General features: G+C 34.5%; 3 protein-coding genes, 1 non-coding gene and 1 pseudogene across 4 annotated transcripts in view; 2 read left to right on the top strand and 3 right to left on the bottom strand.

Moving 5' to 3' along the window:
* The window catches only part of LOC125585964, a 9,395-nt gene extending 1,479 nt beyond the window's left edge, over window positions 1-7,916 (bottom strand). Inside the window, exon 1 of the mRNA XM_048755707.1 lies at window positions 7,616-7,916. Coding sequence (XP_048611664.1) covers window positions 7,616-7,916 — 301 coding nt within the window. The remainder of the gene's footprint in view (window positions 1-7,615) is intronic.
* LOC125586541 lies at window positions 5,317-5,423 on the top strand. The gene has a single exon (XR_007323078.1). It is a non-coding gene; the product is annotated as a small nucleolar RNA R71 (small nucleolar RNA).
* A 13,767-nt stretch (window positions 7,917-21,683) lies between the features above and the next one.
* On the bottom strand, window positions 21,684-22,564 carry LOC106429099 (glutathione S-transferase T3-like). Its single transcript, XM_048755706.1, has 2 exons — window positions 22,133-22,564; window positions 21,684-22,043 (listed from the first exon to the last, which is right to left on the bottom strand). The coding sequence occupies exons 1-2, from the start codon at window positions 22,562-22,564 to the stop codon at window positions 21,684-21,686; spliced, it is 792 nt and encodes a 263-aa protein (XP_048611663.1).
* A 2,135-nt stretch (window positions 22,565-24,699) lies between these two features.
* LOC125585963 lies at window positions 24,700-29,729 on the top strand (annotated as a pseudogene).
* An 11,045-nt stretch (window positions 29,730-40,774) lies between these two features.
* LOC106442327 lies at window positions 40,775-51,947 on the bottom strand. Its single transcript, XM_048753805.1, is given in 5 exon segments — window positions 40,775-41,843; window positions 41,846-41,974; window positions 41,977-42,086; window positions 42,088-42,510; window positions 49,761-51,947. Coding segments are annotated over 5 exon segments (2,091 nt in total). The 5' UTR covers window positions 50,348-51,947; the 3' UTR covers window positions 40,775-41,001.
* Between the last annotated feature and the right edge of the window lie 20,142 nt (window positions 51,948-72,089).

Here is a 72,089-nt window from a genome sequence, read left to right as displayed (position 1 = left end):
GTAGTATAAGTGATTGTCGAACCAGTTCTGAGGGATATCAAAGCAATGAGAATCCAAGTACTCACTTAATCTAAGTGCAACCAATGATTTAGATGGGTTTTAAACTACTACTAATACTAGAAATCAATTACAGAATGATACTTTCTTGACTAAGGGAAAAGAGAACTCATGGGTATAGAGATTAGACCTTGGGTGATCAAGTTTCGAACTAAGGATGGCAAACGATCAATCAAATTATCGACCTTAAGCGTAGACACAATTCTAAGCAAGCTCTATGTCTAGATAAATGCTCATTTGCTAACATATCTCAAACATCAAATGTCTTTGGTTGAATAATATGAAAGCAATCATTACAAACAAGTGTATTAGCTATTTTAGAACCTTTAACAACAAATATCTTTGGCAAAGTATACTAAAAGCCTAGGAGAGTTGTCTCAGGCATTTCATCAAACACATTTTGGGTGGGAAATGCCTATCGATCAACTTTTGAGTGGCCAACTCAGAAGATGCATTATGAATACTCTACTAGCAAGGAACAAGAATGATCTACACTAAAACATCCTAGAACTAACCTAATCACCCTTAATCTCTCTAACCCATGAATTCAAAAGGTGATTACTCACTAATCTCCATGATTCCTCTTAAACCCATATTGGATTTCAGATTAATCATGTAAAGAAATAGATAAGAAATCAACAAGAACACAAGATGAAAGCAACCAAATCTGAATCAAAAGAAGTTTTACTAGTTGTTCTCCAGAAAAAGATTTCTCCAGCCACTGATGGCTTACAAAAGATATAAAACATAGGTTTATAAAGTAAAAAACGTGCATAATGAAATGACCAAAAGGCCCTTGAGAAAACATGAGTTCGGCCAAACAAATAGACGCGGAGCGACCTCGGCACGTCGCTGCGAGAGGTCGCTCCCGGGTCGTTTCTTCGTGAGCGACCTGGCTGTGTCGCTCCGAAGACGTCGCTCCCGGGTCGTCTCGCCATGGAGACGCGAGCGACCTCGGAGCGTCGCTCTGGCCAGGTTGCTCCGGGATGTGTGTCACAGCGACTTCACGGCGTCACTCCGGTGAGGTCGCTCTGGTGCGCTGCTCGTCCGTTGATCGCTTTAAACACTTCTTTTGAGCTCCAAATGCGCCCAAATGTCTCCAGGAACTCTATGTGGTACTCCAATACCTAATAGAGACATATGTATGCAAAATGCAACCTAGACATGGCTAAACCCTAATCTATATGATGAAAATGAACATGAATAAATGGATAAGACAATGTAAATATGCAAGATATCAACTCCCCCAAACTTATTCTTTTACTTGTCCTCAAGTGAACTTTCTAGAACTCATAGGGAGAGAGGTTTGAAGGTGGGAGCTCATAGCCAAAAGAAACACACAAAGCACTCAAATCAACATCTAAATTCAGCATTAGTGCACCCTCTCTTATTATACTTTAGCTTCTCTAGGCCTATCTCAACTCTTTTCATCCCTACACTCATCATCATGCATTCACACATGCAAATCAGCCAACTCTCAAGTTCATTAAGCATAGCATCAAGTGAATTCTTGCAAATGGTCAATTGGTCCAAATCATTTGGTTGAGTAAGGGAAGGCTTTTATTCAAGTGGGTTAAGAGGTTCAAAATCCATGATCTTTTAAAGTGGTTTACTCTCAAAACAAGTAGCCTTGACATTGCACATAATATATCTAAGAAAGGGACCAACTCATCCATACAATGCTCAATCTCCATTGTTCTACCCTTTTCCCAAACATACAAGTTACACAATCACTTCATAATGTCAAACCCAACTCCTATCTCTCACCAAAAGATCCCAAGAACACTTTGCACATAAAACTCTTTTTCTTTAAAATCTATAAAGGATTTTCTTAACTTCAAACAAATCTTAGCTCTAAACAACTTTGCTAGCCCCTTTTTTTTTTTTTTTTTTTTTTTTTTTGTTTGGGGGCCAAGACTTTTCACAAATCGAGCTAGACATTTATCTATTAGTTCCAATAAGATTATCCATTTAAATACAAAGAGTCTATTATTTTCCTTCGAACTTTTTCATGCTTCCAAATCATAGTCACCACACTCACCCCCACCTATAGCTAGACAATAGAGTGCCTAATCTAGCAAGAATGAAGACCAAGCATTGTCGCTCCCGATACTCTCAACATTATGCACATGTAAGGCTTTCCGAAAAAGGCCCCACTCATCAAATAATGAAAGCTCAAAAAGAGAGAAGGGTTTTGGGAATGGTGTACCACTCGAGTTTGTCAAAAATATTGGCATAAAGGATGTGACAACTCAAGTGTGTATATCCATGACTCAGTACACAAGGGACCATAAGCAAGAAGCATTAAGTTCGTTCAGTTCAAACAAGGTTGTAGTTGGCTTCAAAGGTTGAGTTTCAGCAATCAACAAGTTTCAGGAAGAGTTTTCAAGGCTCGAAGCATACAAGTCTTTTTGAGAGGTGCATAAGCTACTCAGGTGCAAAGTAATGTTATTTACAAGGCATCTCAAATCATTGCTCCCAATGCAAGTAAATGCAACCTATATGCTCTAGACTCTCCTAGAAGTGCAAATGATGCAAACTAAATGATTTTTTTTTATGCAAATAGGTATGCAATGCATGACTCAATGAAACAACATCAAAGCAAACGTGATCAAATACTTGGTACCTCCCCCAAACTTAAATGACACAGTCTCTGTGTTGTCAAGGAGAGAGAGATACCCAAAAAGAGAAAACTAATATTCAAAAACGAAATGGTATATACAAGGGAAAGTTGTGGGTTACCTTCTATGGGGAATGAGTAGAGGGAGATGCTCCCTCCTCGTTGTCCTCATGTGGTAACTCTTCAAGGGGTTCATCAGCAGGAGTGCCCATCTCTTCAATGTAGAAGGCTTGCCCGAACACAATTGGTTTCTTCATTTTCTCCTTGATGTCAAAGTGGAGAATATGCCCTTTACCCAAATGGAGATCAATTGTGCCCTCTTTCACCTTAACAATTGCTCCTGCTGTAGCTAAGAATGGCCTTCCAAGAATCAATGGGTCTCGAGCCTCCTCACCCATCTCAAGCACCACAAAATCTGTAGGTATCTCATACCTTCCAATCTTCACAGGTAGGTCCTCTAAGATGCCCACAGGATACTTCACTGAACGATCAGCTAACACCAGAGAGAGTCTACACTTCTTGTACTGAGTGAATCCAAGCTTCTTTGCAACAGACAAAGGCATCACGCTGACACTAGCTCCCAAATCGCAGAGACATTTCTCAAATACCATAGGTCCAAGAGCACAAGGTAGTGTGAAGTATCCTGGATCCTCTAACTTCTCTGGAACGTCAAGCCTCTGGATGATGGCACTGCACTCATGGGTAAGAATCATCATGCTTTCCATTTCCTTCTTCTTTGCAGCTACAACATCTTTCAGGAACTTGTTGTATTGAGGAATCAACATGAAAGCATCAATGATGGGCATTGCAACCTGAGCTTCACTCATTTGCTTCTCAAACAAAGCCTTGTACTTCTCTAGCAGCTGCCTCTTGAATCTACCAGGAAATGGAAGTTTGGGTTCATAGGGAGGAGGAACAAAAGAATTCTCACTTGGTGGAGCAACAACTTCACCATCTTTCACTGTTTTCTTTTCTTCCCCAACCTTTCCTTTACCTTTAGCTTCCACAATCTTCTCCAAGATTTCATCATTGATTTTCTCATCAACAATCACCACTTCATCATCTAAGTTGAATGCCACCTCCTCACCTAGTTTCTCAGCATCCCTGGTGAGGGTTGTAGGAGGTAAATGCTTACCACTCCTAAGGGTGATAGCTTTTGCCTTCTTGGGGTTTTGGTCAGATTTTCCAGGTAGAGATCCTTGCTGGCGATTCTGGTGAGTGTTCATGGAAGCAAACTGACTCTCTAAATTCTTGACTGTAGAAGCAAGATGTGAGAACTTGTTGTTGAGCTCATTGTAGCTCCCATCAATCTTGGAATGAAGGTTCTTCAACTCATAACCAACATGCTTCTCACTTCTAGTCTGAGACTCCAAGATTTGTTTCAGCAGGGTGTCAGTGCTGCTCTCTTGAGGAGCAGAGGAACCAGATGAGGGGTGATATCTTGCATATTTCCATTATCTTATCCATTCGTCCATGTGCATTTTCATCATATAGATTAGGATTTAGCCATGTCTAGATTGCATTTTGCATACATATGTCTCCATTAGGTATTGGAGTACCACATGGAGTTCCTGGAGACATTTGGGTACATTTGGAGCTCAAGGGAGGTGATTAGAGTGATCATTGGACAAGCAATGCATGGGAGCGACCTACCGGAGCGACGCCATGAACTCCCTCGCCATCTACGCTTCGGAGCGACCTCCTAGAGCGACAAGGCGAAGTCGCTCCAGCTCCTAGAGCGACCTCACCGCAGCGACACCCAGAGGTCGCTCGGGTTGTGTCGATTTGAGAGCGACGAACAAGCTGGGAGCGACCTCCTAGAGCGACACCCTAAGGTCGCTCGCGTCTATGGTTTCTGAGCAAGCCGGGAGCGACGTCTTCGGAGCGACACAGCCAGGTCGCTCGCGAGGAAACGACCCGGGAGCGACCTCTCGCAGCGACGTGCCGAGGTCGCTCCGCGTCTATTTGTTTGGCGAATTCATGATTTCTTAAGGGCCTTTTGGTCATTTCATTATGCACGTTTTTACTTTTCAAAAACCTATGTTTTAAACATCTTTGGTAGCCACCAGGAGACTGTTTTTTGGATCTATTGAGAAATACACAAAAAAACTCTCTTGAGAAGTTCATCTCTTGGATTTTGATTGTTATGTTCTTGTTGATAGCTGCCTTGCTGGTTGTTTCTAGGCGGATAACCACTCTGTTGGTTGTTGGGGTAGGATTTATGTTGGTAGTTGTTGTACTGAAAGTTGGGCTCTTTTTTGTACCAGCTACCATTGTTGTTGATGAAACACAGCTCTTCCTGACCTTCCAAACCCTCAACCTCATGGACAACAGGTGGTGTCTCTTGGCTTGGGTTACCAACAAAGTGCAGCTGCTCTTGGGTGGCTTTATCAGCAAGAAGGATGTCTATCTTATCCTGTAGAGCTTTCAACTCCTTCCTCGTCTGCTTATCATCTGTTCGACTGCCTCCGTCGTGGTCTCCACTGTAGACTGCATCACTCTTTACCATGTTGTCAACCAGCTCCTCTGCATCTTCCTCAGTTCTCCCCAAGAAGAACCCATTGCTAGTTGTATCCAGTCTGGCCCTGTACTTAGGAAGAGCACTACGGTAGAATGTGCTCAACAAGCTCTCCTTAGAGAAACCATGGTGTGGGCATTGAGCTTGGTAGCCCTTGAATCTCTCCCAGGCTTCACTGAAGCCTTCCAAGTTCTTCTGTTGAAAGCTGGAAATCTCATTTCTCAGCTTAGCAGTTCTTGAAGTAGAGAAGAACTTCTCCAAGAATGCTCTCTTGCAATCATCCCAAGTGGTGATAGAGTCGCTGGGTAGAGACTTCTCCCACTGACGTGCCTTATCCCCCAAAGAGAAAGGGAATAGCTTGAGCTTTAAGGCATCTTCGGACACACCATTGGTTTTTGACAACCCACAGTAGCTGTCGAACTTGTCCAAGTGATCAAATGGGTCCTCTAGAGCCAAGCCATGATACTTGTTGTTCTCGATCACGTTGAGGAGTCCTGACTTGACTTCAAAGTTGTTGGCTGCCACAGCCGGTGCTCAGATTCCCAGTCTATGACCATGGATGGTGGGCCGGTCATAAGTACTAATGGGTCGAGCTGCCCGCGGTTGGTTTTCTGCCCCTTGCGGTTGATCTTCCATATCAATATCGAATCTCTGCAAGTGGGCTTGTTGTTCTTCTTCTCTTCTAGCTCTAGCACACTCCCTCTCGAAAGCTCTGATGTCTGCTACTATTGGAACTAGGTTTGATGGACCCCTGCTCCTCAAGTTCATACACCTGAAAGTGAAAGGTAGGTGGTGAAGTAGAATCAGTAACAAAACAAAATTAAAATGACTTAGTCTCAAGCAAGTGACTAAATCTCAATGTTTAAATCTACTCAGAATTTGGCAACGGCGCCAATTTGATGTTAGGAGTTTTCAAGGCTCCTAAAACAAATGTTGTAGTATAAGTGATTGTCAAACCAGTTCTGAGGGATATCAAAGCAATGAGAATGCAAGTACTCACTTAATCTAAGTGCAACCAATGATTTAGATGGGTTTTAAACTACTACTAATACTAGAAAACAATTACAGAATGATACTTTCTTGACTAAGGGAAAAGAGAACTCATGGGTATAGGGATTAGACCTTGGGTGATCAAGTTTCGAACTAAGGATGGCAAACGATCAATCAAACTATCGACCTTAAGCCTAGACACAATTCTAAGCAAGCTCTATGTCTAGATAAATGCTCATTTGCTAACATATCTCAAACATCAAATGTCTTTGGTTGAATAATATGAAAGCAATCATTACAAACAAGTCTATTTAGCACCTTTAATAACAAATGTCTCTGGCAAAGTATACTAAAAGCCTAGGAGAGTTGTCTCAGGCATTTCATCAAACACTTTTTGGGTGGAAAATGCCTATCGATTAACTTTTGAGTGGCCAACTCAGAAGATGCATTATGAATACTCTACTAGCAAGGAACAAGAATGATCTACACTAAAACATCCTAGAACTAACCTAATCACCCTTAATCTCCCTAACCCATGAATTCAAAAGGTGATTACTCACTAATCTCCATGATTCCTCTTAAACCCATATTGGATTTCAGATTAATCATGTAGAGAAATAGATAAGAAATCAACAATAACACAAGATGAAAGCAACCAAATCTGAATCAAAAGAAGTTTTACTAGTTGTTCTCCAGAAAAAGATTTCTCCAGCCACTGATGGCTTACAAAAGATATAAAACATAGGTTTTGAAAGTAAAAAACGTGCATAATGAAATGACCAAAAGGCCCTTGAGAAAACATGAGTTCGGCCAAACAAATAGACGCGGAGCGACCTCGGCACGTCGCTGCGAGAGGTCGCTCCCGGGTCGTTTCTTCGCGAGCGACCTGGCTGTGTCGCTCCGAAGACGTCGCTCCCGGGTCGTCTCCTCGCGAGCAACCTGGCTGTGTCACTCTGAAGACGTCGCTCCCGGGTCATCTCCTCGCGAGCAACCTGGCTGTGTCACTCTGAAGACGTCGCTCCCGGGTCGTCTCGCCATGGAGACGCGAGTGACCTCAGAGCGTCGCTCTGGCCAGGTCGCTCTGGGATGTGTGTCACAGCGACTTCACGGCGTCGCTCCGGTGAGGTCGCTCTGGTGCGCTGCTCGTCCGTTGATCGCTTTAAACACTTCTTTTGAGCTCCAAATGCGCCCAAATGTCTCCAGAAACTCTATGTGGTACTCCAATACCTAATAGAGACATATGTATGCAAAATGCAACCTAGACATGGCTAAACCCTAATCTATATGATGAAAATGCACATGAATAAATGAATAAGACAATGTAAATATGCAAGATATCACAGATATAAAGATAAATCCATCTCCTACACCCAAGTCTAAGTCGGCAGTCAACTTTTTGATAAACCATTCCCAAGACTCCTTGTTCTCACCTCTGACGACAGCCCATGCTATAGGATAGATTCTGTTTTCTCCATCTTTACCAACTGCCGATAGTATCTCTCCTTTCAATTCCCATTTCAAGAATGCTCCATCAAGGCCAATTATAGGCCGACAACACTGCTTCCAAGTTCTTCTTAACGGCTCAAAACATATGTAGAAGCTTTCAAAGACTTGTCTGCCTTCTTTTTCAATAGTCACAATATATGTTGTAATCCCATTGTTGGACCTAATTAACTCTGCCTCATAGTCCCAAAGCTTAGCAAACTGTTGCTTTTGCGTTTCTAACACCATATCCAATGCAATCCTCCTCGCTTTGCTACATTTATATATAGAAACTGAGATGTTTTACCTATGCATTAACTCATCTTTGATGTCGGAATTCCTAATATCAGGCCTTCGTCTTGCTTCCTCCTTGAATAACCTTGCAATAGTACCCTGTTTGAGCATCCTAACTCTTCCTGTTGGCAAGTGGTTATGCTTGTCTTGATACACTTTCACCATCCACTTTCTTATAGGTTTCTCATGTGCATTTCTCGTGAGAATATATGGCCGCATGCTTCGTGGGTTGCCACTTATTCAACTTAACATCAAACTGAGTTTTCAGAACATACCTCAGCAACTGATCCTTGAATTCATCCCCATTGTTAAAAGTTTGCATCAGCCATAGGTAAGGAGGCTTGTCATAATCAGCTTTGCTTCTTCTTTTCAATTGTCTTCTGCAGAATCAGGATATTCCCCATTAGGAAGTTGTTTCTCAGTCTCAATATCACTATCTACAGCTTCCTCAGCGTCTTCATTTGGTTGAGTATCCTCACAAAGAACTTTAGAAGCCTCAGATGCCATTGCTGCAAACATGTTGACCATCCGCGGGTCATCAACTCCTTCCCCTAAAATCTGGTTATCATCCTCCGATTGTACTCCACCATCTTGACCATCTTCTTCTTCATAGATCTCTTCATGACGTTGTTCCTCAATCACTTCTTCATCGCTTTCTTCTTCTCTGTTCTCATCATCGCTTTCTTCTTCACTTTCGTCTCCCTCACTACCATCTTCAGCATCAGCTTTCTCACCATCATCCGGTTCAGTGAACTCATTACGACTCAGTTCATTCACCAAACCAGCAGCATCAACAACATCTATTGGAGAAACACTGTGCTCAACATATATGTATACCTCTCCACATTTTTGTGCTTCGGCTGCCATCTTTACAATTTCACAATCCTTATCCTCCCATATCGATCTTGCTGATGAAATCTCTTCATTAGGTAGTCTGTACCAGACTTTCTTCACATCACTCACAACTTGACGAGTTCGGGTGAAATCTTCAAAAATAGAGAAAGTAAGGAGGTCGGGATCAACTAGCATATCTGGAGCAACTTCACCACCTACATAGCATAGCTTTTCCCCTTCCTTCGACATTACACCTCCATAGTGGATGTGCATCTTCAACTTGTCGTCTTCGTCACTACAAAATCGAAAACAAAGGAAACGATTTCAATCAAACATAAATTAAAAGACACCAAAGAACTAATCAAACAAACCAAAATCAAACATTATCAAGCTACTCGAACCTCATCTTGATCAATTCAGTCGAAAAGCTTCGATTTTTAATTCATTAGATTTTAGGGTTCTTCTTTTGATTTGGGATTTTTTTTGTCGGGGTTTTTTTTGTGTAAGTTTATAATTTTTGCTTCTTACCGGGTCTAAGCACGGGTTTGGGTTTGGGCCTTGTAACCACTGTGGTTTCTTTTTTACTGTAGTTAACTCGACGACGGAAATTGAACAACGTTTACTGTTTCGTCGACGTCTATTAACGACTCAATCTAAAGTGAGAACACAGAACATTTTCTGGGTATTAAAGTGGAAAAATAAATAGTTGAGGTATTTAATTGGGAATGCAAATAGTTGGGGTATTAAATAGCTTTGGGAAATTTAGTTCGGGTATTAATATGGAATGTTCCCTAAAATTTATAGTCTCTTTTAGTCCATTCATTCCGCACAAGGCGCGGATTAGCACATAGTATATACTTATTTTAGGTATCTATTGGGATCTTTGAGTATTTTGAGTACTTAGTCAAGATTGGATTTATTTTTGTATGATTTTTTCAATCTTCTGGGTGTTTTTTTATATCGTTTGGGTTAAGGTTTGTTCGGATGAAATCCAAAAATACCCTTAAAACAATTCCATGCAGATATTTTGTGGTGCGCTTGGGGTTCATGGCTTAACTGATCACGGTCCGTAGTATAGATCTGGTTCGCGATTCGGAGTAATTGCCGGTTCAGAAATGGGGTTATGTGTAATTGTGAATCGTATAATTGTATGTTCATTGAGTTCTAGAGCTCCTTCAGTCTCAATTCCGTACGCCCTCTCTATCTTAACGTAAGGTTGGATATGGATAAAGGATTATGATTTACGCTTAAGCCTTGTTTCTTGTTTCAATAAATGTGGAGGGTCTCTGCTTTGGTTTGTGACAAGAGTGTCTTCTCCGAGTCTCATATGAAGATCCAAATGTTTTAGGCTGCAACTGGATTGACTATTTTTGGAATGGAACGCTTTGGAATGATCAATTCCATCAATTCCATTAATTTTTTTTTTATCATTTAACATGAATGGAATGGAATGTTCATTCCATCAATTCAAAAAAAAATCTAACCAAAATACAAAGCAAAACATTCCAAAACAATTTTGATAAGGAATAAATGAAATGAATCTATTCCATTTTCTACTGCATTCCATTCATCTTATTCCATTCCTCTCTACTCCATGTATTCCTTTTTTTATTTACCAGTTATGGCCTAAATTGTGTTAAGATATGGCTGGAGTCAATGGAAGTATCAACTTATAGATGTGCGAGCATTGTGGTATTTGCCAAATTGGTTATTTGGTTCTTTGAATAGGAAGTTTCTTCAAGTCCATGAACAAGATTCCTTGACTTGTTTCCCAATTTGAAGATCAGAGCACTCTTCCCCCGTTGGTCGCTATCATCAAAAAATCTGCTTCGGTTCTCTCAATGTGTTTCTAAGCTTGAGTTTTAGTTTTTCATATTTTTTTTTGTTCATATATTTGTAGTTTCATTTGCCTCTGGAAGGATTGTGATCCTTGCCGCCTTATGGTTCCAGAAAGAATGTGTTCTTTACCGGCTTGTGTCAAAAACTGTTATGTTTTCAGTTTAATCCAACAGATGACAAAAAAAGTCAATAATGCTTTTGAGTTAAAATCAACATAAAATATATATAACAATAATAAATCTATTATATTAAATTAGGACTATGACCGATTGATAAATATTATGTTCAACTATTTATTCTCACATTTTATTAACTAACTGCCATTAGTCTACATATAAATATATATATATATATATATATATTACATAATTTTCAATTTATTATAACTTCTTTTTTTATATTATAATTTCCCCTTATTTCCTATATTTTAGGGATGAGTCATTTGCATGGAAAATACCAACTAATTTGGTAATTTGCACAAATGGAAAAACAGTAAAAGTTGGAGAGAGAAAAATGATAAAATTACACTATTACTTTTATGATTGCCTGAAAGATAGAGAAACAAACCAATGTCCGTTTTAGATGGTTATATTCCAATTTATCCGGATATTTTACATCATACAAACTACTGTTCGTTTTAGATGGTTACATTCCAATTTATCCGGATATTTTACATCTTAACTGGTTATTGTATTAGTGGCCGACTAACTTAAATATTTATCTGGACAATATTATTGTTAGTGTTGTGAAACTAGAGAATATAATCTATGTTTATGTATTATTCATAAACATAAGGAGCCCTTTATATATAGGGAATTACACCGTCATAGAATAATGGAAAGACTAAAGAAAGGAAATACAAATATGGAAAGAGTACAAATCATAATCTAATAAGGAAAATGCAAGATGCCGATTCTCTCTCTCTCTCTCTCTCCTCACGGTCGACTCTCTCTCTCTCTCTAGCATTGGGCCGGTTATGAACCGGGCCGGTTATGGACATCCACAATATGATTTTTAACACTCCCCCTTGGATGTCATAACCATACAAGGATTGTAATACGCTTTAGATGTTGCCTCATTAAAACCTTACCAGGAAAACCCAGTGGGACAAAATCATGGTGAAGGAAAAAGAGTACAACACGTATTACTCCCCATGTTCTGAACAACTCGCGGCTGGCCTCATGAACAGCCAAGATCTCTAAATGGTTTGAAGATGTGGCCGCGATCGTCTGCTTCATGGAACGCCATGATATGGCCGTTCCACCATGTGTGAAAACATAGCCTGTCTGTGATCGAGCATTGTGTTGATCCGAAAGATAACCCACATCAGCAAAATCAACTAAACCTTCTTTGTTTTGGTTAGAATAAAATAAACCCAAGTCTTTCGTTCCTTGCAGGTAACGAAGAACATGTTTAATCCCGTTCCAGTGCCTTTGGGTTGGACAAGAGCTTAATCTAGACAATAGATTCACGGCAAAACATATATCTGGTCGTGTGACTAGCCAGATACATCAAAGCTCCTATGGCACTGAGATATGGCACTTCGGGACCAAGGACATCTTTATCGTCCATCTTAGGACGGAACGGATCAATGTCCAGGCCGAGGGACCTCACGATCATGGGGCTAGATAATGGGTGAGACACGGCCATGTTGAATCTCTTGAGTACTTTTCTGTATATGCCATTTGATGCACAAGGATTCCATCTCTTATGTACTCAAGCTGTAATCCCAAACAAAACTTTGTTTTTTTTCAAGATCTTTCATCTCGAATTCTATCTTAAGATATTCAACTGTTTGAGAAATCTCTCCAGAGGTTCCTAGGATATTTAAATCATCAACATACACTGCTATAATCACAAAGCCCTGGCAGAATTTCTTTATAAAGATACAAGGGCTGATCGGATTATTCTTGTATCCTTCTCTCTCTAGGTACTCACTTAACCTATTGTACCATATTCGGTCTGATTGTTTCAATCCATAAAGTGACTTATTCAACTTTATACAGTGTTGTTCTCGAGTACTCGATTTATTTTTCAACTCTATACCCTCTGGTACTTTCATATAAATCTCATTATCCAGTGGCCAATATAAGTATGCAGTTACAACATCCATTAACCGCAAGTCTAATTTCTCTCTTATAGCCAGACTTATCAGGAATCTAAAAGTAGTAGCATCCACCACAGGGGAGTATGTCTCCTCATAATTGATTCCTGGTCTCTGTGAGAATCCTTGTGCAACAAGCCGTGCTTTATATCTCACGACCTTGCCGTGTTCATTTCGTTTCCTCACAAAGACCCACTTATAGCCGACTGGTTTAACATCATATGGTGTCCGGACTATTGGTCCAAAGACATCACTCTTCTTTAAAGAGTTTAACTCCACGTTTATAGCTTCTTTCCATTTGATCCAATCTGATCGTTGAGTGCACTCATAAATAGACGTGGGTTCATGATCCTCATTCAAATCCATAAGTTCAAGTGCTACCTTGTATGCAAATATATCATCAATGTCGACATTCTTTCTGCTCCATTGTATCCCAGACAAGACATAGTTTATTCAGATCTCATTATTATCAGGACCTTCAGTAACTTGAATCTTGGCGTCCCAAGTATCAGTATTAGATACATCAGTCTAAGCATTCATGATCGGCCGCGATTGCTATTAGGGTTTTGGGATCGGCCGCGGTTAAGTCCCGGGATTTAGGAACGGCTGCGGTCGTGTCTAGGGTTTCAACAACCTCAGTTTCATTCTCTGCACCTTTCTTAGTTTTCCGAGGGTTCTTATCTTGGGAACCTATTGTTCTACCACGTTTCAAACGTTGTCTAGACTCTGTAGCAACTTGATTGTGTCCCTCTTGAACATCAATTCTGATTGGTGCATTAGTAGCTGGTATATATGACTTAGTCACTCTTTTCGGGCCAGCAAAGGAATCTGACAATTGATTAGCTAGCTTTTGTAAATGTATAATCTTTTGGACTTTTAAATCACATTCCTGAGTCCGAGGATCTTGCCAAGATAAGGATTTTTGATTCCATGTAATCTTTTTTTTTTTTACCAGCTTATTGCTATCTCCCCCTAATGTTGGATGTTCAGATTCATCAAAGTGACAATCCGCATACCTGGCCTTAAATAAATCACCCGTAGTTGGCTCAAGGTATTTTATAATCGTGGGGGAATCATATCCAACATATATCCCCATCCTCCTTTGAGGTCCCATCTTTGTTCTCTGTGGTGGAGCAATTGGTACATAGACAGCACAGTCAAATGTCTTAAGATGGGATATGTCTGGCTCATGACCCATAAGCAATTGTGATGGGGAATATTTATGTTCACTAGACGGTCTGATACGAATCAGTTCGGCCGCGTGCAAGACCGCGTGTCCCCAAGCTGTGGCCGGAAGCTTAGACCTCATAAGCAATGGTCTAGCTATTAGTTGAATTTGTTTTATGAATGATTCGGCCAAGCCGTTTTGTGTATGTACATGTTCCACGGAGTGTTCCACACTTACCCCCATGGACATACAGTAATCATTAAACGCTTGGGACGTGAACTCACCAGCATTGGTCTCTATCATTCCGACCTTAGCATAGTAAAAGGCCAGTAGAGAGCACATGTATAGACTCTAGGACTTTCTTATAGCCTTGGCCGATCTCTATGATCTGAAGGAACTCTTTGTTTCCTTCGCCCTTAGTCTCAATATGAAAGCCATTCATTTGAATGTCTTTAAAGCTCAATAGGCTTCTCTTAGAGCTGGGTGAATACAATGCATCAGATATCTCTAGATGCGTACCCTTAGGCAACAGGATGTTAGCCTGGCCGTAGCCCTCTATGAGACTGGCTATACCCAGAATGATACTTTAGAGACTTCATATAAAAACTTTCATTCATTAATAAAATAAGTTCAAAGCAATCAAAACATAGAAAACATAAAGCAAAGAACACGAAAACATAGATGTCGAATTCAACTTCATTCTTTTAATCAATCTGAAGTTTCATAATCCATAAGATCGTCTCGTTCATGATTGAAATCATCTTCACCATCTTGATAAGTCATATGAGCTTCAGGATTCTTCCCTTTCAAACTCTCTTGGTAGAGGTCAACGAGATGTTTGGGAGTCCTACATGTCTTAGCCCAATGATTATCCATACCACATCTATGGCACACGGATTTGGTCGAGTTTTGTGGCTTGAAAGATGTACCACGGCCTCGGCCATGTCCACGGCCTCCATAGGAGCCACGGCCATATGAGTTGCCTTGCCCTCGACCAAACGAGTTTCAGTCTCGACCACCACGTCCATGCCATTTTCCACGACCATGGTTGTGGTTGCTATCACTCTGGAGATGGTTCGACTCTTTCTTAGCCTCTACGGTCGCATGTGCCTCAAGTAATGGGTTTGTTCCAGGAGGTCTCAATTCACTGTTTCTAATCAACAGTTCATTGTTTTGCTCAGCGAGCAAGAGACAAGAGATCAGATTAACATAAGTTGTGAAGCCCTTCTCACGGTACTGTTGTTGTAACAACACATTGCTTGTGTGGAAGGTGGAAAAGGTTTTCTCAAGCATATCCGTATCCGTTATATCCTCACCACACAGTTTCAATTTTGAAACTATTTTAAACAGGGCCGAGTTATACTCGTCCACGGACTTGAAGTCCTGGATTCTGAGATTCCTCCAATCATACATAGCCTTTGGTAATAACACCGTTCTCTGGTGATCATATCTCGTTTTCAACTCTGTCCAAAGGTCTAGAAGATTCTCAATAGTCAGATACTGATCTTTGAGACTCTCAATAAGATGATGGCGTATAATTAATATCGCACTGTATCTATCATTCTCACTTGCATTATTTCCCTCGGTGATACATTCACCGAGTCCCTTGGATTTTAAGATGATCTTAGCATCAAGTGTCAATTACAAGTAATTATCTCCAGAGAGACTTAGGACAGCAAAATCCAAGTTGTTGATTTTCGACATCTGAAATCATATGTTTCATAATTTAGATTTAAAAGTGTTCAAGCGAATGCAATCAATATGCTCAAGCAATCCGGATTCTAGGTATGATGAAATAGGTCATTCGTATATGATGCATACATGTTCAATCTTAGCATTCAGATTCCATATGCAATCAGTTCATACTATTATGCATGCATGATACAAACAAGCCGCACGGCTACAATCTTAGCAAACGGTTTCAATGCAATCAATACAATGGTTATTCGTTTTCAATCTTAGCAAACGGTTTTCTAAGAGTTCAATGTGTAATTGCAGTCAAACAGTCGAGCAATGCAACAATTAGGGTTCATTCGAGAATGTATGAAAACTATCAATACTAGCCGGATCATTATCAAGACGAGAATTCATAAATCATTTAACCTAGCAAGCGATTTCTATTTCAATTCAAGCATTCGGTTTAAATCAATCAAACAAGATAGTATTCGATTTTAATTTCAAGACATTAGAGTTTCGATCAAACAATCAACACGACTTCAATTTGAAAATCATTCAATCTGTTTTATCAATTTCAAACAACCAAATTCAAGAATGAGATTATCAATCCTAGCAATCGATTTCTATGTGATCAAATTCAATACGGTTTTAATTAATCAAGGCTAGCATACTATATCCAAACATACAATCATTCAAACAATCAATTTCGATTCAAAGCATTAGATTAGGGTTTCGATTTTAATTCATTCAATCGATCAATTTGATTTCGAAATAAAGTTTATAAAATCGAATGTGTTTTAGTATTAGGGTTTTAAATAAAATCGATTTCATGCATTCATGCAATAAGCATGTATGCAGCTAGGATCATCGATATTAGGGTTTCGATTTTGATCTTAGATCATTGGGGTTTTGAGATTCAAAGCCATTACGGTTTCGATTTTAATTGATCAAACAATCAATCTCAATTAGGGTTTGGGGTATCGAACTTATGATTATGAGCTTCGATTTACTCATTGGGGTTTTGATCTATTACCCTATGGTTTTGACTTCAACATTAGATCATACTATTAGGGTTTGTAGTTTTTATGGTTTCGATTCTTATCAAAAAATCAAATTTGATTATGGGTTCTCTTTAAGGTTTCGAATTACCTTAACCTCAAGTAGGGTTGAATGGACTACCGAAGAGATGAACCGCGAGCTGGAACTGATCGGAACGCGAGCTGATGTTGTCGCGAGCTGTGTGATTGCTGAGATCGGGAACGCAAGCTGTCCAACGTGCTGATCGGGTCGCGAGCTGTCTGAGATCGTCTTGTTTGCGAGCTGAGGTTGAACAAGCCGAGATCGTCTGAGCTAGGATCAGGAACGCCTTGAGCTGAAGCTGGTCGGGAACAGATTGCAAACAAGGATCGGGATGTAAGGTTTTGCGATCGGGATTAGGATGGTTCGCCGGTAAGGATGTTCGCCGATTAGGGTTAGGGTTTTAGGCGGTTTGTTTTAGCTTAGGGATTTAGATTCTATCGTGCTGATAACGTGTTGTGAAACTAGAGAATATAATCTATGTTTCTGTATTATTCATAAACATAATGAGCCATTTATATATAGGGAATTACACCGTCATAGAATAATAGAAAGACTAAAGAAATGAAATACAAATATGGAAAGAGTGCAAATCTTAATCTAATAAGGAAAAGGCAAGATGCCGATTCTCTCTCTCTCTCTCCTCACGGTCGACTCTCTCTCTCTAGCATTGGGCCGGTTATGGACCGGGCCGGTTATGGACCGGGCCGGTTATGGACATACACAATATGATTTATAACATTTAGTTGTATATTTCGACCTGTAGTCGATTTTCACAATAAATTCAACCTCTAATAAGTTAAGTAATATATCGATTATCCGAATATCATTATTATTAGATAGATTTTTCAATTAATAGTCGGCTAAAGGTATGATAACTTTCACTAAGAGCCATAAAAACTTTCAAGCAACCTCAACACATTTTAAGGTTTGGGAACATAATTGATGAAATAATTTGCTTATTTAAAAGTTTGGGACCAAAATCGAAGAATCACAAAGACCAGAGATCAAACATGCAAAATTTCAAACGATGGAAAAGATCAGATCTCCCACAACCCAAAAGTTTTCTGAATCAGTCGGTTATTGCACACTAGAATTGCTCGATCTGACGTCTTCGGCCGCAAGCTTTCATCCTATGCTGCAAATCAATCAAAATTCCTCTGATTTCTCGTCTACAACAACCTTCGCAAGAGAAGCAAGCAGAGCAACAAAAGCAGAAATAATCAGCTCGATCGGAGTCTTGGATTGAAGGGAAGGAGCGTGGGAGATTGTGGGCTCGTATTCGCCGCAGACCATGTGACTCCACGGAGAGGAACAGTGTGATTATGCATGGCTGTCGTGCTTCTCGCTCATATTAAGGATGGATTTACTGTTAGCGGCGAACACCATGAGTCAACGGACATAAATTAGAATTTGTTAAATAAGACTAACACAAGAAAATTAAAATTCTTATAGAAGAAAAAAAATATAAAACAAAGAAAAAGAAGAGAAGTTGCAGAGGAGAGAAGAAAGAGACAAAGCTTTAACTCTATCATCAATATACATTTTAAAAAAGTTTTTAATAATACGATAGGTTTACTTTAAATGGTTGAAGTAAAAAACTATTATGAAAAAACAGCTCATCAGAATAGTACTAATTCCATCCTTATAAATATCGCTATTATTTTTGTATATGCACTGCAAATACTCTTTAGGGATCCATTACTCTCATTTATATTAAATAAAATTCACGTATACATTGTGTGTGAGCAAAGAAAAAATATGACCATGAACTGCTCCACTAAAAATATATATTACAACTACATCTAATTAATCACATTATTCATGAAAAAATCAATGACAGCAAGCATTTTCACTATTAGGAGCGTTGTATTTTCTTCGGTTCCGATACCACTATACTCTATAAGAAAAATATCTACAGAATAATACAAATCTGTATATATAATATCAATATAAAAATTTAGGATTCAAATCTATGACATTCTAAAATACAACTATACCGCCCGGGTCTAAAGTACAAATCTATGACCAATTGATAAATGATGAATCCAACAATTTTTTCCTACGTGATCTACTTAAAAATAACCAAATCTTTTGTAACTGCATCCAAATGATAAAACTTGGGCTTTGAACCTCGATTTTAATCTACAAATCTAATAATTTGTCGTAGTGGTATTTCTATGGGACTTTTTAAATTCTATTTATATTGTTTTATAAAATACATTTTGATTAAGATTTATTGCCTAACTGAACTTTAATAAGATACTATTAATATACACTTTTATCAAACAAAATAGTTTATATAATTTTTTATATATTTCTGTAAAAACCAACGAAAGTTTTTTTGTCAACAATTATAACTGTTATAATTAGGTAACTACTAAAAAATATAAGATTTTGCAAACTTTAGGAATAAAGTTTAAAATTAATTTCCAAAATGCATATGGTACAAGTGGTGTATAGTTATCTTTTTTAACACTAAGTGTATAGTTATGCAACTTGAAATATTTAATATAGTTACCAAAATTTATATTAAATTAAATAAATATTAAAGATTACAAAAAAACACAAAAATAAAATATAAAATTTCTCGGAAAAAATTTAAAACAAAAATATACACGCCATAAATCTAGTAACTAAATAAAAAAGCTTCACGGGAGTTGCATGATCCTCCTAAGTCCTAAGATCATCTTTAACCCTAACACCCCGTATGGAGTGCTTAATGATTATTTAAATAATTAATTGTACTTTACCTGTACTTAAGAACTCAAGTTAAGAAAGTAGTAGAATGTGTGCTCCAATGGTAGGTGCTTAACTAGGGATTCTTAATTATTTTTTTTTTAAATTATTTTAAATTATTTATTATATCAAACACATGAAAAGATAATTTAAAACATAGATTTGAAAATAAAAACATAACAACAAAGATTAGTAAATAAACGAGAATAATTTGAAAAAACATTCGGAACTTAGTTGTTGTCTGCATCCTCTCCAAATTTACTCCATAAATGTTCAACCAAATCAGCTTTGAGTTGTTCATGCATTGGCCTATCACGGATTATAGTTCGAACACCCATCATATTGACTAGATTTGTAGGCATATTTGAGGAAAAATCGAGAATGACATGTGAACTTCCGGTTTCTTCTCCTTGTTGGAATCCTGAAACATCAAATTGAGTATATTCATCTCGTTCGTCTTCTACTATCATATTATGGAGTATGATACATGCTTTCATAATCTTCCCAATTTTGGCTTTATCCCAAAAAAGTGCAGGGTTTTTAACAATGGCAAAGCGAGCTTGCAAGACTCCAAAAGCATGCTCGACATCTTTTCGGACAGCTTCTTGATGTTTAGCAAATAAAGCCGCTTTCGGTCCTTGTGGTAATGAAATAGATTGGATAAAAGTTGCCCATTTCGGATAAATACCGTCGGTCAGATAGTAAGCCAAATGATACTCTCTTCCATTGACAGAGAAAGTGACTTGCGGAGCTTGACCATTTATTATGTCATCAAAAACAGGTGAGCGATCAAGAACATTGATATCATTTAAGGTACGTGGAGGTCCAAAAAACGCATGCCATATCCATAGATCATACGAAGCCACCGCTTCCAAAACGATTGTGGGTTTTCCCGAACCTCGTGAATATTGCCCTTTCCAAGCGGTGGGGCAATTCTTCCACTCCCAATGCATACAATCGATGCTTCCTATCATCCCGGGAAATCCACGAAACTCACCAATATCAAGTAGACGTTGAAGATCAGCCGGTGTTGGTCTTCTTAGGTACTCATCGCCGAATAAATGTATTATTCCTTCCACAAAATGTTCGACACATGACCGAGTAGTAGTTTCACCGAGCCTGATGTATTCGTCAACCGCATCAGCCGCAGTACCATATGCCAAGACACGAATGGCTGCTGTACATTTTTGAAGTGTAGAGAGACCTTGCCTTCCGAGACCATCTCGTTTTTGTCGAAAGAATTCCATTTCATTGGAGAGTCGATCAACAATTTTCATGAACAACGGTTTGTTCATTCTAAATCGTCGGCGAAAAAGAGTATCAGTGTATGTTGTATTTTCACGGAAATAATCATTCCACAGACGAAGATTGCCCGCTTCACGGTTTCTTTCAATATAGGCTCATTTTTTTTCTTTGTTTTCTTGCTTCTTCTTGATGACCAATGGTAAAATTCTCAAATTTTTGAACAAAATATTGATCAAAATGTTGATCAAAATATTCATCAAATGCATCATCAAGTGAATCTTCAAAATTGTTTTGAGAAGAAGATGCCATGAGAAAGAGAAGGTGAAAAGGTGTTTAAAAAACTTAGTGATAAAACGACGATCTTGTTTTGTGATAAAAAGAAGACTTGTGATGTTGAGGAATCGTGAAAATGAAAAGAAGAAAAAGAGTTGTGATGTTGAGGAATGATGATGATGATACAAAGAAAGAGAATTCTAATGTTGAGGAACTTTGAAAATGATACAAAGAAAGAGAGATGTGATCTTGAGCAATCGTGAATACAAAGTTAGAGAGAAGCAACTACTTTATAATACAAGTCTCCTAAAACTTATACAAGTCCGTGACATACAAGACAACAAGACTCGTGACTTGATACAACCAAATATTACAAAAGTATGTGACACAATGGAACAAAACAACAACACTCGTGACTTGAAACAACGAAACAACAAGACTCGTGACACACTGAACATGTAACAAGACTCCAAGAACATGTGACTTCCACTCTTCCAATCTTGCACTCTTTTACTCTTTCCCTCTTTGTCTCTTTCACCTGAAACACAGTACAATAACAACAACAAATATTAAGAAGAAGTTCCATATATGACTTAAGCAAGCAACGAGAACAAGCAACACAAACTCCACAACACAAACACGGAACAATACCAACACAAGCAACGAGAACAAGCAAATATAAACTTAAATGCTTCTTGAGTTGAGTTAAACTTAAACTTAAACTTAAACATATCAGTCGAACAAGACAAACAAACCGAGACGAAATCTATGGAGACATCAACTCATTCATGAGTTGAGTCTTAAACGCTTCTTCAACATCCGTTAGTGGTCCTTGTTTAGTAATGAGACCGTCGAGTAACTTCATCTTATACAGCCTTGATTTCAAAGCCAAATCTTGCTGCTTGATGTTCCACATTGTCTGAAACTCAGACAGTTCCTTCCCATCACTCATTGTCTTCTTAGAACGAGCCTTTGCTGCCTTAACACCCGGGGGACGAGTTGTTGCTTCATCATCGTCACCGGAATCCACTTCAGTTGCTTTCGAGCTTGCTGAATGTGAAACATCCCCACACTTCCTCTTTTTGGAGCCTCCATCATTTTTAGCAGTAGACAGCTCGCACCACTTCTGGTCATTACACAACTCTTTCCAAGCATGCTCAAGGGTGATTTTTTATTATGGTTAGTGAAGAAGATCTAGTGGGCTAGTTTGAGCACATCATTCTCGTTTTGACCACTGGTTTTCTCTCTGTTCGCAGCTTCGTATGCGCCACAAAACTTGCAAACTTGGTCATTGATCTTCTGCCAGCGATTCTTACAGTGTGCTGGCTCTCTCTTTTCACAGCCACCAACAGAGGGACTAGCATTGTAGTACGCAACTATTATTTTCCAGAATGCATTAAGCCTTTGCTCATTCCCTACTACTGCATCTTTGCTCGTGTTTAACCACGAGCTAATGAGCAGAACATCATCTCCTGGCGACCACGTCCTTCTTTCTTTACGAGAGGCTTGGTTGTCTTCACCGAAGTTTGAAAGCTCAGTGCCTTGAGTGCCATAGAAGGGAACTTGCGCTTCAGATAGTGAAACACTTTGTTGACTGCTAAGCAGTTCAACAAAGTTTGAAGGCTCAGTAAATGGATTAAATTCCATCTCGAAGTGAAAGAAGAGAGAATTAACATATAGGAATCTGTTTGAGATAGAAGAGAAAGAAGAAGTTTTAAAGCAGTTTTGGAGTTGACATATATCTAACTTCTATTTATTACCCTTTCACAACCATAATCAAACACAAAGCAAGTCATTTATTATCGACAATTCAAACTAAAGCTAGTCATTTAACTACAGTAAGTCATTTAACAACCTACCGCAACCAATAGCAATTCCCTTTTCATTACCAACATCAATGCAACCACACCAAACACATTAACTACCTAACCCAACCAATGCAAACAGACCAAGCTTTCAATGGCTAAAAAATATTAAAAATTTACCTCTTTTTCTCCGGTGAATGCACTCCTTTGCTTGCAAACGATCCTGCAGTTGTAGTCATCTTCTTTAACGAACCTTCATCCATGGAGCTCATGACACAAACAAACAGAAACCAAAACAACAATGAGAAACAGACCTCAAGAGACAAACAAACAGATACAAAACTAATTCAGGACACTCGATTCAATTCAGACCAGAAGCTAAATGATATAGTAGAACTCTTAAACAATTTCAGACAACATCCATTCATGACACTCGATTCAGTTGATACTATCTCGATTCAATTTCATCCATTTTTAAACAATTCAGACAACAACCATTTGACAGATCAAAGAGGGTTGAAGTTTTACATGTCTTCATTGTAGACATCTTGTTTGACGAACCTTCGTCTCTAGCTCCGACCATCTGAAGAAACAAAGACAGAAAAATCTTGAGGCAGGAACAAACTAATAAAAATATCAAAGGTCGATTCACACTTAAATGGCAACATCCATAGCTTTACCTTTCTTTTGTTGACGTAGAGGAGAGCTCCGAGCTTAAGAGAGGAGATCGACACCGCGAGACGCCGAGAGAGAGAGATGGAGGAGCTTCATCCTCGGGGTGATTCTTCATCCTCGAAGAGATCGACACCGCGAGACGCCGAGAGAGAGAGATGGAGGAGCTTCATCCTCGGGGTGATTCTTCATCCTCGGGGTGATTCTTCATCCTCGAGGAGATCGACACCGTGAGACGCCGAGAGATTCATCGCAGAGTCGTCGAGGAGAGAGAGAGACGAGGACAGATGCATGCGCATGTTTCTCAACGAGGCGACGAGGAGGCGTCGAGGATAGCGAGATAGACGAGGAGAGAACATCGTCGATCATCACAGAGGCTTCGGGGAGAGCGACAGAGACGAGGCGACATCACCGTCGATTGATCACGGAGGCTTCAAGGAGAGCGAGAGATACAAGGAGACATCATCGTCGATTGCTCACGGAGCCGTCGAGGAGAGATCGATTTCGTCGAGAGGAGGAGAAAACAGAAGAAACGCTTGTGTTTCGTGAGAGAGAGAGAGATAGAGAAAGGGACGCAGATTCGCATCATGCCAACACGTGTCCTATTAGCATCGCTTCCTCTGAAGCCTAATTAAGCAGCGCTTCCTCTCCAATTAATTCATTTCCCTTTTTTTTAAATAAAAAAATCACTAAGCAGCCCACTAAGCATCTGCGTTAAAGATGGTCTAACAAGCTGTCTCCTAAGACCAAAAAAAAAAAAAAAAAAGAAAAAAAAGGGTGTCTTTACAGGATTTTTTTTTGTCAACATTGTTTCATTAGAAACTGGCCCAATGGACAATACAATCTGGTATTGGGTTATTACAAGATAGGCCCAGATAAAATTACAATAAGCTCTAGTTCTAAGGCGGTGATTGCTACATGAATCTCCACGCGTCTGAAGAATAAGTTTCTTGAATCTACACGTGTCTCTTCCACGGCAATTTTGGCCTCTGTCTAGTTTCTCCGCCGCAACGTCTTCCTCTTCTCTGCCTCCGATCTTCTTTAGTCACCTCCATTATTGTATCTTAAGCCAACCACCAAACCCGATACCAAATTCACATGCTTTCCACTTTAACCGTAAATACTTGAGCAAAGGGGCCTCAATCCACAGGAATTGAAATAGAGAAAAACTGAAATCAAACTGAAGATAGATCCTTTATCGGACCGCTGAAGACAACGCCGATTCTTCTGAATCTCCTTCATAAATGATTTCAAGTATCCATCAAACTCCTCTTTCTCTCTTCAGAGATGCTCCACTTGAACGCCATGAACGGCTACATAAAGAAAGCAAAGACTGACTCTCATATAAAAGAAGTCAGAGTGAGCGGTGAAGGAGGTATATGATCAAGGATTTAACGGAATAAATTTACGCCCCAAGTGGAAAACATAAACTAACTATGATCCAATCACAAAGATCAGACTATTATTAATCGACTCAAAAACAGGAATAAAAGAAAATCATGAAAAACAACTCTGTTTGAATCGATAGATCACATCAAAAGTCGCCATGCGAAAGATAGATCCGACAAGCAGAAGATGAAATTCGCCGAGCGAAGATATATACAACAAAAGAACAAAAAGGGGTAGGTGACCGGCGGTGATACCACCGGCCACCGGGAAGCAACTATTCTGATAAAAGCTCTTTTAGAGAGAAGTTAGAGAAAACGATAGAAGAGAGTATCCCTTGTCTTTACAGGATAATGTTTTCCATCTTAGCTCTCGCAGTCACTCAAACGAAATTAAATTATTAGCTCCCACACTGATTCAAGCGTATAGTTCATCTCTGAACCGGTCACTGTACCAATCGAATGGAGCCAGTTTTCAAAGTTGGACTTTAACACACTCGCTAGCTCCTGCCTTGAGGTCAGAGTTTTTAAAGATCGACGAGGAACAAAATGTTGGCTTGGGTTTAAAGATTGATTCATCAACGTCGCTTTCTCCAAGAAAGGTATAATTAGAAAGCCTCCACCTTCTTCGTCAGTCCATTTCAGTGGTGGTAACGAAGCAACTTTCAATGGAGAGGACTTGGAATTGCGGAGCGGGTTTCATTATATCAAAAGCTTAGATAATGCGACTGATTTGTTCGACGACATGCTTCGATCTAGTCCCTTACCTTCCGTGATTGATTTCTGTAAGCTAATGGGGGTGGTGGTGAGAATGGAGCGACCCGATGTTGTGATTTCTCTCTATCAGAAGATGGAAATGAGGCGGATTCCACGTGATATCTACACAATGAACATCCTTATAAAATGTTTCTGCAGCTGCTCTAAGCTTCCGTTTGCTTTGTCTACATTTGGTAAGCTCACAAAACTTGGATTCCACCCTGATATTGTTACCTTCAACACCCTGCTCCATGGGTTATGTCTTGAAGATAGGATCTCTGAAGCCTTGGCATTATTTGATCAAATGGTTGAAATGGAATGTACACCCGATGCCATAACGTTCAACACACTGATTAATGGTCTTTGCCGCGAGGGTCGAGTTCTCGAAGCTGTAGCTCTGCTTGATCTGATGGTGGAAAATGGTCTCCAGCCTAACCATATTACTTATGGAACAATTGTAAACAGATTGTGTAAGATGGGTGACACTGTGTCTGCTTTGAATCTGCTGAGTAAGATGGAGAAAAGCCACATCAAAGTCGATGTGGTAATCTATAGTATCATCATTGATCGCCTTTGGAAAGATGGACATCATGGCGATGCTCACAATCTTTTCGGTGAAATGCAAGAGAATGGTATTTTTCCGGATGTAGTTACCTACAGCTGTATGATAGATGGTTATTGTAGCTCTGGTAGATGGAGTGATGGCCTACGGTTGTTGCGAGAAATGTTGGAAAGGAAGATCGACCATGATGTTGTAACTTTCAGTGTATTGATCAATGCATTTGTCAAAGAAGGCAACTTCTTTATGGCTGAAGAATTATACGATGACATGATCCGCGTGGGTGTATATCCTGATACAGTCACATATAATTCAATCATCGATGGATTTTGCAAGCATAACCGCTTAGATGAGGCAAAACATATGTTTGGGTTGATGTTACAAATGACTGCTCTCCTAACATTCTCACCTACAATTGTCTTATTCGCGGTTTCTGTCAAATAGGCGATCTAAGTGCTGCTCAAGACCTTCTGAATGAGATGATTTCTCATGGTGTGCGCCCTAACATCGTAACTCGTGGCATTTTTCTGTGCGGTCTCTGCAATCTTGGGAAACCAGAAAAGGCTTTAAGAATGTTTAAGGTCATGCAGAAGAGTGAGATAGATCTGAATACTACTTTGTAGTCCATCGTATTATAAGAAACTATTTATCTGGGCCAGTTTTAAAATATATGAAAATGGGTCAATCTAATTGCCTAAAATATACGAAAATGAGTTTAAAATAGAGTTTTAGGCAATTAGATTGACTCATTTTCATATATTTTAAAACTGGCACAGATAGATAGTTTCTTATAATACGATGGACTTTCAATTTTTCTTAATAAATAACATAAGCCCCTTACTTTTTTCTTAATATTACTATCTTTGTTTCCAAACAAAATTAATTTTTTTTTAAAGACTAGAATCAATTTTTTTTAATAGTTCTATTCAAGTTTCCAAACACTGCAATTTTGTACTTGAGTTTTAATAATATATATAGATAGATGTTTTTTCTTACTACATTCAACATATCCATATCATATTGGATTAGGTTAAGTAAAATGTTAAGTGGACAAAGAAAGAAGGAAATTAATAGAGCTTCTTCACTTGCTGAGCGCAGAGTGGGTTCAAATCTGAACTGGAAATTGTATAATTAAACCGGTCATCGCAAAATCAAATGGAACCGGCTTACAATACTGTAGCACACTTCGTTTGTCAGTTCTTAGAGATTCGACGAAGAAGAAAAAAAAATGTTGGTTAGGGTTTGTAGATCGGGATCTTCTTCGTCTGCTAGATTGTTCAGTACGAGGTTGATTCATGTTCCTCTCGCCAAGAAAAGTAGTGTTGGAGAGACAACTTCTGGAGGAGAGTACTTGAAATTGCGGATGTACTTCTGTAGCTCTGCTTGATCGGATGGTAGAAACTGGTCATCAACCTGACGTTGTTACTTATGGAACAATTGTAAACGGATTGTGTAAGATGGGCGACACTGTCTCGGCCTTGAATTTTCTAAAGAAGATGGAGGAAAGCCGCATCAAAGTCGATGTGGTAATCTACAGTTCCATCATCGATCGCCTTTGGAAAGACGGGCGTCATAGTTACCTACAACTGTATGATAGATGGTTATTGTAGCTCTGGTATATGGAGTGATGGCCAGCGGTTGTTGCGAGAAATGTTAGAAATGAAGATCGACCCTGATGTTGTAACTTTCAGTGTATTGATCAATGTATTGGTCAAAGAAGGCAACTTCTTTGAGGCTGGAGAATTATACGATGACATGATCCGCATGGGTGTATATCCTAATACAGTCACATATAATTCAATCATCGATGGATTTTGCAAACAGGATCGTCTTGATGATGCGGAGCACTTGTTTTATTTGATGTCTACCAAGGGCTGCTCTCCGGACGTAATCACTTTCAGTACTCTCATAGACGGATCTTGTAGGGCTAAGAGGGTGGATGATAGAATAAAACTTCTCCGTGAGATGTCTAGAAGAGGATTAGTTGCTAACGCAGTTACTTACAACACTCTTATTCACGGGTTCTGTCAAGTGGGCGATCTTAATGCTGCTCAAGACCTTTTACATGAGATGATTTCAAGTGGTGTGTGGCCTGATATCGTAAACCTGTAACACTTTGCTGGACGGTCTCTGCGATAATGGGAAATTAGAAGATGCATTGGAAATGTTTAAGGTTATGCAGAAGAGTAAGATGGATCTTGATGCTACTCACCCATTCAATGGTGTTGAGCCGGATGTTCAAACTTACAATATATTGATCACTGGATTTATCAATGAAGGGAAGTTCTTAGGGGCTGAGGAATTATACAAGGAGATGCCCCACAGAGGTATAGTCCCTGATACTGTCACCTACAACTCTAATCAATGGATTCTGCAAGCAGAACCGCCTAGATGAGGCCACACAAATATTTGATTCGATGGGTAGCAAATGTTTCTCTCCCGATGTAATCACATTTAACACACTCATTAATGGCTACTGTAAGGCAGGGAGGGTTGGTGAAGGATTGAAGCTTTTCTGCGAGATATATGGAAGAGGAATAGTTGCTAATGCAATTACTTACAAAACTTTGATTCATGGGTTTCGTCAAGTGGGTAATATTAATGGTGCTCTAGACATTTTCCAAGAAATGATTTCTGGTGGCGTATGCCCTGATACCATTACTATCCGCAATATGCTGGATGGTTTATGGAGTAAGGAGGAACTACAAAAGGCAGCGGCAACGTTGGAGGATCTGGAGAAGAGTGTGGGTATGACATTTTGTTTTCAAATTTCTTTGCGTACCTTTTGTTTTTTTTTTTGGAGTAGAGCTGCAGCTTCTGCTGTAGCATCAGGGGGAAGCTTGCTAAAATGATTTCCTGTCTTTGCTTTGCAGGATGTCAGTTGGAGGATTGAATGAAAGAATGAAAGACATTTTATTTCTTTTTCAAATTACAAACTATTAAAAGCTTGCTTCCCTTGTACGTGAGTTCCATCTATTTATGATTTAATAGCTACGCTTCTCTATTGATTCTTATCTCCCAGTTAGTGAAGTTTTCCATGGAATCAAATAGTTTTTCTCTCCTATCATTAACAACAGATTCGTAGATTTTGTTTATCACTTGTTCTGTGTTCCTGGTCGTAGACTTAACTAAGTTACTGTGATTCCATCAAACTTTTTGAAAAATAGAAGAAGTGAAGATGGTGGAACCTCTAGATATGCTTCAGAGCTTCAAGACAAACAAAACGAATAGGAAAAGCTGCTCTTGTTCCTGAACCGGTTAACACTCATTCCAATTCCAATTTCGGTTATGACAGCCCTTCCTATCATAGCTCCTCCTTCATCTCCAGCTTCCTTCTTCCATTCAGAACCTCCTTCTGCAACACAATCACCTGTAGGGATCCTCTCCTTTAGTCAGTTACCTTGTAATTACCGTCCTTCCATATTCGCCGCTGGACCTTACGCTCATGAAACTCAATTGGTTGTTTATCCGGTTTAACCAATCACAACACCTCTCGGTAAGTTTATCTACTTAACCACCACTATACGTTCACTAGAACAGCAACGATTGGTCCTTCCCTGTGATGCAAACATGAACACTTAGCTAATCTACACCTGAAGATCTGGTTATTTACAGTCTGATGTCTGTTGTTATATATGGCTTTGTCTTTATGTAGTATTTCTTTAAAAAGAAATTATGATCGCATTTAGAAACATAATTCCTTTTTCTTCAGAGAAGTTCCAATAAATCTTAGATGTAGTTTTTAGTTCTGTTAATTTGGCTCGGTCAGGAAAAAAAAAATCGAGTCAGTCCAAACCGGTTCAAATGCCATTTCTATCTTACTGGATCAATTTCAAGACATGGTAGACTGGAACTGCGCCTTGTGTATCTGTTTCTCGAGTGTAGAGCCATTAAACAAACTGCGCATTCTCCAAAATGTGATTTAAGAAGGCTTAGTGAACCCTTTGTTGTTCAAAGGAAATATGATCTTAATAAGTGTTTCATTTAGTTAGGTCTTGCTAATTAGAATGGAGATGCTTATTTCCTTCTAATTGCAGTGTGGAAATGAAATAGAAAAGAAAGAACTGAAACCTTCTACATTGTTGGTAAAATCATATTTTCAGCCAAAAGCGCAAACTCAGGTTTTTCCACCAAAATCGCAAAATCACAATTTCCAAAACCACAAAATTAGATTTTTCCACCAAAACCAGAAAATCAGATAAATCTTTCTATTAGAAAAGAAAAATTGAATTTTTTCTGCCAAAATCGTAAAATTTGCCATAACCGTAAAATCAAGTCCCCCCCCCCCCCCCCCCCCCCCCCCCCCCCCAAAAAAAAAACTTGGTCTGGTCGTTTGGGTACCCTTTCGAATTCGGGTCGGATATTTCAGATTTTCGGGTATTTGGGTATTGGAGTCTAGAACCCGTTTGGGTATTTTTACATATCGGGTCGGGTTCGGATATTTTTAGTTCGGGTTTGGTAATTTCAGGCTGGGTTCAGATATTTTAGATTTAGAAAGAAAAAGTCACATTCTTCATTATTCAAGTTTCTTAAATTTAATTAACTTAGCTCATTTTAAAAAAAAATTAATAGATTGAATGATTAATAGGTTTAGGAACAAAATTTTGAAAATAGTGTTTTGAGAATCTGAATATATTTTTTGTTAATGCATGAAACAAGATGCTTAACATGCATTTTAAGTGAATATCAAATTACTTTGTCAACAACTATATGTATATTATATGATTTTGAGCCATGTATAACATCAATATAAATATTTTGAATAAAATGAAAGAAATAAATTAAAACTATAAGGTTAGGTATGCATGTGTTCGGTTATCTTCGGATATTTTCTCGTTAAAGCCGCAAAATCATATTTTCTGCCAAAACCTTTATATCAGATTTCTCAAAAACAATTAAATATATCACTTATTTTGTTAAAAATATATTTTAGACACATTTATTCCAATACAATAACTAATTAATTATATAAATCATGCTCTTTATAGTCTTTTTACCTAATAGTATTCAAATGTTATTATAAAATCCAAAAAGAAACAAAAAGATTGTAATACATCACTTAAATTGAATCACAAAGATAAACGATATTGATTTGAATTATTTATTAGCAAATGATTCAAAATATGTCTGTTTAACATCACTGGTAATAAACGATGATGTTATTAATTTATTTGGCATCACTTCAATGCAATTGGAACAAATCTATATTAGTTTACGTCACTTCTTATAAATTGATAGAAAATATAAGTTTACATCAATTAAATGATGATACAATCACTAATTTGGATTAGTATCACTTATAAAACTGATACAATAGTAACATCATTTCAATAAATGTTCCAGTTTGACATCAAAGGTAAAATGATACTAACATAATTTTAATTATTAAGATATTAATATGTGTACGTAATTCATTTCTGTAGCTTGAATATATGTGATGTTGCAAATCTTATTTCTTATAAATTTAAAATTAAATATTATCATAAGAATTTATATAAATAAATCTGTATATTACTCTTATAAAGAAATTTTATATTGCTTTGATAAATAATTTGAATTCATTTAATAAGTAAGTTAGATAAATTTATATTTTGAATATTAAAATGATAACTATATATATTGACTAAATAAAGAATCTTACATATATATTTTAAAAATATGTGTATGCTCATTATAATATATAACTAGGTGTTTTCCCCGCACATGTGAGCGTAATCATCTTACGAATACTTATTATTTTATATCTTATTAATCCAAAAATCGGCATAATAAAACTCTAATTGGTGAACATGTTGAAGAAAAAATTATGGTGAATTCTTTGTTTCTCAAAATTATATCAGTTATGTTGAAATTTTAATCAAATTATTGAAAGGTAGATCCCACTTTTTTCGTCTAAATTCTCTATGGAAGAATGAATTTATAAGAAAAATTTTCCTATGCAATTTTGATAAGGAACAAATTGAACAAAAATTTATATTTTTTTTCATTTTTTCAATTCCTCAAATGAAATTTTATTTTTTATTTTGTTCATTTTTTTCATTCTTCTAGTGGTCACCAACTGAAACTATTAGAAATAGTTTAGAAAATATCTTTATATAAATATTTTTGTTTGACTAAAATTTAATTATAAATTGTTTTATATCTTAATTTTTAACTTTATAATAAAAAAATATTGTTTTCATATAGCAACACAATATATATAATAATTCTCTTAATTTTTAAATATATTTTCACAATTTTATTATATTAGTTTATAATTAATTATTTAATATAACATAAAAATTTAATATTATTAAAATAAAATTCGTGAGTTATTATATATATAATTCATTACGGATTTTGTGAAAATTAATAAATACTCAGTTAAAAATTAATAATAAATCAATGACCTATATAAAAGCTTAAAACCTAATAAGAAAATAAGAGTTTTAATATAACATATAGATTTAAATATTATAAAATAAAAATTAGTTTTTAATTATATATAAATTCATTACGGATATTTTTTAAATTAATAAATTAGTAGTTCAGCTAAAAATTATTAATAAATCAATGACTAAGCTAAAACCTAATAAAAACATGACAAATAAGCAAAATTGACTAAAACAAATAAGCAAAATAAAAATAATTATATATCTAATTACATATTTTATAGTTATATTATTTAAATTAATAAATTACGGACTCAACTAAAAACAATTAATAAATTAATGACTCAGCTTAAACCTAATTAAAACATGACAAATAAGCAAAATTACCTAAAATCATGGAAATCATGACAAATAAGATAAATCACTTCATAAATTAATATAACATAAAAATTTAATATTATTAAAATAAAATTCGTGACTTATTTTATATAGAATTAATTACGGGTTTTGTGAAAATTAATAAATACTCAGTTAAAAACTAATAATAAATCGATGACTTATATAAAATCTTAAAACCTAATAAGAAAATAAGAAATTTAATATAACATGTAGATTTAAATATTATTAAATAAAAATTCGTTTTTAATTATATATAAATTCATTACGGATATTTTTTTAAATTAATAAATTAGTGATTCAGCTAAAAATTATTAATAAATCAATGACTAAGCTAAAACATAATAAAAACATGACAAATAAGCAAAACTGACTAAAATCATGGAAACCATAACAAATAAGCAAAATCAAAATAATTATATATCTAATTACATATTTTATAGTTATATTATTTAAATTAATAAATTATGGATTCAACTAAAAACTATTAATAAATTAATGACTCAGCTTAAACCTAATTAAAACATGACAAATAAGCAAAATTACCTAAAATCATGAAAATCATGATAAATAAGCTAAATCACTTCATAAATAATAGTTTAGATTAATTAAACGAAATAAGTTAGCTCAAAATATGAAATTTATAACGAACTTTTTAAATTTCGACATAATTGATAAATGTTGGTAGTTAATTGTATATTTACTTTGTTAGTTTCTTTTGTAAATAAAATTGTAAGCTATTTAAACATTTTTGTTACAAAAATATTGTCATATATCTCCTCCTATTTTATTTCATCCACTACTAGATCAAGATCCTTTTCAATTGAATAAAAGCAACGATTCTTTACTTCTTTTTCTTTAACAAAGTATTTATCTTGGTTTCAAAAAAAAAACAAAGTCTTTATCTTCCGCCCACAACCCTCTAACAAATGTTTTCAACACAGTTTGATATGGTTTTGAATTGGATCTGCATATCGGAATATGATACTCTGAAACTTCCATGAAGAAAGTTGTTGTTTACGTCAGTACATCATTGGTTCAGATTAGTCAACAGTAAGAGTCTCGTGCTAAACCTTTCTTTTGATTGATTCTGTATACAATAATACAAAACTGTCTTTTTCCTTATATGAATCATGATGATGTTAATTTTGTTTTCGCAGAAGCAGTTAATAGTTTTAAAACACCACCACCAAACGCAGTAGATGCAGAGAATAAGAAGAAAAAAAATCTTGACTGAAGAACTCTTATGGCGCAAAGAAAACAAAAGAAGAACTCTTATGGGAAAGGAATGTTTATTGTTTACAATTATTTTTCTATTTGAATTCATCTTTTTTTTCTTTTCCTATCTTATAGGGTTTTTTATCTTTTAAATTTTTAATTGTAACATCAAGGGAAGGAAAAAAAAGTTATCAATATTTTTTTATTTGTTTATTCATTGATTCAAATTTAATTACTAATCTAAATTAATTTCGTGATATAATTTTAAAAACATTAAAATAATTTATTTAATAAACTATAAATGCTAAAATTACTGAAATCACATCAAAAATTAATATTTAAATTATTAAAAAGATATGAATAATTAAAATCAATTATTTTAACTGATTCTAATACTAACATCGTTTTATAAAATTAATATAAATATTAGTATCAATTTTTGTAATTGATGTATATTGACATCACTTATAATAGTTGATGTAAATATTCTATATTTCTATATAATAAATGATATGAATTATTTGCATCACCACTTTCAGAGTCATTTATATAAGTGATGCAAACTTATTTTACATAATTTATTACTAATGCAAAAATAGAAAACAAATGATGCTAAACAATTAGATGTTGTATTTAGATACAAATACAAATTTTAAAAACAAACACAATTAGATGTAACATCCCAGATGTTGTATTCAGATGTTGCATCTAGACACTTCAACCAAATACAAAAAAAACGAACATAGTCTAACAATGAAAGTAAGAAACTTCTTTTTATATATGCAACAAACTTTGTGTCCCAAGTAATAAGTTTTTGCATTTTTTAGTTCCGTACTACAACCCTCCACGTGGCATTTTGCCTTTGTGGACTTACGACCCGTATCCAACCCCGGAGTAGATCTTTTGACCAAACCTAACACCACCACTAAGTTTTTGAAAAGAAAAAAAAAAAAAAAGAAAAAAGTTTTTGAAAAGAACCAGAAGGATGAACAATACTGAAACATGCATATTCCATCTTGTATCGATCACTGTAGTGTGTGAGCGACACGAACGAAGCCGCCACTGACCTTCATTGTTCCGCAAAAGCGACATGAATGAAGCCACAGCTGCTCTCTCCGCCTACCCTGTTGTTGGAGCCGTCGTCACTTATGCTTCTTCTCAATTACTTATTCTTCTGATGCGTCATAGGATGCGAGTAGAAGCAATGTTTTAAGCAAGAGGTAATCTTGTCAGTTTTCTATATAATATATAACTAGCTTAAGATTTTGCGCGGGATGAATGTTATATATAAAAATAATTTTTATATATTATTTATTTGTATTCATTTATGTATTATGTATATATTTAAATTAGATTAAACACATAAATCAAAATAATACATCTTGTTTTTACGATATTTTTTTGGGTAAATAAATTAAAACAATCATTTTATTTATTTTATATGGTATAAAACTAAATTTCAATGACATGAACATAGATATATAGTATATATTAATATAAATAATTATTGAGAATTCATATTCATATGATAAACACAAAATTTCTAATGTGCCATTTTTTTAATGCAAAATTTCAAAATTAAAATATTAAGGTTTTAATATTTTTTCAATACAAATATAGAAATAATCATACTTAATTATTTTACTATGTTATATAGTTTAATTGTAAACTATATTAATATATAATATGAATGTCTAGTAAATTAGACTTCATATTCATACAATTTATAATCATTTGTATCTTGTTATTACCAAACCATTGATCACAAAATTTTAGTTTGAGACATTTAACGTTTTAATAATTTTAATTTATAGTCGTTTTAAAAATTTAAAATATAACATATAAGAAAAAAAAGTTTTATTATATGGTTAATGTAGTTGTTTAATATCTTTTAATAATATAAAATTTAACAAAAAAAGAGCTAAGATACAAAAATTGTTATCAAATATTTATTATTTCATAATCATTAATTGTCATATATATGTTAATCATATTAGGCAATTCCGTAGCTTTTATTTAAGGAAAGTGTGAGAATATTCTTTTGTATGCTATTTATCAATTTAATAGTTAGTTTGATAAAAAGTATAATATAAGTTAAGATGGACCAACCAATTTCTTTAAGAATTCTAAATTTCATTCTCACGGTGACACGTGGCTACAAAACAATATTGTGATGTTTTTCAATTAATATATAAGAGATACTAGATTATTTTCATGTGTTCAAGCACAAATATAAATATCTATAAACTAAATATATTATAATAGTTTATTAATATTTCATCCATTTTAAATAATTTTGTAATTTATATTATAATTAATATGTATGATTTATTTTAAATAAAATTATATTATTTTAACTATAATTATGATTTTGTATATGTATTATTTTGTATGTTTGATTATTATTTGGATATATTGGATAACTTTTATTTTTCCAAGTCTACCATAATATTTTTTTTCTATAGATTAAAACTTAATTATTACTTTATTTTTATTTGTATTTGATTTGATTCTTGTCTTATATTGTAAATATATTTAGTAAGATTATGTATAATTTAATATATGTTATTTTGAGAATCACATAATAAAAATAAACTAAAGTGTTGATCGATCAAAGTTACATAAATAAATATAAAAATGATTATTTTTGAAATATCATGCATATATACAAGTTATACAAATAGCTAAATTGAAATAGTAGGTTAATATCTTCATAATATTATTTAATAATTTCATATTTATTTATTTATTATTAATATGTTTAGTCGTACTATAATTTAAATGTATAAAAAATATCACTACAACTAATAATATATTATTTTAGTTAATTTTTTATTTTAGATAAAATAATTTGGATTGGTCCAGTTACTCATTTTGTGTGTATGCTGTGTTAAATATAATCTATTTAAACTAAAATACAAATAGTATTTAACCCTCGATTCATCTTAAATACTACAAATCTACGCCGGGAGTGGCTATAATAACCAATCATCGCCTCTTCCCTTAACCAATCGTACATCTTTTGTAATTATTTTTTTTTGTAAAGAATCTATTGTAAATATATATATATATTTTTTTTGTAAACTAATCTTTTCTAAATATTCATTTATGGTTTAGTATTCCAACGACCGACAACATAGAAAACATTTGATACGCTGCCATATCTTCAAATGATAAGAATCATTAATTCAAAACATACATAGTTAGACTTTTTCTTTTCATTCGTTAGATAGGTAATCTGAACCAGATTATACTAACAAATTAGAAAAATACATAACAAATCTATACCTACTACAAGCAAAACCCTTTTTAAAAAAAAAAAAATGTATAACCTATTATTAAAAAATCTATACTGAAATACATAAATATTTTATTATAGATTCCACTTACCTGTTTTTCTAACAAGCCTTGAAAGTTTTTAGCAAATCATTAATTACAGCTGATTAATTATTGTGCACAAGTTCAGTTAATTTTTGTTTGAAGATTTGAAAGTTATATTTACGGAAAATATATTAGTTATAATAATTTAGTATATTTTGTAAATATATTATCTAATGAACATCTAATAGATAACATCAAGTAATTTTATCATATATTTAGCTACATAACTACTTGAGAAATCTAGAGAATCGTGGAAGAAAATCACAATCTTGGATCAATTCGAAAACCTAATATCATGTCACTATATATATATTTTTTTATAAACCCTATCGGCTGATTCGGTCGGCTTCGGGAGGAATACACTTAGTGCTACATAGTGGACTGGTTACCACACTGTCTGACTCGAGTTTGGAATACCTTCCAATGCCAGAGGGTGAACCGATCATCTGTTACGATACACCATGTAAACCACTTGGGCCGAAATCCAGACTGGCCAAATGATGGTAATTTAGTTCCCAGAAAGAATCGAACCTAAGATTGACGTGGGTACACACCATTAGGCTACCATCACTTGGTTATAGCATGTCACTATAAATATGCTGCTAATCTAGAGACATATGATCAACCTTCTCTAGACATTTAATTGCTCCATAAGTTTTAGTTCCGAATAGTTTGCTTGCTCAATACTTCAAATAGAAGGTATAACATCGTTCAAAGAATTTAAAAGTCATTCTTATGGATTATTTTTTTAAAAAAAATTGTTTATGTTTAAAATTATGTTTAACAGTCATTCTCAATAAAAAAAAATTGATTTTTATTGACTAGCAATGGATACTTTCAACTTTCTTTCATTTTCAGATTTTTGAGGATCTTACGTGGGAACTAAAATTGTTCTTCAGTATCTTAAGAAATGTATTCCTCAGTTTTCTATGTTCATCGTCTTTAATCTCTCCAAGAAATGGTATAACTTTTCTTTATGTCCAATTAAAAACTAACAGGGTGGAGGAAAACTGGGGTTCTATACATTACAACTGTCCTTCTCGTGATTTTAGGATTCTAACAATGATACTCTGATTGCAGCTGCAGAAAAAAAAGAACATGTTATGCTGGAAAACAAGACAAATACATATAAAATAAAATTAATTTTACAAAACAAAAATTATCATGTGCTTCTAAGCGTGGGTCTGATCCTAGTACTCCTTCGAATCTTTATATATTAAAACATAAGTCATAACTTTATTCATGTGTGATTTTTTTATTTGGACCATTCTATAGAAAGTTTATTAAATTTTACATAATTTAATCATCATATCTTTTAATATCTTTATATTTTATTTAAAATACAAATAAATATTGTTTAATAAAATTCTAAGAATTTTTTTTCAGAATCAGGATAAATTTTATTTTCAAAAATTAATTAACTTAAATTTTAATTAGCACAAAATATAATTAGAATTTCAAATTAAATTTATTTTTGAATGATGAACGAAAAACTAAAATCATATAAATATTTTAACAATATTTTAATGATAATAACAATTTATATTGATTAATTTACAAAATAAATTTTATCAATATCTTTAAAAGATTTTGTTAGAAAGAAATATTCTTTCTGTTTCAAATAAAAATATTTACTACAAAATTAGTTTGTAAGTACAATATATTATAGTTTCTCCTTTAAAAATATTTTTTTTTGTTCTTAACATTATCTCAAAATATTTCTTCTCCATTATGTAGGTCCAATTTAATTTAACTTCCATATATAAATTTTAAATTTAGAAATACAACCAGAAATTATGTTGGTAAGTTCCATATATTCACTAAAGCTAATAATATAAAATCTTTGTAACTACTTAATAATGATATAGTTAAATTTTACATAGAATTATTAGTATGCATTGATATATATTCAGTTATCTTTTATAAAATGAAAAATAAAAATTCTATTTTATTTTTATATATTTTTTATAATAATCATAAATCATATTAAAATAAACTATTATATTGAACTAAATATGATAAATTATATTAAATTGATAAATTTATAAATTTGCTTTCACAAATATAAATATTTATGTTAAAAATATAATATGATGATAGAATGGCTTAATATTGGAAAACTATATAATACATGTATAAAAAAAATTACATATCTTAAAAAAATTTATATACAATAATATATTATCTAAAATGAATAAACGTAAAAAATATTGCTTAAAGAAAATTCAGTTTTGAAGGACGGTGGATCAGAATTTAGTATAAATTAAACACAAAATAATTTTCAGATATGTTTTTTCATGCATATATTATTTTTTCAGTAACTAAATGTAAATACAATAAGAAGCGATAAATGCTTGTGACGATTTTAAACAACTGATTAATTATAACATATAATCTATGAAATTATTGTATTTGAAATAGTTATATAAATATTTAAATATATGATTAACGTTAAAAATATATACCACCAATGATCTAAAATAATATCTATGTATATATATTGAAAATAATATCTACACGGTTGCGCGGGTCAAGATCTAGTTATAGTACAACTAATTTTAATCTCATTCAGCCAAATTTAATTAATTTTATTATTTGTATTAGTTTGGTTCTTCATCTTACATGTATAAGTGTGTCTTGATTTTTTAAACAATTTGGTATATTTTAATTTCCAAAAATAAAAAAACATAAAGTGATGATACATAGGAAGTTGCATAAAAAACATAACTGATAAAATTTAAAATGGAAGATTATTTCTTTAATTTAATATCAAGATTATTTTTGGAAACTTTCCTTTTTTATGAAATCACTTTATATATAAAAATATTTTCGTTTTAAAATTTTAAAATATTTTCTTTATTATATATGTTATTTGGAAAATTTAAAAGGAAACTTAAATAAAAATAAATATAAATCTATTATTTTATTTCTTAAAGATATCTTAATTTATGGTATTTAAATTATTTTGTAATAATTTTACAGATAGATCAATTTAAATAAAATACTTATTGCCATAAAAATATATATTATGTTGTTTAAGTTTATCCTTTAAAATGAAGATTATTTCTTTACTTTATATTTTTCTGCTCTTACATTTTGTAAATGTTTTTATTATCATTTTATTTGAAAAATATAAAGAAAGTATACCTAAACTATAAAAGGAATAAGAAAATAGAATAGATTTTTTAATAATAGCAATTAGATATATTTGATTCATTATGGGTACCGCTGTAGTTAACCGTTCTTAGAATTGATTATAATACGTAGAAAACTGACTTTTCAAATAATATTAGAGATAAACTCATTCACTTAACTATAGTTTTTAGGTTGTACATTACAAATTCCCATTTTTGCATGTATAGAGAGCCTAAATCTCTAATAAACAAACACAACCACATAATATTATATAATTTCTACAGAAATTTATAATTGTCTACATTTAATAACCAACTAAAATTTCATCAAAACTCTTTTCAGGTTCAGTAAATTGTTTATATTTGAAAATCTCGAACTCTTTATAAATACATCATCTCCCAAAAGTCTACCAATTTCTCCTCTTCCTGCTTGTCAATGGGCTTAGATGGATCACAGCATTCAAGAGATGGCAAGAATACAAAGTCCAATCCCTGAACATCCAATAACACCCCCCTAAACATTCTAGAGAACAAGCTATTAAGCCGAAACATTGGAAAGCTATTTTGTGTGGACAATGGTTCACACAGTTGGCGCAAATGGGCGGAGACATCAGATGATTGTTTGACAAAACATCTACATGTTTACCGTAGAAGAAGAGTGATGAACCAGGCTTCATGTATAAGTCCCTCCCAATCAAACATTTGATATGTAGAGTGACACAGCAGTACTGATCACACGTATAAAACCACTTGTTTATCTCTATTTTTCTTTCAGAAACCTCACACCAATGCATCATGGTAGTACTTTTGTCCTCGCCATAAAAAAGAGTGAGGATATGCGTATCATGCTTATACCTCACCTTTGGAGGTATAGTAGCACACTGGAAACACAAAGAAAAGTCATCACATTCAATGCAATTGAATGTTTCCTTTATCTTAAGAGAGCAAACACGACATGATCCCCAGACTTCTGGTTTAGTTGTTAAAAATAAAGGATGTGCATGGCTTCCATGGACTAATGGCTTAGAAGTTGTGGCACACTGCACATGTTGAAAATTACATTCTTCTTTAGCACACTCATAGGAAAAACAATCTGCTGGTATCAACCTATCACAAGCTGAACATGTAACGTCGTCATATCTTCCCTCTGGAGCTAGAATGAGCTGATGTGGATGTATCGGGTGATATATTTTGCGAGAAATATTAGCACATGTTTCATGTAGAACAAATTTGCATTGCACACAAGAGAGAAGTTACCGAAATAGATTGGGGTAACACATGCTTGACACAGCTTATTCTCGTCGTAATCTTTGTCTTTGTTCTCATCCAATCTCAAAAGATGATATTCGTGGCTGAAATGTCGTATGTCTCCGTCACTTTCCTCACAAATGGCTCAACTTCTTCTTCGATTTGTTCCGGATGCACTCCGTCAAGATCGATGCCATCCCATACATTACTTTGTGTGGCACATCTTGAATGACCTTGAGTGACCTTGAGTGAAAGATGGTGTAAAGAAGATGTGGTGGTGGGGATGACGAGATATCCTTATGACACGCAGTAAGCTGATAAATTTCTGATGGACGACAAAGTCGCAAGGACGGCATACATAGAAAGGACAGGCTGAATGGGTCAAGGCACATATACTGCAAGGAAAAGAAGCCTGGGTTGGAAAGAGAGCAAGCGTATGCTCATGCCACTTGGGAATGTCTCTAGCTAAAATCAGTGTTTTCTCGACACAAGTCATAGCATAATCGCAGGCGGAGCAATAATAAAAAACCTCATTGAGATCATCATCACAGCAGTAGCATACTCTAGTTCCACTGCCAAATCTCATGGACACAAGCTGAAGAAAATGCTTGGGATGAAGAGGGTGTTTGATTTGGAGTGGAGCCTTATCATATTCTCGATGGTACTTGTTGAACCAATTAGTTTAGCCCAATGGCTTAAACAATAATTGGAAAATTATGAAAAGAAATGAGATGGGCTGCTGAATGAAAAAGCCCAGATAAGCCAATGTGAAATAATGAGAATGGACAAAGTCCCACGTCGACTAAAGAAGGTGAAGTTGTGATGCATATATATGTTATCAGTCTTCCCTTGGTTTAAACGACTTGGAGGAATGTTCCTCATGCGCGTGCCGCAGCCGCCGTCCGGCTGGCTCGGCTCGGCGTCGACTTGGGTCTTGGATTTTGGTGGAGGGCCTTTGGTCCAATAAGAATATTTTCTTTGGACCAAGTTAAGCTCAACGTTTTGCCATTTATTTCGGGAAAAAACAGCATGCAATTTTATTTAAAATGACAAGTAGTTTGTCTAGAAAATAAAAACGTCATGCTTTTATCCTCTCGAAAGTTTTAAACGAGATAAGAGAGAGTCTTGAGTAAGAAGTTTCGGAACTCAACTTCCCTCGATCTCCGCGAGATTCTCACCCACGTGCAGCAGCTGTTGCGGAAAGTGGGTTTTTTTCGTCTCTTTAAATATCGTTTCCCCTCTTCCTTCATTTCTGAACTTTTTTCACATCGAAACCAACAGCAAAAATCCCTTAGCGTAAGTCATAAATACGAGAGTGTTTCGTAGAGTTTATAGTTCGATAGGGCGATCACGAGTGAGCCGTGATTCGTCTGCCATGGTTGTATCATGGGACTCTATATTCGTACAGTTCCGTCTCACTAACAGAGCGAATATTTTGAGTTAAGGAAAGAGATCATATCTCGACTCCATGTCTGTTTGCGAATACAATTTCTTATCGTTCTTGTATTTGTTCTTACATTCGTCTATTTTCCTTAACATCGCTTTTATTTTATCATTTATGTCATTCCGGTTTACCGGCGTCTACAATCTTAACTCAAAATCGCTTTACGTTTAAAGCTCTAATCGGGTTGAAAAAACGATTAATAAAAACGGGTTTTGGAACCGTGTTTGCGATTTGCTTTCTAACACTTCCGCGAAAGGTTTGTTCTTATCTTATAACCGGGTTTGCGATTTGCTTTCTAGCACTTTCGCGAAATGTTTCTTTGTTCATTTGAAAACGAGTTTGCGATTTGCTTTATAGTCCTTCCGCGAAACGTTTTTTATTTGTTTGATACCGCTTTGCGGATTGCTTTCTAGCATTATCACGAAACATTTTTGATACATTATCAAAATGTTATTTACATGAATCGTTTCTATAACCGGTTTCTTAAGCGAGTTTGTGAAACATTCTAAGTCTATACAAAACGATTTCTGCGAACGCTTTTAAGCGAGTTTGCAAAACGTTTTTCTCGAGACTTATATCGATATAATTTGGTTCAAACACCAAAAATGAAAATCGATTTTAGACTATTATTTTTTGCTTAAAAATAATATGTTATTTTTTGGTTGGAGTACTAATCCGTCTTCATGTTTTCTCTACAGAAAAATGACGAACGATAACAACACCCCCTTTGATGTCACAATAACTCCACTCAACGTTGCAGCCACTGATGCATTGGTGACAACCGTTGGAAACATCACAGCGTCAACCGCTGCAGCAACAACAAGCACTATCCTCCCTGCGGGAAATGCTGCTGATGAAACCACTCGCCGGAGTCTATTCGGTGCTTGTCTTTATCAGACGGGTTCAGTTTCAGCAACTGCAAGTGGTCCGGTGGCAGTTCAAACTCCTCCGGCTGTCCCTAGTGTGTTCACTCAAGGACTGATGCCACGGTAAAGGCTTCAAAACGTGGCAGAAGAAGATGATGTTCTTCCTGACAACGATGAAGCTGGACAAGTTCATCCAGGAGGACAAGCCCCTTATGCCTTACGGGATTGATGATGTTCACAGTCTCGCAACTGTTAACATATGGGTGCATTCCGACTTCATCTGCAAAGGTTACATTTTTGGTCGTCTCATTGACCCATTATACTGTGTCTACTGTGAGATCCCCACGGCGAAAGAGCTATGGAGATCACTGGACAAGAAGTACAGAGGTGAGGACGCCGGATGCCAGAAGTATGTGGTCTCAAAATTCCACGACTTCAAAATGGTGGATTCAAAACCCATCATGGATCAGGTGGAAGCGTTTCAGCTCATTTGCCATGAAATCGCTGCTGAAGGAATGTCCATCTGCGAGACATTCACAACTCTCAGCTTCATTGAAAAGCTTCCTCCAAGCTATGCGGATTTCAAGAACTACTTGAAGCACAAGAAGAAGAAGATGGGGCTCGAGGAGCTCATCATGAGGCTTCAGATGGAATCCAGAAACAGAACTGCTGACAAGGTCACTACCAAGGAGCACAGTGTCAACATGGCTGAGCACAAAGGCAAAGGAAAGGCACACACTAATTCTCCTGCCAAGCCTTCCAAAACTGCTGCAGCCTTGAAGGCTTCTGGAAAAAACTTCAAGAACAAAGGTATTGAGATCAATGCGAATATGGAGAAGTTCAAAGGGAAATGTCACTACTGCCACAAAGTGGGGCACAAGACTGTTGAGTGTCGTAAAAAGATCAAGGATGAGAAAGCTCAGGCAAATCTCACTGAGGAGGATCTCGTTGCTGTGGTGACTGAAGCCAACATGGTTGAAAACAACAACCCCAAAGAATGGTGGTATGACTCTGGTGCAACCACCCACATTTGCACCGATAGGGCGATGTTCAACACCTATCAGGAAAGCGAGACTCAGGAGAAGCTCAGGATGGGAAACACTGCAGTCTCCAAGATTGAAGGATGCGACAATGTGATTTTGAAGATGACATCTGGACGTGAGGTCACTCTGACGAATGTGAAGCATGTGCCTGACATGAGGAAGAACCTGGTCTCGAGAACCTTGCTCAGCAAGAATGGATTCGCCACAAGTTTTGAGGCGGACAAACTCGTGATTAGGAAGAATGAGATGTATTTGGGAAGAGAGTATGTTAAGGGTGGACTTGTGAAGTTGAATGTAATGACAGTCCCTCCGAAAGTTGTAGCTTCAAAAGTTTCAATGAATAAGAAAGAGCCAGTTGCTTATTTGGTTGAGTCTTTTAATATATGGCATGAAAGATTAGGCCATGTAAACTACAAATCTATACAAAGATTAATGAATTTAAATCTAATTCCTAAATGCAAAACAAGTAAACAAAAATGTGAAGTATGCGTACAGGCTAAGCTCACAAAAACGTCATCACCTCGTGTTGAAAGAACTAATAAACCTCTAGATTTAATTCACACCGATTTATGTGATTTAAAATACATACAAACTAGAGGTGGAAAAAAGTACTTTGTGACCTTCATAGATGACTGCACAAAATATTGCTATGTATATTTATTACATAGCAAAGACGAAACCTTAGAAAAATTTAAAGAATTTAAACTCGAGGTCGAAAATCAGCTTAAAACAACTATTAAAGTAGTTAGAAGCGAATGAGGAGGCGAGTATGATGGTTCATTCAATGCATTCTGTAAAGAACATGGAATAATCCATCAAACTACAGCTCCTTACTCACCAGAATCTAATGGAGTTGCTGAACGCAAAAATCGAACTCTAAAAGAGATGATGAATGCAATGTTGCAGGAATCTGGGTTACCCCAGAACATGTGGGGGGAAGCGTTGCTTACCTCTAATTATATCCTCAACAAAATTCCACATAAAGTAACTGGCAAAACTCCATATGAATTATGGAAAGGTAATTTACCTTCGTATAAATACCTCAAAGTGTGGGGGTGCTTGGCAAAAGTTGCGGTACCACCACCAAAAAGTCACTATTGGACCTAAAACAGTGGATTGCATCTTCATCGGATATGCACATAACAGTAATGCTTATCGATTTCTGGTACATAAATCTGAAATATCAGACATTCATGAAAATACAGTCATGGAATCAAGAAATGCATATTTCTTCGAAAATATTTTTCCATATAAGGAAAAACAAGGTTCAAAACGAACTCGAGAAGAAAGAGACAATGACAAAAAATCAGAAACTGAGACAAACGTCGAGATTTCTATAAATGATATTTCAAAAAATGAAGAAAAAGAAGAACCTCGAAGGAGCAAAAAAGCTCGAAAGGAAAAATCTTTTGGAGAAGATTTCCTGATGGCATTTTTAGTAGAAAATGTTCCAAAAACTTTGGCAGAAGCCATGGCTTCACCAGAAGCTCCATTTTGGAACGAAGCTGTCAGGAGTGAATTTGATTCGATCATGCAAAATTATACTTATTACATAACGGATTTACCACCTGGCTGCAAAGCATTAGGGAATAAATGGATAATGACACGAAAACCTGGTGGTAAATACAAGTCTAGGCTTGTAGTTCAAGGATTCCGACAAAAGGAAGGCCTTGACTATTTTGATACATATTCTCTAGTGACGAGAATAACATCAATAAGACTGATGATAGCAATCGCAGCCTTAAGAGACTTAGAAATCCATCAAATGGATGTAAAAACTGCTTTTCTAAATGGTGATTTAGAAGAGGAAATTTACATGAAAACCTGAAGGTTTTGTCATTCCCGGAGAGGAAGACAAAGTATGTCGACTTGTAAAGTCACTTTATGGGCTTAAACAAGCTCCTAAACAATGGCACGAAAAATTTGACAATACAATGATGTCAAATGGTTTCAAAATAAATGAATGTGACAAATGTATATACTACAAAACTACCAAAAATGTGTATGTTTTGCTATGTCTATATGTAGATGATATGCTCATTATTGGAAGCAATAAAGACATTATCAATCAAACAAAGAACATGCTCAAAGGGACATTTGAGATGAAAGACTTGTGATTACCAGATGTAATTCCCGGGGTTAAAGTCACAAGAAATTCAAACGGAATTATCTTAACCCAATCTCATTATGCTCAAACAATATTAGAGAGATTTAGATATTACTCTAATAGTACGGCAAAAACTCCGTTAGATCCCCAAATGACACTTGACAAAGAATTCAGGTGAAGCGGTTTCACAAAACGAGTATGCACGTGTGATCGGAAGTCTCATGTACTTGACCAATTGTACTAAACCAGATATAGTGCATGCATTAAACGTACTTAGTCGATATACAAGTAATCCAGGTCATACACACTGGAAAGCTATAACGAGAGTACTTAATTACTTGCGCTACACAAAATATTTTGGGCTTCACTATGGTAAAGAACCATCAGTTTTAGAAGGATACAGTGATGCTAACTGGATATCAGATTCTAAAAACTCAAAATCCACAAGTGGATATGTCTTTACACTAGGAGGAGCAGCAATATCATGGAAATCTACCAAACAAACAATGTTAGCCAGATCAACCATGGAATCTGAGTTCATAGCCTTAGACAAAGTAGCAGAAGAAGCTGAATGGCTTAGAAATTTTTTGGAAGATATTCCTATGTGGGAGAAACCTGTGCCAGCTATACGCATACATTGTGATAGTCAATCAGCTATAGCTCGGGCTCAGAGTAATCTCTACAATGGTAAATCTCGTCATATCAGAAGACGACATAAAACCATTATACAACTTATCTCAAGTGGTGTAATCACAATAGACTACATCAAATCGGCTGACAACCTAGCGGATCCATTTACTAAAGGTTTGTTACGAGATGTTGTTGCTAAATCATCAAAAGGAATGGGTTTAAAACCTATAACGAATGAGGATGCTTGATTGCAACCCTACCTATCATGACTGGAGATCCCAAGACGTATGTTCAAAGGGAAAACAAAATCAAACAGAATCTAACCAAAGCACTTGAGACAAGTAGTCTCTTCCCAGCTCCTAAGATAATAAAAGTGCTAACAAATGTGAGAAGGATAAGCATAAGCTTTTAATGATTCCATAGCTTCTTAAGCGGAGTATTACTCAATACTTTTCATGGTCAATCACCTAATGAGTGTGAAATGGAGCTGTTTCTAGGAGAATGAATGCAAGGCTATATTCTCTAAGTTCACTCATGAAAACCAGGAATAGTTCAGGGCCACAATGAACACAATAGAGAACTAAGTTCTACGAGAAAATGAAGCTGTGTTATGCCTGTTGTCTCGGTCTACATAAAACACCGGTTGGTTCAAGACATCATGTTCACCTCCTGGTAAAGTAAACCCGACAGATATTAACGATGAGTGGTTCAAGGCTTAAAAATTCCACCAACTCAAACACAGTGAATTTTTCGCAAACACTCTTGATAAGTCTGTCTAGTCTAGTCAGAATTAAAATAAATATAGTTTTTTAGAGTCTATCGAGTCTGCATTTAGTCTACATATGTTTAGAGTCATTTCTATTCATGTGGGGAATTGTTGGACCAATTAGTTTAGCCCAATGGCTTAAACAATAATTGGAAAATTATGAAAAGAAATGAGATGGGCTGTTGAATGAAAAAGCCCAGATAAGCCAATGTGAAATAATGAGAATGGACAAAGTCCCACATCGACTAAACAAGGTGAAGTTGTGATGCATATATATGTTATCAGTCTCTCCTTGGTTTAAACGGCTTGGAGGAACAGAAGGCTCCCCACGCGCGCGCCGCTGCCGCCGTCCGGCTCGGCGTGGGCGTGGGCGTGGGCGTGGGCGTGGGCGTGGGCTTGGGCTTGGGTCTTGGTGGAGGGCATCCGGCCCAATAAGAATATTCTTTTTGGACCAAGTTAAGCTCAACGTTTTGCCATTTATTTCGGAAAAAAAACAGCATGCAATTTTATTTAAAACGACAAGTAGTTTGTCTAGAAAATAAAAACGTCATGCTTTTATCCTCTCGAAAGTTTTAAACGAGATAAGAGAGAGTCTTGAGGAAGAAGTTTTGGAACTCAACTTCCCTTGATCTCCGCGAGATTCTCGCCCACGTGCAGCAGCTGTTGCGGGAAGTGGGTCTTCTTTGTCTCTTTAAATATCGTCTCTCCTCTTCCTTCATTTCTGAACTTTTTTCACATCGAAACCAACAGCAAAAATCCCTTAGCGTAAGTCAGAAATACGAGAGTGTTTCGTAGAGTTTATAGTTCGATAGGGCGATCACGAGTGAGACGTGATTCGTCTGCCTTGGTTGTATCTTGGGACTTTATATTCGTACAGTCCCGTCTCACTAACGGAGCGAATATTTTGAGTTAAGGAAAGAGATCATATCTCGACTCTATGTCTGTTTGCGAATACAATTTCTTATCGTTCTTGTATTTGTTCTTGTATTCGTCTATTTTCCTTAACATCGCTTTTATTTTATCGTTTATGTCATTCCGGTTTACCGGCGCATACATTACTCCCCATTGCAACTCCCACAAATGAAATGAGTAAAGTCTTCTCCTCCTAATAACTTGAATTTTTTCCATCTTCCGATGAAACAATTCCACTTGGCTTTCTCGAAAGACTTTGATTTTTCCTCGTTTGTCGATGGATACTTGTCGCTGAGGGCATAACTGAATAAGTCTCTTAGAATTCATATAGATTCACGGACGAGTGATACGAGCTTTGGAGCTGGGTCTAGTCCGAGTGTTCGGCGAAGGACTATGGGGAAGAACAAATCAGAGTCAGACATGGAGATTTTTCTTGAGATTAGTGATATGAGCTTCGAAAGAGGCTCCGGCAGGGAATCATGCTTGAAGAGAGAGACTGCTTGAGCGACGAGGGACATGAGCTTCGACTCAGGCTTCTTCGGCAAGGCATCGAAATCTACAGATCTGACGACAGAGATGATCTGAATCAACGGTGTTATGATCCTTATGAACTTTACATTCCGATACTCCTCCAACTCTGAATCTGAATCTGTTCCGGAATCAGTACTGTCATCATCGGCGGCGTTAATTAGTTGAGAAATGAGTGAAATGAGCTCTGACTCCACATCTATATCCATCTAGTTTTGACTTTTCCTATCTCTGAAACAGAGAAACTCAGGCTTATTTGGATCTTCTAACAGATTTAAGGTAACACGTCAGTGATTTGACCCCAAAAAAAGTCAATGATGTCGTGGGACTGTCGCAAAGATAAAAAGTCAACCTCGTTTAGAAAAGAAGCAAATCTAGCCATCTGAAGAAAAAAAAACAGAGTTGAGAGAGATAGAGTCACAACAAGGAGACCCCCAATGACATATACAGTATATCAATATGTAATAAAAATAATCTCACCATCGTTCATGATTTATATCATTATCTATATATAATATACTTTGTACACTATGATTTGACACTCTAACTAAAACAACTAAGTTTTTTTGTCATTTGTTGGATTAATAATCAAAATAGAAACGAGAGTTACACCAAGCCGGCAAAGGTACACAACATTTTCAGAGCCATAAGCTGACATTTATATATGATTTAAAAGCGAAAAGATTACACTTTGTTTCTTTGAAATATTTCAACGATCTTGTTTTGGTTTTTCGGGTTTATGATTTGGCAATGAAACTAGAGTATACTAAGGCTGAAAAGATTGTGTATGATACTTTAGCTTTTAATATTTCAATATCTTGTTTTGGTTTTTCGAGTTTATGAATTTCATCCCATTAGAAACAATTAGGTCTTGGTTTGGGTTCAATCAGATTTTTGGATTTTTGAATTTCAGCCTCATTAAAATACTATAAAAATTTTATTCAAATTTAGTTTGGATTTAGCCGGGTCTCTTCAGGTCTAGTGACATTTCCAAAACCGGTTAAATCCAATAAAATTTTGGTTTTCAGATCTTAATCGGGTTTTGGAACTGAAAACCCAATTAAGATCTGAAAGCCAAAATTTTAAAGTTATTTAAATCCAAAAACCAAATAATGATCTAGTGGAACAAAGATCAAAAACAAAAAAAATTAAAATGAGAAATACTTTTGTCACGATTCTTTTGGTTCTAATGTAATTTTTGATAAATAAAATTAAAGAGTAAAGACAATGAAATTAGAGAAAAAAACTCAAAAACTATGTGCAAACACATTATATCTGATAAATCAGAAGCGAAAATACATCGAACCCGATAAACTCTATATAGAGAAGAAGGAAGAGTACCAAATACAAAAATATTAAACAAAGTATTTGAGTTAATTATTGATGTAATAGATACTTATTTTAGGTACCCAATAAAATCTTATAATATTTTGGGTATTTATTCGAGATTGAGTTCGGGTTTGTATGAGTATTTTTCTAGAATTTGAATTTTTCGTGTTTTCGGATATCCATTGGTCCGGTGCGGATAAAACCCATGAACCAAAATACTACAAAACAAATTGCTTTTGATATGTATATCGGATTTGGTTCGGTTTCAATTTATTGAGCCAGCTTCAGTTCGGGTTCAATTTATTTGCCTACCCCTAATTAAAGCGTTTATTAATTTTAGTTGAATTTATTGATTTTAAATAAATATAAATGGCTTTAGAAATAGCTAAATGTCTGAATTCATAGTCTTAAAAAACTAGATCAAGTTAAGAATAAAGTTGGATTTGAGATTTTTAAAGTAGGTTTTTACGTTTAGAGAGAGCTTAACATCTGATTGGTAAAAGACTGGCTAACTTGAGCCTCTGAAACCAAAAGATAAAACCCCCCACTACCTCCATAATTTGTGCTAAGGCTGAGAAAAAAAAACCCAAATCCCAAAAACTGAACATGATTCGATCCGAAAAACAGTATCGAACCGAAACCAAAATTAGTTAAATATCCATATGGATTTAAAATTTTGGTATCTAGAGAATCCGAACCGAAGTATTTTGGATACCTTGATATATCCAAAATAGATTTATATACCTAAATATATTAATTGTTTTTAGATTTAATATATTGAAAATATTCAAAATATATATGGTATTTTGAAGTTGTCCAAAATACTTGAAAATATATACAAATAATCAAAATTAAATGTCTAAAATAGCTAAACAATACTCAAAAAACCAAAATACTTAAAATATCTATTGATTATCTATCCAAATATTCAAGTCAAACCTATTTATATGTTAAATTTAGGTATTTTGGTATATGTTATTCAAATTTATATGTAATATATTATTTTAGTTTTAAATTTTGAGAAATTTAAAGTATAAAATGAATTTAAATTTTAAAAATAAATTTAAACGTTTTATCCGAGTCCAACCAAACCCGTAAAGATACGAATAAAACTCGAACCAAAATTTATAAATACCTGAATATGGCTAAAATATTTAACCTCAAAGATCCAAATTCTGAATACACCCTAACTGAACACGAATGGTATCGGAATGTCCACCCTTAAATTTGTGCTAGGGATTTCGTCTATAACATCCTACGTTACGGGAGAAAAATAAATGATAAAAAGTAAGAATGATTACGTAAGACAATGCCACTGACATTAAAACCATAAACAAAACCATGTGAATATTTTGTCAAAAGTAGACAAATGCCTCAAGGAGTGGTCCAGTTCATTACAAAAGGCATCCATTACCTATCAATTTCTTGGATGTTTATGTTGACACGACCTTTCCGTAAAAGCGAAAGTAAAATAGTAAGGAAATGGCAAACTGTTGTTCAATGTATTATAAAAGGAAATTTGGTAAAAAGTAACAAAACAACTACACTCTTATCGCCTTAGAACTAAAACCAAAATCATTGTTCCTTTAGTATAAATAATAATAATAATAATCAAGTTTTGTCCTTTTCTTTAAAATACAGTTAATAAAATTAACATTTTACTTTAAACTATAATGAAATACAAAGTAAAAACATTAAGAAAAAAAAAGAAACAGAACTCTACCGTTGTCTTCGACTCTTCTTTCTCAGTCGACAAGAAATCTCCATCCCTTTTCAGAATTAAACAAGAAACTAGAAACTTGTCAACAAGAAATCTCCATCCACTTCTTATGGACGATTTCCACAAACCAGAAGAAGTATAGATGTGTTTTTTCTTATGTTAGATAGACCAAATTTTGGAAAAACTAGGAAAAAGAGTAGAAGCCCCACGATTTTGACAAAATCGTTCTGGTTACGAAGAAGACTCAAATTTTGGCTACAATATTTAAAAATGGAAACAAAAAATATTTAAGAGATTGGGGGAATATTTTGTAACCATGTTTCCCTAGATTTTTGAATATTATTTACAAATCTACTATAACTTACATTCTACCAAAGTTAGATAATAGATGTGAGCGTAGATAGGGTATACCACAGTTATAGATAAAATAAAATTTACAAGAATGTAGTTTCTACTAAGGTAGATAACTTATTAATTATTAGGTATTCTAATCTACCAGAAATGCATGAACATAGAAGGAAATGAGGATTTTTAATTCTACCTTAGTATATGAGAATATTTTCGGTATATTGCTCATTTTGTGTTCATTAGATCATTGTATCTTTTTTTTCTTGTCATCAATTTATACAGACTCATACTGACTCTGTAAACCAAACCGCGTGATCTGCATCCATGTGAACGATAAAAGACGGTTGCTTCCTAACACTGCGTGCTAGTCTATCCGCCTTTGAATTTTGCGTCCCTTGTACATAGATGATCTCTGATCGGGTGAAACGCTCTTTCAGGATCTTGACATCTTCCAAATAATTTGTAAAAGCTGGTCATTCTTCTTGTTCTGAAACCATCTTCACCAATTGAGAACAATCTGTTGCAAACGTAACCTGAAATTGACGTAAATTCCTCATGCATTCCATTGTCCAGAGTAGCGCTTCCATCTCCGCATGAAGGGAAGAGAGACCAACTCTAACATTCCTCACCCCCAATAAACCATCAAATTCTTCTAAGGTACTGAACCAACCTTGTCCTGAAAAGGTATCACCCTCTTTCCATGAGCCATCCGAAAACACCATCTTCCTGGAATTGACGGCATGATCGTATCTACTATTTGTGGTATTGTCCTCTGTTCATTCAATATTTGTGCCTCAGCCTACATTGTTGATTCTGTTTCTGCCAATTTAAGCGTATCCAAAGGAACCATATCCAGATTACTGAAAACTTTATTATTTCTAGATTTCCAGATGTACCATAGTATCCATGCAAACTGATGATCTTCCATCTGCGGAAAAACTCTTCAGAACAGATGATCCATGTTTGTGAAGAGAGAACATGTGGGAAAAATAACTGGATTTGATGGTATCTTAGAAAGAGCCCAAACCTGGATTGCTGAAGGACATTCAAAAATCACATGGTTTAGGGATTCCTCTTGGGCTCCACATCTTCCACAACAAATATCTCCTTGTATCTCCCTTGCTTGTAAATTCTTCTTCACAGCTATACATCATGTCACCAATTGCCATAGGAAATGTTTTAACTTTGGTGGGCACCGTATTTTCCAGCAGAACGCCTTCAGAACATCAACTGTGGGACCAATCAATAATGGTGGCCTTTCCCTATCTGGATAGATCCGTTCTACCTGATATCCTGATTTAACCGTATATTTCCCATTTTTTGTGAAATGCCATCCATCTCTATCTACCCTCTGAGTCCTGCTCAGTGGTATGCTTTCTATAAGTTTCACATCATGTGGATCCACCAAAGCCTGAATTGCCTGTGAGTTCCAAGTGCGTGAGGTAGAGTCAATGAGAAACTCCACTGTAAGGTCCGGGTATAAATTGTGTTGGTTTTATTAGCTGGTCTCGGGCGAGTGGTTGGAAGCCATGGATCATTCCATACAGATATAGAAGAACCTGATCCCACCTGTTTGATAAGTCCTTTGCTTACCAGAGATCTAGCAGAGACAATACTCCGCCAGCCATATGACGGAAAATATGGACGAATCGGTTCCAGAGGTGAAGCATTTCTGAAATACCGACCTTTAAAAACTCGAGAGAATAAAGCGTTTGACCTCTCTATTAGACGCCATAAATGTTTACCAAGCATCGCTGTGTTGAAATCAGTGATGTCTTTAAACCCCAAACCTCCTTCATCCTTATCTACACATACTTTGTCCCATGATTTCCAATGCATGCCTCTTGTACTTCCCCCTGAACTCCACCAGAATTGTGACACTGCGCTCGTCAATTTTTTCACAGTTGCCTTAGGTAACCGATAGCAAGACATCGTATGATTCGGTAATGCAGTAATCACTGATTTAATGATCACTTCCTTTCCGCCTTTTGTGAAAAACTTGAAAGTCCACCCATTGACTCTATTATTTAAACGATCTTGTACAAAGCTAAAAACTTGGATCTTTGATCCCCCCAAGTTTTCTGGTAAACCAAGGTAGGATCCAATTCCTCCAAGATTCTGAATGCCCAAAATATCCCTTAATTCCTGTCTGACGGGTTCCTCAATCTTATGTCCAATTTGAATTGAAGACTTATCAAAATTTATTAGCTGCCCTGAAACTGCATCATATTCCTTTAAAATCCTAAGAATGGTTTGACACTCTTCTTTTTGAGCTGTACAAAAGAAGAGACTATCATCCGCAAAAAGCAAATGAGATATCGATGGGTAAGCTCTAGCTACCTTCATTCCCGTTAGTTGTTGCCCTCTCTCTGCCTTTTTTATATTTGCAATTAAAGCCTCAGTAAAGAGAATAAATAAATAAGGTGATAAAGGATCTCCTTGACGTAAGCCCCTATTTGGAACAATGAGGCTACGTGGTTGACCATTTATAAGAACCTGATATTGAACCGATGAAATACATTCCATCATCAATTTGATCCAATGAAGATCAAAACCCATTTTCTGTAATAAGGCCTTAATAAAGTCCCATTCCACTCTATCATACGCTTTGCTCATATCTGTTTTAATTGCCATATACTTTTCTTGACATGCTTTATTGATCCGCAATCCGTGGAACATTTTCTGGGCGATAAGAATATTATCCGAGATCAACCTTCCTGCCACGAATGCCGATTAAGTTTCGGATATGAGGAAGGGAAGATAAATTTTCAATCGCTGACACAAAACCTTTGAAATAATTTTATATTCTACATTACATAGATTGATTGGCCTCAATTCTGTCATCCTTGTAGGTCTCTCCGTCTTTGGAATCATGCATATATTAGTAATATTTAATCGTGCATCCATTTCTTCCGAAACCAAGAAATTATTTACCATTTCTACCAAATCATTCTTAATAATATGCCAGGAGTGTTGGAAAAAAAGAGCTGTCATGTCGTCCGGTCTTGGCGCATTTTCTGGGTGCATCATAAACAAAGCTTCTCTAACCTCCTCCTCTGTCACTAGCCTTAACAAACGTTGATTCATCTGAGGAGTGATACCCGGTGTAACCTCTGTCAGAAAACTATCAAATTCCGATGGGGCGGTGGTACTAAAAAGATCTTCGAAGTAGTCTATTGCCACCATTTCCACACCGTTCTTCTCTGTAATCCAATTCCCATCAGCATCATGTAATCCAACAATTCTATTACGAACCCGCCATTTCTTAGTTAAAGCGTGATAAAAATCCCCAGATGAATACCACATATTCCTGCTTTTCTTGTGCTAGTAATCTTCTTCATCCTTATATGCATCTTGTAATTTCCTAGGCACCTCCATAATATCTTCTTGAGACCTGGTCTTATCTGTTTGTACTTCTTCAAGCGCTTGTTGTAACTCATTTATTTTTTCTTTTCCATAAGGTGGATTATTTTCTGCCATTTAGCAATTTCATGACGACAATTACTAATTTTTGCCACTATACTCTCTGCCCTCCCTTCTACTCTTCCTTCGTTGTAGTCTATCCAACCCATTGTGATTGAATGTATGAGACCCGCTTGTCCAATCCATCTCTTATCGAACCGAAATTGTCCTTTCCTCCTGGAAACTTTATCTTCTAAATAAGCCACCACTGGCCGATGATCAGAAGCCACCATCCCCAGATACTCTGTAAAAGAACAGGGAACTAGAGTATGCCACTCTTCATTTGCTAAAGCACGGTCTAAACGACATCAAACAATCACCGCCCTTTTTCCTTTTCCTCTTCTCCCTTGCCATGACATTTTGTTTCCCAGAGCCGGAAATTCTAATAAACCACTATTTCTTATCATGTTATTAAAAGGAATAAATGAATCCGCATTTCTCGTAGATCATCCTTCTTTTTCATGGTTTCCAGTAATCTCATTGAGATCACCAATAATGAACCAGGGTTTGGATCGCGACATACCATATCTAGTTAAACGTTCCCACACTTGTTCCCGCATTCTATGAACTAATTTCCTTTCTTTGTGCCATATCTACTCAGCGAACTCATTCCAAAACCCCATACGTTTGACCATCCAACTTAGTGTCGACCACTGTAATTCCGAGACAACTCCTGGATCATCTCGGCATACCAGATAGTCACATCCCTGTCTCCCTGTTCGCCCCCCATAATCACTTCATCTCGAGCCCAATCCTGAAGTAAAAACCGCTTGTGCCTGCAACAGTTATAGTTACAAGTAGTATTGATCAGTACATGATAGTAGTGTACCCAAAGAAACCATCGTTCCCACACTGACAACAGAAAAAATACCACACTAAAACCTTCACATTGAAACCCAACTTCCCTTGCATTTAAACCATATACCTTAACAGAATAAAGCCCTATATCTAAGAGACCAAACTGCCACAGAATCAAAACCAAAATATTATTCCATTGATTAACCTGAGCTCTCCAATCCATTCTGGAAAAAAATACATTGCCAAACCAATCCAAAGAAATTAAAGGCCCACTTGCTTTACCAATTCGACGCAAATCACTGAGCCAATAGAAAGACAGCCTATATACAGTTCGATGTCCTGATAGTTTTCCTTGGGTTTCCCGTTCAAACCGAAACTGCATTTGGGAAAATGAACCGAACGGCCATCTTCTTATTGAGAGCACCAATAGATACCACACAGTCCCATATTGACCAATAGAAGCTGGTATTTCCATATCCTTGTTTTGCAAACACCAAAGTACCCGTAACTTTGCTGCTTGATTCAGAGCCAGAGTGAGACCACGGTCAGCTTCCATTGAACTCATTTTACGCCAAAGCAAAATCATCCCATCAATCCCAACTTTCAACCATAAATAATCATAGCGATACACACCCAAACCAAAAAGACAAAAAAATACGTCCATAACAACTGCTACAAGCTCAATTCTAACATCCCCAAAGCCCCACAATATCTCACACCTCCACACATTTTGAATAAAGAATTCTAGAAACTTTAGTTTGTGTCTACTGTATATCTTTTTTCCCAGCACCCATAAAACTAAAAAACTCCATTCCACAGTTCCTATAAGGATCCAGAGACCTGAGAAAATTAAAGCATATGTACTAACCCTTAAACTCAAAACATGTGTTGCGTGAACCACGCGAGCATTCTAATCTCTGTAAACCCCCATATCAAGCCACTGTAACCTTATTCTCCTGTCCATAACTACTACATTTCTGTCCCATTCCTTCCTTAGTAAATGTTGCAACCTGAAAAAAGAACAGCTATAAGTAGTGTTGCTCTACATAAGAGTTAGAGCTCCCCACCAAATCCATCGTTCCTCAACTTCTTTCATTCCCAAACTGCACAGAATCCTGATCACACTTCTAGATAACCCATAAGCCATAACAATTTCAAAACGAAAATATAGATCAACTGTGATAATCATCTCCAACAGACCTGAGTGCTCAGAAAGTAAAACCTCAATAATATTCCATTGTGTAATCGAATTTGAACGTTTAATACCAGATAACAAGTAGATGCTCCAAGAGCTTATTTGAAAAATTAAAATTGTAAAACCATAATTTAAAACCCGCTTGCTTAAACCCATTTCTAGAGATATTTGATTCATAAAATTAAGTTTTTTGCATTCCAGTGTTCGGGTTTGAAGTGCCCTTATTCTCCTGTTGCTTGCTGTTTTCTCCATGGCGTGTTCCTACCTTTGTCTGGACTCGTTTTCGCGGAGACACAAGCGCAGAAGCTATCCTCATCTTCGTGCTCCCTGTGGTACTAGGCTTGAACAGCCTCTTACGAGTGCCTTGCCTCTTCACCGCTTCTCCTGCAACTGTCTCTTTCTCCTCCTCAATGTTGCCAATTTCCAAACCTACTTGAATAGCTTCTCCGTCCTCTTGTTCTTTTAGCATCTCCTCAAATTCTCCCTCAGAGCAATCTTGCAAATCATCAGCGGCATCCGTATCAATCCCATGTTCCAGAAAGATAGCTTTACACTCATCCATGTCCATTACCTTGTCTTCCTCCAAGACCGGTGGCTCCGCAACCAGACTTTTGATCATCTGAAGTCCTTTCTCAGCATCTATAGGATCCGAGATAACCTCTAGTCCTGCAGCCTGAGTCTTAGCCAGTTCTTCTTGAAAGTCATGAGAGGGGAGTGTTTTCTTGGTCGTCTCATCAGTCTTTATCTCCCCTTCCTCCTGAGCTACTTCCTTTGGAGCTCCTCATTGTCCTGATAAGAACCTAGTACGCCCCACCTGGCCCTCAGCCCGTGATTCTTCTCTTCGGGAAGATCTATACCGAGAACCATCTCCATCTCCTCTGTAGTTTCTGTGATTAGTAAATGAACCCTTGTTTCCTCTGTCAGCCACCTTCACCCATTTAGAATCAGTCGCCTCCATCATCTTGCCTTTACCCTTCCCGTAGTAGTCCCGACCGTCTCTCTCCTTATGCTGTTGATTCTGATTACCGTTAATGACCACCCCTTTGTAGCTCCGAGCTCGATCATCATGCTTCCCGCCATCATACCACCCACTATTTCCTTCTCCAGCTTCTCTCTTCTTCTCAGGGCTCGCCTTCTTAGCAAGAGGACATTTCTCCTCCTTGTGGCACAGGCTAGAGCAAAGTGGACAGTATCCAAAAAGCTTCTCATACCTCAATGAGATTGCAGCTTCCTCACCATCATAAAATTCTCCACCTTTGAAATTCAAAGTGGTTTCAAAGCAGAGCTCTTGAAAAGCATCCACCACCACCAGAACTCTAGAATGCTCTATGTCCACTGCTACCGTTCTTCCAAGGGCATCACCGATACTCTCAAAGGTGGGAGCCGTCCTGAACTCCATTGGAACCCCTAGCACCCTGACCCAAAACGTTATCTCTGACAGGAAGAGCTGCGACTTCTTTGGTTGCCACCGTGCCAGAGCCAACATCCAGTAGTCAAAATGGTAAGGTTGCATCTTCAGTACCGTATCAATGTCCTCCTCTGTTTCAAAGTTAAACTGAAACTTGGCAAATCCCAAATCCGTTCCAACAACCCGCTTCTCTAGCTTCCAGATCTTCGGGATGTTCTGAATCAACGCTTTCATGTCCTACTCCGCGGGATTCATACATCTTCCAATCAAGGTTTTGGAATAAGTCTTGATTAGCGCCGAGTTATCAAAGTGAGGCACCGAGATCTTCATTCTTTTCCGAGCAGTCTCTCCATCCTTCATGTCACCACCATTGCCCAATAATTGGCTATTCTTCATAGTAAACAAAAAAAGGAGAGACTTGTTCTTTGTTATTAGTAGTCGTTAAAGAAGACGATAATGTGATACAACAAAGAGTAAATCCCATATGCCTTTTATACTGATTCCAGTTTTCCAATTCCCCAATCCAATATTGCCTCGCCTTAATGTCATATATTTCGAATCTAATCTCATTATTGTAAATCCAATCCACAGTTTTCCATAGTATCTCATGACCAGTATCATAATAGATCCAGAATCTCCATAACCCAACTAAATCAGATCCTTGAATAAATCGTCCAATTCCCTCTAAAGAGAAGAAATACTTTATATTTGAGCAATCGGAAATAATACCTGTGAATCCCTGCGATTTCGTTTTGTTGATAATCGAATCGTGCTCCAGTTTATTATTACCCAAAACATCCTTAAAATCCCAAAGTTCCCTTTTCCTATAACCAAATCAGATCGCCTGAGATTTGAAGAAGATATCCATTCCGAGACTCCCTGATCCTTTCGTTGCTGATCTTCTACTCCAATCCGTACCTCGTCTCCAATGCCGGGATCCCATCTCCGTGAAAGCATTGAAACCCTAAATCTCCTCCTGCATCGCCATAGTCGAGAGCATAGACCATTGTATCTTATTTAGATTGCTTATTCTAAGGCATCATAGATGGTACATATGATTTACTAATACTTTTAGCCAATTTTTGAACTTACTATTCCAAATATCTTTTCAATAAAAAAAATATTTTTCATATATGAACATGCTTGACTACTTCATGTTTTATATTTTTCTTTATTTTTTTGCATTGTAAATATATTAATATATTACAAGAATGGTAGTGAAAATCCGATAAAAACAAAATTTGATTTTGTATTAAAGGGATAATAATATACGGTTGTTTTATTCTTTTTTGTCAAATTTTCCTATTATAAATGATTTTTCTTACGCGGCCAAACGAAGTTGCCAACTACTCTGTCCCTTCTGACATCATTAGAATTGCACAAGAAGAGGTTTACGCTATCCCTATTCGACTATATGTCCCTAGCTTATCATGTTCAATAGCTGCGCTTCTCGGGCACTCCATGCAGACCAATTGGAAAAACACAAAATGGTACCAATTGCCATTAACCACAAAAAAAAAAAGACTTCGCCTACAGCAACAAATGGTCGTCTAGGGGAGTAAATTGGCTCTGACACTACATAAAGTGCGGAAGATTCGTGAATTGAAAGATTCATATTGATTTGAAATTTATCTATCGGTACTATTAAAACACAAGAACTTTTTATCTACTTACAAATAGTCTAGGTTAAACCATTACATTTATTTAAATTCTTCTTATTTCTCCTACAACTAATTTAGTTATTATTAAATATATATCATATCTAACCAAATATTTTAATATTTTCATAATAAGATATCTAAAAATATTTTCTTAAATATTTTTTCTAAGATTTCGTTTTAATAATATCTTTTAATACATTTTTATTTAAAATGTAAATATATATTTCTTCTTAATATTTACTTTACATAATAAAATTAATATTTAATATTAACTATAATTATAAAAATAATATTAATTCATTTTTTATTTATATAATAAGAAATAACATTCCTATAATATTTATATTATACATAATTTATATTCATAATTAAATTAATTTATAAATTATAAAATCAAAGAACATATATTCATGAATTTTATAACATATTTTTAAATGGACTTTTTTAGAAAATCATATCTTATTTATTTCTACTTAACATGTAGGCATCATTAATATATCACATCTTATATAATCAACACATATAAAAACTTCACCTATAAAACAGTTTTAATTTATTTTTAATTATAAAAATTCTGTTGAAAAATTTAGATTTCTCCCTACATATTATATTTTTGATTTTTTTTAAATCTCATACTAAAACTTTTATGATCAATGGTTTAATTTTTTTTTTAATGACAAGAAACAAATGATCACAAAATCATATAAGTAGGAAGTGTCATTTAATAAATATCAAGATTATAAGATATACATATATTTTAAATTAAACTATATACTATAAAAATCACATTGTTAAATCCCCTATATCTTAAGAGAAGAGCCTTACAACTTTTTAGATAGCCCCTTGTCATCACCACAATAATTCTTATAATCATTAGAGAAATTTGTTGGTCCATCTAAATATATAATAATTTTTTTTATTAAACTTACTATAAATTAATTATTAATTGTTGTCAATTATTTCCTTAAGTAAAACCAACGGAATTTCCTAATGTCGTTAAAATATATATGATCAATTAATAATTTCAAATAATAATGATTTGATACAAATTAGTTCACTCTCTATCATTTTTGTTTAACTTTAAATTATTAAAATAAATTAAACAATCACATCAACCATATAATAAAAATTTAGATTTTTCCCTATATATTATTTTTTTTTAAACTCATATTAAACTTTTTATAATCAATGGTTTAAATTTTTTTTATGACAAGAAACAAATGATTACAAAATCATATAAGTAGGAAGTGTCATTTAATAAATATCAAGATTATAAAATATATATATATATATATATATATATATATATATATTTAAAATTAAATTATATACCATAGAAAATACATAAATATTTTAATTTTGAAATTTGCTTTGAACAATGTTTTTTGATAAAAGTTTTGAAACAATACTGACAACTTAATATTTAAAATTTAAAATTTGCATTGAATTTTTTTAATAATTATAAATTACTAAAAGTTTTAAACAACGCACAATGAAATTTTTGTTACTAGTGATTTAAATTTTTGTTATAAAAAGATACAAATCATCAAAAAAACAAATGAGTAGGAAGCATCATTTAACATATAGCAATATTAAAAATATAATATATAACTATTTATATATTATTTAATTTAATTATATACAATATAAAATATAAAAACATTGTTTGGATTAATAAATTTATTTACCTATCCGCACCAATTTAATTATATACGTAATAGTTACTAATTTTTCATATATCTTATATATATACATTATATATATATATATATATATATATATATATATATATATACATTATTTTACAACTTTACTATAAAATAAAAAATTTTAAATCCCCTATATATTAAAAGAAGAGCATTACAACTTTTTAGGTAGCCACTTGTCATCACCACAATAATTTTTATAATCATTAGAGAAATATGTTGGTCCATATAAATATATTATAATTTTTTTATTAAACTTACTATAAAATTAATTATTAATTGTTGTCAATTATTTCCTTAAATAAAACCGACGGAATTTCCTAATGTGGTTAAAGTATATATGATCAATTAATAATTTTAAATAATAAAGATTTGATACAAAATAGTGCACCCTCTATCATTTTTGTTTAACTTTAAATTACTAAAATAAATTAAACAATCACATTAACCATATAATAAAAATTTAGATTTTTCCTTATATATTATATTTTTGATTTTTTAAAAACTCATATTAAATTTTTTATGATCAATGGTTTAAAATTTTATTATGACAAGAAACAAATGATTAAAAAATCATATAACTAGGAAGTGTCATTTAATAAATATCAAGATTATAAGATATATATATATATATCTATATATTAAATTAAATTATATACCATAGAAAATAAATAAATATTTTAATTTTGAAATTTGCTTTGAACAATTTTTTTTTGATAAAAGTTTTGAACCAATACTGACAACTTAATATTTAATATTTGAAATTTGCATTGAATTTTTTTAATAATTATAAATTACTAAAAGTTTTAAACATCACACAATGAAATTTTTGTTACTAGTGATTTAAATTTTTGTTATAAAAAGATACAAATCATAAAAAAAAAACAAATGAGTAGGATGCATCATTTAACATATATCAATATTAAAAATATAATATATAACTTTGTATATATTATGTAAATGAAATTATATACAATATAAAATATAAAAAAAAATTGTTTGGATTAATAAATTTATTTACTTATCCGCACCAATTTAATTATATACGTAATAGTTACTAATTTTTCATATATCTAATATATATATATATATATATATATATTATTTTACAACTTTACTATAAAAATCACATTTTTAAATCTCATATATATATAAAGAAAAGCATTATAACTTTTTAGATAGCTCATTGTCATCACCACAATAATTCTTATAATCATTAGAGAAATTTGTTAGTCCATTTAAATATATAATATTTTTTTTATTAAACTTACTATATATTAATTATTAATTGTTGTCAATTATTTCCTTAAGTAAAACCAACAGAACTTCCTAATGTGGTTAAAATATATATGATCAATTAATAATTTCAAATAATAAAGATTTGATACAAATTAGTTCACCCTCTATCATTTTTATTTAACTTTAAATTATTAAAATAAATTAAACAATCACATTAATCATATAATAAAAATTTAGATTTTTCCCTATATATTATATTATGATTTTTTTTAAACTCATATTAAAATTTTTATGATCAATGATTTATATTTTTTTTTATGACAAGAAACAAATGATTACAAAAGCATATAAGTAGGAAGTTTCATTTAATAAATATCAAGATTATAAGATATATACCATAGAAAATACATAAATATTTTAATTTTGAAATTTGCTTTGAACAATGTTGTTTGATAAAAGTTTTGAAACAATACTGACAACTTAATATTTAATATTTAAAATTTGCATTGAATGTTTTTAATAATTATAAATTACTAAAAGTTTTAAACATCGCACAATGAAATTTTTGTTACTAGTGATTTAAATTTTTGTTATAAAATGATACAAATCATTAAAAAAACAAATGAGTAGGATGAATCATTTAACATATATCAATATTAAAAATATAATATATAACTTTGTATATATTATATAAATGTAATTATATACAATATAAAATATAAGAACATTGTTTGGATTAATAAATTTATTTACGTATCCGCACCAATTTAATTATATACGTAATAGTTACTAATTTTTCATATATCTTATATATATATATATATATATATACACACATTATTTTACAACTTTACTATAAAAATCACGTTTTTTAAATCCCCTATGTATTAAAAGAAGAGCATTACAACTTTTTAGGTAGCCCCTTTTCATCACCACAACAATTTTTATAATTATTAGAGAAATATGTTGGTCCATCTAAATATATAATAATTTTTTTTATTAAACTTACTATAAATTAATTATTAATTGTTGTCAATTATTTCCTTAAATAAAACCGACGGAATTTCCTAATGTGGTTAAAGTATAAATGATCAATTAATAATTTTAAATAATAAAGATTTGATACAAATTAGTGCACTCTCTATCATTTTTGTTTAACTTTAAATTATTAAAATAAATTAAACAATCACATTAACCGTATAATAAAAATTTAGATTTTTTCCTATATATTATATTTTTGATTTTTTTAAAACTCATATTAAACTTTTTATGATCAATGGCTTAAAATTTTATTATGACAATAAACAAATGAATACAAAATCATATAAGTAGGAAATATCAAGATTATAAGATATATACATATATATATCTTTTAAATTAAATTATATACCGTAGAAAATATATAAATATTTTAATTTTGAAATTTGTTTTGAACAATTTATTTTGATAAAATTATTGAACCAATGCTGACAACTTAATAGTTAAAATTTAAAATTTGCATTGAATGCTTTTAATAATTATAAATTACTGAAAGTTTTAAACATCGCACAATAAAATTCTTGTTATTATTGATTTAAATTTTTGTTATAAAAAGATATAAATCATCAAAAAACCAAATAAGTAGAATGCATCATTTAACATATATCAATATTAAAAATGTACTATATATCTATGTATATATTATTATAATTTAATTATATACAATATAAAAAAATTGTTTGGTAAATTTATTTACGTATCCGCACCAATTTAATTATATACGTAATAGTTACTAATTTTTCATATATGTAATATATATATATATATACATTATTTTACAAATTTACTATTAAAATCACATTTTTTAAATCCCCTATATATTAAAAGAAGAGCATTACAACTTTTTATGTAGCCACTTGTCATCACCACAATAATTCTTATAATCAATTAATAATTAGAGAAATATGTTGGTCCATCTAAATATATAATAATGTTTTTATTAAAATTACTATAAAATAATTATTAATTGTTTTCAATTATTTCCTTAAATAAAATCAACGGAATTTCCTAACGTGGTTAAAATATATATATGATCAATTAATAATTTTAAATAATAAAGATTTGATACAAATTAGTGCACCATCTATCATTTTTGTTTAATTTTAAATTATTAAAATAAATTAAACAATCACATTAACCATATAATAAAAATTTAGATTTTTCCCTATATATTACATTTTTGATTTTTTAAAAAACTCATATTAAAATTTTTATGATCAATGGTTTAAAATTTTTTTATGACAAGAAAAAAATGATTACAAAATCATCTTATTAGGAAGTGTCATTTAATAAAGGAAAATTGCCAAAAATACCATTTTCAAGGTAACACTTTTCATGTTTACACTAACCACTTTTATCCTCTTCTTTAATAAAGGGTAAAAGACATTTATAACCTTTTGATTTACTTTGAGAAAAAAAAAACATACGGTTAACTAAACTAAAATTAAAACATCAACTCTAAACCATAAATCATCAACTCTAAACCCTAAATCACGAAACATCAACTCTAAACCCTAAACCCCGAAACATCAATTCTAAACCCTAAACCCTAAACCTTCAAATCTAAACCCTAAACATCAACTTTAAACCCTAAACGTAAATCATAAACCCTAAATCTAAACTTAAAACATCAACTTTAAACTCTAAATCATCAACTTTAAACTCTAAATCATCAACTCTAAACCCTAAACCATGAAACATCAACTCTAAACCCTAAACTCTGAAACATCAACTCTAAACCCTAAACTCTAAACCTTCAAATCGAAACCCTAAAACATCAACTCTAAACTCTAAACGTAAACCCTAAACCCTAAACCCTATATTTTTTCTGAAATCCGAACCCTAAACCCTAAAACCCTAGACCTTCAAATCAAAACCCTAAAATATCAACTCTAAACCCTAAACGTAAACCCTAAACCCTAAAACCCTAAACCTTCAAATCTAAACCCTAAAACATCAACTCTAGGGTTTTAGGGTTTAGGGTTTAGGATTTAGGGTTTAGAGTTTAGGGTTTAGAGTTTAGGGTTTAGAGTTGAAGGTTTAGGGTTTAGGGTTTAGAGTTGATGTTTTAGGGTTTAGTGTTTAGTGTTGATAATTTAGGGTTTAGTGTTGATGGTTTAGGGTTTAGAGTTGAAGTTTAGGGTTTAGGGTTTAGAGTTGAAGGTTTAGGGTTTAGGGTTTAGAGTTGAGGTTTCGAGGTTTAGGGTTTAGAGTTGATGTTTCAGGGTTTAGGGTTCGTATTTAAAAAAAAAAAGGTTTAGGATTGATGGTTTAGGGTTTAGGGTTCGTATTTCAAAAAAAAATAGGGTTGAGGATTAATGGTTTAGGGTTTATAGTTGAGTTTTAGGGTTTAGGGTTTTAATTTCGAAATAGTATAATTCGAAAAAAATTAAAAAAATTATTTTTTTATTTTTTTTAGGTTTTTATTTATTTAAATATTTATTTATTATATATATAAAGAACAAGGGCATAAGAGTCTTCTCCCACTTATTGAACAATGTATTTTTGAAAATATCCTTTTAGTGATGGTAAAAATGAAAAGTGGTAGCATGAAAGTGGTAAACATTTAATTTCTCCTTTAATAAATATCAATATTATAAGATATATATATATATATCATAGAAAATATATAAATATTTTAATTTTGAAATATGCTTTGAACAATTTTTTTTGATAAAAGTTTTGAACCAATACTGAAATCTTAATATTTAAAATTAAAAATTTGCATTAAAAGTTTTTAATAATTATAAATTACTAAAAGTTTTAAACATCGCACAATGAAATTTTTGTTATTAGTGATTTAATTTTTTGTTATAAAAAGATATAAATCATCAAAAAATCAAATAAGTAGAATGCATCACTTAGCATATATAAATATTAAAAATATACTACATATATCTATGTATATACTATTTAAATTTAATTATATACAATATAAAATATAAAAAAATTGTTTGGTAAATTTATTTACGTATCCGCACCAACTTAATTATATACGTAATAGTTACTAATTTTTCATATAACTAATATGTATATATAAATATATATTATTTGATAATATATAAAAACACACATAATTCGTAAAAATAATTTAAATATACAATGTTCATTGTTACGCGGATTTTAACCAACGTAAGCGAAGAAAGTAACGTGAGGATGCAGTGGCAAAAACGACGTCGTTACCTCGAAACATTGATTCAACCGGTTTAGCTACAATGGTTATCTGTGGAAAGTGAGCGCCAAGAAAGCATCACTACAAGAAAACATATTTTTTACTAGGGCAGTATTCGTTGTAAATTCGTCGTAAACGGGGTGATACGACGAATTAACGTCGAAAGACGTTTCGTTGTTAAACGTCCATCGTAACGGAGGTTTCGTCGTAAACGACTCGTTTCGTTTACGACGAAATATATTCCTCGTAAATCGCAGGGAAAGGATTCGTCGTAAACGACACGTAAGCTTTCGTTGTAAAGCCCACGTAATTATTTCGATGTAAAGCACACGTAAATACTTTCGTTGTAAATCACTCGTAAACATTTCGATGTAAAACCCTCGTAAATCTTTCGATGTTAATCACTCGTAAACATTCGATGTAAACTCCATGTAATGTTTACGAGGAGTTTACATCGTTTCTTATTATATTATTATTAATTAGTATATGATAAATTTTAATTTATATTTAATATTCAGAATTTAAAATAATTTAAATTTTAAAACGAAATATGAAATTGAAAAACATATTTTAAAAAGTCATACAATAATATTTAAATTCATAATACAAACAGAAAAATAAAAAAAACTACATATTCTCGAAGTAGTTGGTGGGGTTGCTCGGCTGTTGACGGATCGGACTCTTGGGGATCTCGTGGTGGCATTCCAAGAGCGGCTCGTCTCTCACTCAACATTCTCTGCATAACCGGGTTTCCCACGGCCATCACGTCTAGCAAATCCTCAAGAGAGTCTAAACGAACCTGCTGGCTATCCATTCGAGCCTTCATCTGAGCACTCTCTTCATCCCGTCTCGAAGTGTATGACGAAGTTGCCCTTGCAACTTCGTTAACAGAGCCTATACCGACTATCCGTCCCTTCTTTTTAGGAGCCACCTATAAAATCAAAACATATATTAATATAGTTAATTATGTTAAAATATTTAAAATAATGTAAACAAAAATTTTAAGTTGTACCTCTTCGAAGATTCTGTCGACCTCTTCGGTGGACAATGTGACTGGTAATCCATCGGGAGACTCCTGGGTTAGTTGCATCTCCCGTTCTTCAATCCGACCAGCCACTGTTTGGAAGAGTTTCTCAGATGCAGGATCCACAAAAACTCCGTCGGATGTGGCGTGAGTCATCTTGAATAAGTCAGACAGAGAAGGTAAGACTCCCGTCTTCTCGAACTACAAAAAAAAATTAAATTAAATATTATAAATTATATTAATTGAATATTTTAAAATATATATTTAAAACAAAACTTACAGCTTCTAGACGGACTCCTGCATGAGGTTTTTGTCCGGTTCTGTGAAGCATGGGCAAATGACCATCTTTATCCTTCGTCTTTCGAGAAGCCGAGCACGAATTGACATTTTTGATCGAAGAGGGGTGCTCCCAATAGGCGAAGAGGCCATCCCACACATCCGTCGTGAGCTCAGTGGGCTTTCCCTCATACCCGTAGATCTTCCACTTGTCCTTCCAATCAGAGACTGTGTTGCAGAGGCGGATCTTTGCCTTTGCAACGAATTCCGCCTTCACCCTCTCGGTGATTCCCAAAGACCAATGCCAGTTTTGCTGAAACATAAAAATTTTGAAAAAAATTACAATTAATAATAAATATTAAAAATATATATATATATATTTAAAAGTGAAAATTTAATTAAATTTAAAAATCTTACCGCAAAACATTTAAACCACGTGATCTTAACGTGATTTGGTGTCTTGCTCCAGTTCGGGTATGCCCCGTCGTAGTAACCCTTAATCGTCGCCGAAACGCTCCGGCTAACACGGTTGTTAGCCCCAAACCTGGAAAAAAAAAATTTAACCGTTAGAAAATAAAAATTAATTAAATTTTAATGTAATAAAAATTAATAACTTACCAATAAGTTCCTCGGGGTCTATCGGGGTCTAGAACATCCAAACCCTCCCGTCCAGGCTGGGCAAGCAAATCCTCCACCGTATATCTCGCGAAGGGAGCATATGAAGGCACACGCAAATCCGGATGAACTGCACCTTCTGGGACAGGCTGAGGTGCAGCCGCTGGAGGAGGAGGTGGAGGCATCTGCGGTGGAAGAGGAGGACTCGAAAAAACTCTCTGAGAAGTCTGAGAGTCTGGAACTGCATCGGAAGACGATGGACCGGAAGAAGATGTACCGGAACCATCGCCAAACAACTGGGCATAAGTAGGTTCTGCTGGTTTCCTTCTAGGAGCCATCTAAAAAAAATTTAAATAAATTTAATCAATTATGACGACATAATTAAAAAATTATTCCGTTACCTAACTAATCACCTAAACTATAGTATTCCGTCATCTAACTAATCACCTAAACTAATCATCTAAACTAATTACCTAACTAATTAATAACCTAAACTAACTTAAAAAAAATAAAAAGGAGGAAAGAGAGTGTACCTTAGAGGGAGAGGAGAGGAGTTTGGGAGGAATGAACGAGGAAGCCTCGTCTCGGCGTCTCAAAATATAAACGCGACGTAATATTACGACGAAGTTACCAGGCCCGCGTTTTTTCATTTACGACGAAGTTACCAGCCCGCGTTTTTCGATTTACGACGAAATTACGTCGAAACGTCGGTTTACGATGAATTTACCAGGCCCGCGTTTACGACGAAGTTACCAGGCCCGCGTTTTTCCATTTACGACGAAATTACGTGGAATAGATAACCATTTACGACGATTTTACAACGCTTAACCCTAAACACCGAGAATGAAATCCCTAAATCCCAAAGTCACATATCATCTAACATCATATCTCTTCTCTACTACTTCGTGCTCTTTCTCCAACTTAAACTCTAAAACCCTAAAACTCCAAATAATTTTTTAA

This window comes from Brassica napus, chromosome C4 (genome assembly GCF_020379485.1).
Source record: "Brassica napus cultivar Da-Ae chromosome C4, Da-Ae, whole genome shotgun sequence".
In the NCBI taxonomy this organism is placed as follows: domain Eukaryota; kingdom Viridiplantae; phylum Streptophyta; class Magnoliopsida; order Brassicales; family Brassicaceae; genus Brassica; species Brassica napus.
The sequence above is the reverse complement of the archived record's forward strand: the minus strand, read 5'-3'. Positions and strand labels throughout refer to the sequence as shown.

Excerpts from the sequence above, each read along its gene's own strand:
- LOC106429099 (XM_048755706.1), bottom strand. The coding sequence starts at position 22,564 with ATGGAATTTAATCCATTTACTGAGCCTTCAAACTTTGTTGAACTGCTT. Across the intron at positions 22,044-22,132 it reads GTGGTCAAAACGAGAATGAT|AAGTGGTGCGAGCTGTCTAC; the intron begins GTGCTCAAACTA and ends TGTAATGACCAG.